The sequence below is a fragment of the Taudactylus pleione genome, unplaced genomic scaffold, assembly GCF_031769625.1.
Source record: "Taudactylus pleione unplaced genomic scaffold, aTauple2 ptg000737l, whole genome shotgun sequence".
NCBI classification, from domain to species: Eukaryota; Metazoa; Chordata; class Amphibia; order Anura; family Myobatrachidae; genus Taudactylus; species Taudactylus pleione.
This window is the reverse complement of record NW_028285139.1, coordinates 716,403-788,491: the sequence shown is the minus strand read 5'-3', so window position 1 is coordinate 788,491 and position 72,089 is coordinate 716,403. Positions and strand designations below refer to the sequence as shown.

At 43.4% G+C, this 72,089-nt stretch overlaps 1 protein-coding gene across 1 annotated transcript; it reads left to right on the top strand.

The window, feature by feature from the left end:
- Positions 1–13,472: 13,472 nt before the first annotated feature.
- BRMS1L (BRMS1 like transcriptional repressor) lies at positions 13,473–58,045 on the top strand. The gene is made up of 10 exons (XM_088457069.1): positions 13,473–13,704; positions 27,352–27,442; positions 31,964–32,091; positions 33,568–33,647; positions 34,223–34,319; positions 37,497–37,583; positions 47,155–47,219; positions 47,587–47,626; positions 49,639–49,765; positions 52,001–58,045. Exons 1-10 carry the CDS (start codon positions 13,569–13,571, stop codon positions 52,116–52,118), a joined length of 969 nt encoding a protein of 322 aa, XP_088313195.1. The 5' UTR covers positions 13,473–13,568; the 3' UTR covers positions 52,119–58,045.
- Positions 58,046–72,089: the final 14,044 nt, after the last annotated feature.

Sequence of the window (72,089 nt, the reverse complement as noted above, 5' to 3'; positions counted from 1 at the left end):
AATCTATTGAAGTTGTTAGTCGGTGAGAAGGATAATCCTTTGCTTAAAATTTCCATTTGAACTGTACTGAGAACATGATCAGATAAATGAATGATTCTGAGTACAGAGGCTGAGGTCTCTATCTCTTGTTGGTCCGTGTGTAATACCGGTTTGGTGAATTTGGCTCCCATCTTTATTTCCTTCCTACCCCCCCGCCTCGTTTTATGTTTGCGGGGCGTCCACGGGTACCCCTGGCTCCTCCTAAAACAGTTGTAAAATGTAGAGTTGTCACTTCTTTGGGTTAATGGGTTTGGAGCATGGAAATTATAGTCACTGAGTTCTTCAGTGTCAGATATTTCTGCCTCAGAAGAGGTTGGAGTATTATCTGAAAGTCCCGTATTTCTTCTTACTTGCGGTCTATTCCAACGAAAGATATTGCCTACCGTAAAGTCATGTTTGTCTCGAATGAATTTGTTACGTTTACGTTCAATAATGGTTTTGTCGTATTCCTCTAGTTCTTTTTTGTTTTTATTAAAGGAAGTTTGGAAAGCAGAGTTTTGTTCACACTGTTCAAGTATCTGACCTAATTTGTCCACTTCTTTAGTACATTCATCTAAAATTAAGTTATCGTGTTTAATCAAAATGCCCATTAGTTCATGAGAACATTTGAGTAAGGTATTTTCCCATTCGTTTTGTAAATTTTCCGTACAGAGCTCAAATGTTGGAAAAAGTTTTGGGTGCAAACCTCTCGGAACAATTTTTTGTTTACTGTAATTCTCTAAACTAAATCCCAGTTTATTCTAGTCTATCTTTGAAGGATTCGTTTTAATCTCAAGATTAAAACGATTGTGACCCCTTTGTGTGTCACTCACTAATTATTCCCAATCTCATTATTATTTCACTTCTCTTTCACTTTTTATCACAATATTTTCAGTTACTCTGTTTTTATTAATACGTGTATACTTAACATGATTCTGCTTCTGTTACTTACTCGTGTATCTTTATTTTATTTATTTTCTCATGTATATTTCTTCATTTACATTTTTTATTATTTTCATTTATTTCTAATACATTTTTCCATATTCTATTTTATTGAAATATCTACATATATATTTTTTTGTTTATTTATTTATTTTTTCACCATGTTCTATTCCATTTCTCACTCATATTAGTTCTAAATTCCTATTTATCACTCATATATATTTAATTTTTATATCTATTTCACTTATATTCATCATCTTATTTATATCCATTACTACTTTGACCTACATGTTTCACTTCCCCATAGTAATTATATATTTTTCTTTAATCATTTTTATTGCAATCTTTGATATTAATCTTCTATGGCGATATATTTAGATTTACAATTAATTGTACCAAATTAGGTCACATCCCCTTTACCTTTTAGCGTTTAGAATTATTTTTAATTATTATCTAATCTGTTGCTGTCTTTCTTATAACACAGTTTATATAGATAGCGCTTCCCTTTGCTGATGGTAATTTCCCCTTTTTTCCCCCTTTATTGTGATACATCTCTCTTTCCCTTCATCCACATAGAATGATTAATTTGTTACTATTATTGACTGCCAGTGCAGCCACCTTAAAGTAAAGGTTTATTAATTTAACAGTAAGCAGCTTAGACAGCTCAGCTGTATACAGGGAGCGTGTGTCTGTTTGTTTATTTATGGTAATTACCCTATGCTGTCACACTTTCCCCTCCCCTCATTCCCATTGGAGAATTAACCTCCTCATATACTATTGGCTGCTGGCGCAGTCACACTAAATTAAGAGTAAGCTGATTGGATAGTCTACAGCTTTTAACAGGAGACACTGGTTAACTCCAGCGATCAGGTGACCAAGCCCTCCGGCGAAACGCGCGTCCTTCCTGCTACATTCGTAGCCTGCATGCTGTCCTCCACACACGTGCTGCATACTGCTTTCCAGACCCCAGGTATTTCACTCGCTCCACCGCGCTTCTACACTGAGGCAATCAGCGGGTGACTCCCCCTGCAATACCAGCTGGTAACAGGGTTGTGTTACAGCTGACCTCTCAGTTGTCAGCAGTGTCTCTCTTTTTTTTTCTCCTGTGACCACAGCGTTTACCTCTCCGTTCTTTCCGTTTGATATAGACGGGGATAGTCGGTGGGAGTCGCGCTCCTGGGTCACAGGACTTGCTTTCTTCCTCCCCATTCTTCGTTTTCACATATTTGCCACTATACACTCTATATCCTCAATTATATTTAATTTCATTATATTCATTTTTTTATAGATATATGCGTGTGCCCTCTCTCCTTGTACTATATCATTGACCTAGCACTTATTTTGTTGTGAGATATATCTCTGTTCCAGGAGGCATTATTCTTGTATCCATCTACTGTATTTACCTATATCTCAGGGGCAGATTGGATTCACTTTAGCACACACATCTGTCATCTTTTCTATCCCTCCATCAAGCTCTCTCATTTGGGTCCCCTATCTGTTACTCCCTCTGCAATGCTAATTGTATCAGAGGAGAGATAAACCTAGAAATCCCAGAAAGCAGAAGCGTTGCCTTTCTTTTCACCTGGGAGTAACGTAATACACACTCTCTCATCCCCTGTTGGATTAGACAGGCGACAGCAGAAGTGTGGTTTGAACAATTATATCCCAGGTCTTACTTTCTTCTGTCTGGTTAAGGCCATCATTATTTACCTATAGGATCATTCACTTATTTATTCATGTATTATTCTTTATTTTTGTGAAGCAGCGATTGGATTTAGAGTTCACCATTTTTCCAATATCGCATTATACTTCGTGGGTGTTTCCTAATACTCAATACATTGCACATTGCCTTATTGTGTGATACCATTCTCAATTTTATTTAATTAGTGAATACAAAACTATAGAGGATTGCATCAGTAATATTTTCGCCTTATGATATATATTCAAATTTGTTGTGAGACAGTCATTATAAGTATCATAAATAAGTCTCTTTTGTCACCAGATTTTGTTTAATACATCTCTGTTTACATAACTCTGTTTATGTGAGGTATTAACCTGATGATTTATACAAATATTTGTTATATGTGTGCGTAACTCATATTTGTATTTGTTAAAAGTTATTTCTCTCTTCTGGGTACAGAATCTATTTATATCCAACTTGGCTATATACTTGTGTCTGTACATGGACATGTGTTATGTGCTAGATAACTCCTTATTCTAGTGACCAAACTGATCTCATAAACCTATACTGTATGATCTGCTGATATTTATTACATAGGGCACTTTAGGACACTATTTTACAACAGAGTCTAAATAATATTCATCCTATAATCCTGTTTATGCTAGCTCTCATCTTCTTAATATAATTATTTTAAGTGGATTGATTAATACATTAAGCTCTTACTACAGTTATATGTCGCTAGCTTATCATGCACATCTCTATGACGACCATGATCAGTTAATTGTTTATTGATAATTTTTTTCAACCCAGAAAGATTTTTTTCATTCCCCCTCCCCTTTTTACCTTTCCTTTTTTAAGGTTCATTATTAAAGGTTAAGTTTTATAATTTTTTCCTCATTCTCCTTTTATATTGCTGTTAAAGAGTGCCCCGGTATAGACATTTATTTGTCTTTTCCCTTGTCTTTGCCTAGTGCGAAGGTATTTCTTTCTATGTGTATTACACAAAGTCTATGGGTGCCCCACCAACCATCAATTATCCAGGATTGTCCAAGTGAATAACTAGTACGTTGGTTCCTTCAATTATTCTATCACTTATAAGTTATCTCTAATAGCTAGATCACTAGTGCGGACTCACTCTCTCTTTCTCTCTGTATCACTCCATTTTGCAATGCCATGCCATACCCTGTGGACAGCGCTTGAGTGAAGCCAATTTCGTCCTCCAACAGGACAATGACCCAGAGCACACCTCCAAATTATGCAAGAACTATTTAGGGAAGAAGCAGGCAGCTGGTATTCTCAACCAGATCTCAACCCCATTGGGCTGTTGTGGTAGCACCTTGACCGTATGGTACGCAAGAAGTGCCCATCAAGCCAATCCAACTTGTGGGAGGTGCTTCAGGAAGTGTGGGGTGAAATTTCTTCAGATTTCCTCAACAAATTAACATCTAGAATGCCAAAGGTCTGCAATGCTGTAATTGCTGCCAAAGGAGCATTCTTTGACAAAAGCAAAAAGTTTGAAGGACAAAATTATTATTTCAAATAAAAATCATTATTTCTAATCTTCCCAATGTCTTGACTATATGTTCTATTCATTTTGCAACTCATTTGATAAATAGCAGTCAGTTTTCATGTAAAACACGAAATTGTCTGGGTGACCCCAAACTTTTGAACGGTAGTGTATATTGGTAGAGACAGATGTAGATCACTGGAGATATATTGGTAGTGACCGATGTTAAATACCACTGGTAGTGACTGATGTGGAGTATCACTGAAGAATATTGATAGTGACCGATGTTGAAGAATATCGGTAATGACCGATGCTGAATGTCACTGGGTCATGTCATGTCAGTTCAACTACGGTTGTCCACCACCCATCTCAGATTTCTACAAAACATTTTTAGTTAAGAGAGGATGTCAAGACAACTATTTCTGCCAAATATCTCGACTGTCTGACAATTAGTTTATTAAATATTGATTTTTCAATGTATTAAATTATTTACTAATCGTGGCTTCTTTATCCAGTTTATTTGAAATATCACGGGTGTTTATTAAGGAATCACCATGAAATTTGGACCTCTAAAAAGGTAACTTTCCCCTCCCAATACAAAAATCTAAAGCAAATTACTTTATCTGCCTCATATTTTATGCTACGGCAAAAACGCACGTTTTTTCGAATAGAATTAAATACGCTAGGTTCCAACGACATTGGGGATCCATTACTACTACAAAAAAAAACCAGCAGGGTACTCCGTTTCATAGTGTAGAAAAAAAAAATCATCAAGTTGACGCTTGATTACTGGTGTACTGCATACATATTTTACACAAGAAACCTTGAAATTTAAAACCTTTAACATAACCAGAGTCCATAACTGAAGTTGAGTCAACAATCTCATTATTTTCCCTTGTTTGGAACTTGTTGTAACGGTCTGTAATTTTCCTTAAAGTGTCAGCAGAAAGTGTACACTGCCTTCCAGTACTTCCTTGAATAGTAGGCACTTCCGTTACATAGAGTACATGAATAAAAGGAACAAAACACTTATCTCTTGAAGGTCAGGACAGCACATCTGTTGATTGGTTTTGTTTCATGAAGTGTACCAGCACATCTTGTTTTCCCTCATTACATTGAACAATATACCCAATGTATCAGATGCTATCATACACTGCTGCTATGTATGTTCCAGATCACTTTTGTCTACATTTTTTGTGACTGTGGTCATAGTGACACTAACTCTGGTTCCTGCTGTCTTCATGTCGTCTGACAATCGATATATGTGTAGCTCATCATCACTAATAGGCCGAAATCTGTGATGAGAACGTGTTCCTGCCGCAGTCTTTGCTGTTTCTAGATGGCTATGCAGCATGGTTTTGCAGTCTTGTATTTCGTTTTGTGACACGTAAAAAAAACCTTCATGCCATGTACATTTTCATTTGCCCAGCTACACAGGTCCAAAGGTGTCAAGAGGTGATGGGTTTCCACTGCTTGCAGACTGGTGTGTGTGGTTAGACGTTTAACTGTTCCTCCAATGCCACCACACGGACTCTTAGCATGAGATGTTTCAAAAATATTTGATTTTGCTTGAATGTTGAAGTCATCCTTATGGAAGCATAAGTACAAAAAGTTTTTGCAGTTCTTGTATTGTGCACTAGCACCATCACTAAAGTAGTAAACATACACCAAATTTGGTAATAGTTTCTCTAAGTGTTTCATAACTACCGTAATGAAGGCATGCAGTTATGGCTACATGGTCATGGGTATCGCTAATAACGCACAGACTCACACAGTTTAAAGTATCATGATCATCTTGCCTAAAATATACAACAAATGGGTGGAGTGTTGGTTGTGAAGTGTCCCAGTGGAATCCTTTAATTGCATCCTGACACACGAATGAACAATTTTCTGCAAAATCTAGTAATACAATAGCTACTGTTTCTGGGCGAATGGTTTCCTTCAGCTGGTGTAGGTATTCAGCCTGCGGCTTTGCTGTATACAGATGGGCTGTTGCATCATCAACAGCACTACAAATAACTTCACATAATCGTTCCACAATACCAGTGATTGTAACCAATTTAGTTTGGTCAGTGTGGACCCACGGCTTATAAACAATTGTATCCTCATCATGCATGTCACTATCATGAAAATGTTTTTCAACTATTTTCTGAAGTGCTTCCAGAACTGGGCATTTGTCACATCAATGAAGAATACAAGTTTTGAGACTGAAGAACAAACATGGATTTCAGTTAGGCCTTTGTAGTCCATCTTTAGTGGTAGAGCAGCAACCAATAATTTTAAGTTTTGGTAAGTTTCGCAAACACACACAGAATGCATACCTCTTGCCAACACTAACATACCACGTAGGTTGTCTTAGCAGCAGAAGCTTTTCATGATGTAGCAGACTGAGGTTCCAAGATCATTGGTTACTGCATTTGAAACTTCAGTACTCAGAATCAAAAGTTATGTTTCTTCATCTATAAAGTGGTCCCAGCTATGTAATCCAATGGTTTTTGAGAAGATATTAATATGGCAGTCCGTATTTAAAAGACTACCAAATGTGCACTTCTGATGAGCAGCTGCCATGATTGTCTATCTTTCTGTGTCTCCCTCTCTTTCTCTGGAAAGTTTCCGTTTTGGTTTCTCTAAAGGGAATATCCTTCCCATCAATTTCTGTTTGTTTCATATTCTGTATGGGAGTTTTATCCCATTGCCTCAGTTTAGTTCACTTTTTTGGTATGGTTTTAACAATGTTTAAATTATGTATGCGGTACACCAGTAATCAAGCATCAACTTGCTGATTTTTTTTTCTCTCCAATATGAAACAGAGTACCCTGCTGATTTTTTTTTTGTGGTAGTAATGCATACCTTTTTCAAGCAACCCCCCAAAAAATGGGATCCCTAATGTCGATGGAACCTAGCACTTTTAATTCTATTCGAAAAACGTGCGTTTTTGCCGTAACGCAAAACATGAGGGAGATAAAAGTAATTTGCTTCGGATTTTTGGATTTGGGAGGAAAAATTACCTTAGGGGTCCAAATTTTGTGTTGATTCCATAATAAAACACCCGTGATACTTCAAATAAACTGGATAAAGCCACGATTAGTAAATTTAATAAATTGAAAAATCAATATTTAATCAACTAATTGTCAGACAGTCGAGATATTTTGCAACTAAAGTTTTCGGAGAAATCTGAGACGGGTGGTGGACATGTCATTTTTTTGGGGGTGATCTGATGTTGTGTATAGTGACTGATGTTGAATATCACTGAAGAATATTGGTGATGTTGAATATTACCGGTAGTGACCGATCCTGAATATCACTGGAGAATAACAGTAGTGACTGAAGTTAAATATCACAGACACTGGTATCCTGCTTTAAACCCTTAGGTAGCCGTCCTTCGGAGGAGAGAGCCAGCTGAGACGTGACCAGACTACCATTGGTAGAGGGACCGATCAGCTGAGACAGACAAAATGGCTGCGCCCAAGACCGCCACCGTGGGAACTTCGATATGGAGGATTGCTTGGAAGTCAACAGGGCCTCGGGGATAATACTCAGCATGGCGTCTGACCGCAGGCGTACACACCTGGCGTCTGACCGCAGGCTAATCAGAGGAAATTGGCGCCGCGGTGAGTAACGGCCGATACCTGGCTGAATCCTTCCAAAGTGTATAAACTTTACAGTATAAAGGGAAAAGTGCAGAATTTTGGCAAGAGAGATTCTATCTTTGTCATACAGTAGATTTATCTCACAATTTAAGTAAATGGTCGAGTCCTTATGAATAACTCACATTTCGGTAATGGGGTAAAAAGCATAACTTTTCAAAGAGATATGTTTACATGCCGCCCTTTCTTCCAATTCCCTTATGCATATACCCTGACCAAAGGTCGGGCATGTGCAAGAACACAGCCGAGACAGAACGCGGCAGTGTAATCGTTTGCTACTGTGATCATGAACGACAGAGTAGAATGTAACGTGCTGAGCCAGCCATTTATCAGAGTAGCTGCATACCTTCCCACAGTCCTGATTTTGGCGGGAAAATCACGCTTTTCGGGCACTGTCCTGACGTCCCACTCGCAGGCCACTCGCTATGCACAGCAGTGGTTAATGGATGCTGCTCTGAACAGTGTAGAGAGCTGGGAGCAGCTCAGAAAGCATGACGAGCAATGTGGTCGCGGTAAATGGCCCTAACTCGACTCACCTGCTGGGAAGGATGTAGCTGTATATGCTTTTAAATAATGCTAAATAATCCTGATGCTACGGGGTAGGTTTATGGAACTTCTATTTTGCATTCGATTATATGTTCAATTTAACTAATTTGAAATCGAATCAATTCGACATTTGTTTTCACTGTCAAAATCCCACATTTACTACAATTCAATTTTGAAATAAATTTTCAAAATTTAATTCGACGTTGGTCGAATTTGACTAGTGATTTCTTATTCGGTTTTGAATATCCATTTCGAAAATCGAACATAAAATCACCTATGAAATCGAATTAAAAATCCACAAACACTTCTTTATGTATTCCTATTGGACATAACATATCACATGCAAGAAGCCGCTGTGGCTCCTCTAATTCTGGTTTGCATACATCTCTGATGGTGGGGCGCCTGCACAGGACCCGTTCTGTGCAGAACAGGTCATCGCACGCAGTGCCCCCTAAGCCGCAGCCTGTCACCATTTGGGGGCAGAGAAACCAAAGACGCAGGAGTGATGTGCACCCCCTCCATCTCTGAATGAGGCCCACATTTATTGCAGCCACATGTTAGGATCCCTTTCTATTAGAGATGTCCACAAATCTTCAAGTGATTCTTGATTTCTTTTAAAATTGATAAACATTTAAAATTATGTAACTTACAGACCCTCCAACATGACCTGTTCCATTAGGTACAAAATACTCTGCTTCTGGAATTCCCACCAAATTGATGATTGCAGTCACCTGTCCTGAAACACCCTTCTCATCAATTACCTAGTTCACCACAGGTGACTGCAATCATTAAGTGGGAAGTCCAGGAGCAGAGTGTTTTGTACCTAATGGAACGGGTCATGTTGGAGAATAGGAATTTATACTGGTCACATAAAGCCTTTACAGTATTATTAATATCTGGCCTGATTCGTTGAAGGATCCTATGGCGATTGTGACTATAGTTGAGGGTGTGCTGAATCATTGAAACAAAACAAAACAACAAAAAAACACAGCAGACCTGAAAAGTGCAGAGACGCCCAGCGGAGCAATCGCAAAGGCACAGTAACTGCGTACACATGCCCAGCGCACACGTACATCCTTCGATAATCGTAACCTCAGTTAAATCAGTGGACATGCAAAACAACAGAGACACCGGAGGCAGACTGCACCCAGCGCCACGCCCCAAAAACAGCAACGACACCTCTGCATTTTTGCCATCATTTACCCATCAATGGCCAGAAACGGTGCCAGACTGTCAATCGCTCTGCGTAAAGGTAAGCGCTGGGAGTAGCATCAAATTCCAATACACCTCAAATAAAATATCAAACTTTAGTAAATATACCCCCACATCTATTATCACCACAAAATGCAGGAATTTGATATTATCAAATTCAAAATTGTAGCAAAAGATAAAAGTGCCCCTAAGCATTTGATAATGACCACAATTACCTGTCACAAACCTACATAAACATAAAGCATCCGCTAACAAATGGTATACCATTCGCACCAGGTACAAACATAAAGCGTCCGCTAACAAATAGTATACCATTCTCACCAAGTACATACACATAAAGCATCCTCTAACAAATAGTATACCATTCACACCAGGTATAAAAGCATCCTCTAACAAATAGTATACCATTCTCACCAAGTATATAAACATAAAGCATCCTCTAACAAATAGTATACCATTCTCACCAAGTATATAAACATAAAGCGTCCGCTAACAAATAGTATACCATTCACATCAGGTATAGAAACATAAAACATCCTCTAACAAATAGTATACCATTCACACCAGGTATATAAACAAAGCATCCTCTAACAAATAGTATACCATTCACACCAGGTATATAAACAAAGCATCCTCTAACAAATAGTATACCATTCACATCAGGTATAGAAACATAAAACATCCTCTAACAAATAGTATACCATTCACACCAGGTATATAAACAAAGCATCCTCTAACAAATAGTATACCATTCTCACCAAGTATAGAAACATAAAGCATCCTCTATCAAATAGTATACCATTCACATCAGGTATAGAAACATAAAGCATCCTCTATCAAATAGTGGGGTAGATGTATTATAGTGGCACGTTAAGTGCCGATATAACGCTTCCTGCTTCGCCTCTTTACAGAGGCGAAGCAGGAAGCACTACCGGTGAGATGTGTGAACATCTCACCCGGCCAGAGAGGAGGAGCGTTAACTCCCCCCTCCGGCGCTACCCGCTGCAGACCACATCGCATCAGCCTAGTGCTGATGCGATGTGTGTTAGGCCTGGCCGGCTCCAATGAGCATGCGCGGGATCTCGCAAGTATCGCAAGATCCCCGCGTGCAGCCCTGGAGCCGGTAGCCACCACAGCAGGGACAGCGCTGTCCCTGCTGTGGGTATAGGCTAACGCCAGGCTGTAGCTGTCGATAACGACAGCTACAGCCGGCCGAACGGTCAGATGATCTAACCGTTCGTACATAGCCCAGGCTGTCGGCGCTGCAATCTTGCAGATAGCAGCGCCGATAATGACAGGGGCGCATAGCGCCCCTGTCATTTACCGCCCAGACCCCCGATCATACATCGGGGAGAAACGGTATCAGCGCACTTAACGTGCGCTGATACAGTTTCTGGGCTTCATACATCTACCCCAGTATACCATTCTCACCAAGTATAGAAACATAAAGCATCCTCTATCAAATAGTATACCATTCTCACCAAGTATATAAACATAAAGCATCCACTAACAAATAGTATACCATTCACATCAGGTATAGAAACATAAAGCATCCTCTAACAAATAGTATACCATTCACATCAGGTATAGAAACATAAAGCATCCTCAAACAAATAGTATACCATTCATATCAGGTATACAAACATAAAGCATCCTCTAACAAATAGTATACCATTCACATCAGGTATATAAACAAAGCATCCTCTAACAAATAGTATACCATTCTCACCAAGTATAGAAACATAAAGCATCCTCTAACAAATAGTATACCATTCACACCAGGTATAAAAACATAAAGCATCCTCTAACAAATAGTATACCATTCTCACCAAGTATATAAACATAAAGCATCCGCTAACAAATAGTATACCATTCACATCAGGTATAGAAACATAAAGCATCCTCTAACAAATAGTATACCATTCACACCAGGTATAAAAGCATCCTCTAACAAATAGTATACCATTCTCACCAAGTATATAAACATAAAGCATCCACTAACAAATAGTATACCATTCACATCAGGTATAGAAACATAAAGCATCCTCTAACAAATAGTATACCATTCACATCAGGTATAGAAACATAAAGCATCCTCAAACAAATAGTATACCATTCACATCAGGTATACAAACATAAAGCATCCTCTAACAAATAGTATACCATTCACATCAGGTATATAAACAAAGCATCCTCTAACAAATAGTATACCATTCTCACCAAGTATAGAAACATAAAGCATCCTCTAACAAATAGTATACCATTCACACCAGGTATAAAAACATAAAGCATCCTCTAACAAATAGTATACCATTCTCACCAGGTATAAAAGCATCCTCTAACAAATAGTATACCATTCTCACCAAGTATAGAAACATAAAGCATCCTCTAACAAATAGTATACCATTCACACCAGGTATAAAAACATAAAGCATCCTCTAACAAATAGTATACCATTCTCACCAGGTATAAAAGCATCCTCTAACAAATAGTATACCATTCTCACCAAGTATATAAACATAAAGCATCCGCTAACAAATAGTATACCATTCACATCAGGTATAGAAACATAAAGCATCCTCTAACAAATAGTATACCATTCACACCAGGTATAAAAGCATCCTCTAACAAATAGTATACCATTCTCACCAAGTATATAAACATAAAGCATCCTCTAACAAATAGTATACCATTCTCACCAAGTATAGAAACATAAAGCATCCGCTAACAAATAGTATACCATTCACATCAGGTATAGAAACATAAGGCATCCTCTAACAAATAGTATACCATTCACACCAGGTATAAAAGCATCCTCTAACAAATAGTATACCATTCACACCAGGTATAAAAGCATCCTCTAACAAATAGTATACCATTCACACCAAGTACATAAACATAAAGCATCCTCTAACAAATAGTATACCATTCACACCAGGTATAAAAACATAAAGCATTCTCTAACAAATAGTATACCATTCACATCAGGTATAGAAACATAAAGCATCCTCAAACAAATAGTATACCATTCACATCAGGTATAGAAACATAAAGCATCCTCAAACAAATAGTATACCATTCACATCAGGTATACAAACATAAAGCATCCTCTAACAAATAGTATACCATTCACATCAGGTATATAAACAAAGCATCCTCTAACAAATAGTATACCATTCTCACCAAGTATAGAAACATAAAGCATCCTCTAACAAATAGTATACCATTCACACCAGGTATAAAAACATAAAGCATCCTCTAACAAATAGTATACCATTCTCACCAAGTATAGAAACATAAAGCATCCGCTAACAAATAGTATACCATTCACATCAGGTATAGAAACATAAAGCATCCTCTAACAAATAGTATACCATTCACACCAGGTATAAAAGCATCCTCTAACAAATAGTATACCATTCTCACCAAGTATATAAACATAAAGCATCCTCTAACAAATAGTATACCATTCTCACCAAGTATAGAAACATAAAGCATCCTCTAACAAATAGTATACCATTCACACCAGGTATAAAAATTTGAAAATACGTAAATATAAAATATCTACAACCCTGCGCAGTACTACCATCATTAGCACCACTGTTTCACCAGCATTATAGGTACTTGACTGCTTCTGTCTGCTATGCTTTCTGTTTATAAGCCGCCCGAAAGCCACGCTGTTTCGTTATGCCCCTTGGGATACGTAGTCAAGGCCTTGATCAAATGTACGAAAAATGGAGTCAAACAAGACTACAAATACCGACATGCACCTCAAATAAAGGCGCACGCCTCTAGCTCTCAGCCAAACCTAGTAATATGCAGAGGAGATGGGAGATCCACAGCCAATCAGGAGAGAGGCAAAGAGCTGCCAGGCAATCAGAGGTTCTGCAGGCACACTGTGGTGGGCGGGGTTATGGCCGCAATAAGTTAGATTGAATCTTCTTAGCTCGCACCGGAGGGAGGTAGATCTGAACTCAGGGGGGTGGGTTACTGCAGCCGGTCAGTGAGGGCGGAAATGCCGGTTCATTCGAGAGAGAAGAAAGAGAGTAACCACAATGACATGGAGGTGGATTACCCGGAGAACGAGGGCAGCAGCTCAGAGGATGAAGACACCGACAGCTCCAGCGGCAGCGAGGAGGGAGACAGCTCGGGTAACCCCTTCCCTCATTCATACAGCGCTGTGCCCATCATCAGTGCACCCTCCTGCTCTGTGCAGTCCTCTGTGTAACGCTACACTAGTGTCCTTATAGTATACTGCTTTGTGGAGCCCATAGTGCTAAATGCTTGGTGTGTGGGGTGCAGATATATAGTCGGGCAATAAATAAAAGGACAGCATGTACGTGAGGGCTGAATGCACAATGCACATTAGGGGGTATATTTACTAAAGGTCGATTTTGATCGATTTAAAATCGATAAAAATCGGTCAACATCGATTGTTCCTGGTGCCAAATCACACATTTACTAACAGGCAATTAATTTTTTTAACTTATTAGTAAATGTGTGATTTAGCCCCAGAAACACAACATCGATGTTGATTGATTGTTATCGATTATAATCGACCGTTAGTAAATATACCCCTTAGGAGTCCTACCCCTCGCTAATGTTTGCTTTGTCATTGGGGCTAGCCAGAACAAATCTAACCTTATTTATTATATAACACCCACACATTAATCATCACTTTACAGAGGATAATTACATCAGACCTTTCCTGTTTACGTAATGGAACTAAATCCTATTTCTATTTGAGTCAGTTGTAATATGTAACATTAATACCAGTTAGGTTTCCATCTGATATCTATGGTGTTTTTTTTGTTTCCTTTAAAAACAAAAAACTGTTTGTTTCCATTTGGGTTTAGTTTTCGGATGCTGAAGGTCATCACTAGATGGCCCCCTGCTTTGCCATATAACTTAATGATCCGTTGTTCCTGTGTAGAGTGCACTATTCTATACAGACAGCTATAAAAGCTTTTCTATGTGACTGCAGACCAGCTGTGGTGTGCTGCGCTTACTTTATCTTTAATGCATCCTGATCAAGCATACACTGCATTTGAAATGGGGATTTGTACCCCCATAGGTAAACTTCGCACAATGCATACAAGTATTTGTGGCAGTGGTCAGATGGCATGTACAAGCATAGTGCTTTGTTCTGTGGTCAATTTTACACTTACTTTGGAAATAGGTAGGATAAGTGCTAAGCTAGCCAAGTAGATATACATGTATGATTAAAGAAAACCTGAAAACATGAGCTGTTGGTGTGTTAGGGCTTGATTTGGGAAGTATACCCCTAGGCCTCATGCTAATGGCAGATCTAGTTTTATTGGTTTCCCTGGATGTTTACAAGGAGCATTGAGCATGTGTTAATGCTGAAAGTGCATGGGCATTTACCTATTTTCTTGGAAAAAGCCCACTTTCATGTGTATATACAATTCATGCACCTTTCATTGAATTTTAAACTGCCTCCTTGTTATTACAATGTATAGTGGAATGCATCCAAAACACTTATAGAAATATGCATCTGGTTGTGCACTCTATTCTGTATGAGCTCAAACAGTATTACAGTACTTGCTCAGAAACATAATCTCTGCAAAGTATCAAGCTCTGATATATCACTTTGGACCTCATTCTATGAATGCTAATAATCACAGGGCTGAGAATTCAGTATGCCGAATGCCTAGGTTGGGGATTCCCAATTCATTTGTTTGCTATGTACATTGTTTGATTGCAATGAATGTATACATATGCTACAAATTCAGCAAATATTTTATATATACTGTAATAGTAAAATATTTTGCATGATTTACAAATACTGCAAGACTTTTGTTTGCCCACTGAAAGGAAATGTAATGGATTATTATTACCAGTTATATATAGTGCGCACATTCTTTACAGAGAATCAGTCAATGCCCCAGTAGAGCCTGCAATCTATATTTCCTACCACATGCACACTTTTTAGTTAATTTATTTTATTGGTATCCAGTTAACACTATCAGTATACTTTTGGATTGTGAGAGAAAACAAGTACCCAGAGGAAACCCACTCAAACTCGGAGAATATATAAACTTCACACAGTTAGGGCTGTGGTGGGAATCAAACCAACAACCTGTGAGGCAGTAATGCTAACCATTACACTATCCATGCTGTGTGTGTGTGTGTGTGTGTGTGTGTGTGTGTACATACACACACCTTTTTAAAGGACCATTGGCAGGAAGATCTAATCTCCTAGTTACATAGTATATAAGGGTGAAGTAGCACAGCAACTTGCATCAGATGGATGTTTTAGCTGCTGTCCATGGTCTGTGTTGTCCTGTACTTTATGCTTCAGTAATGTCATGCACATACCTGGAATTATGTTGTTTGCATGAAGATCCTCAGGTGGTGAAAGAACCAACTGATTTAAATAATCTGCCTTAGTACAGCTTATGGCCAGCAGAGAGCAACATATGCCTAGGTTGTTTTGACTTTACCGAACACTGTATTTTGTAGTGTAGCACTTGAATATACACACACCAATCAGCCATAACATTAAAACCACTGAATGGTGAAGTGAACAACATTTATTCTCGTTACACTGGTGCCTGTGAAGGGGTGGGATATAGGGAGTAAGTGTACAGTCAGTTCTTGAAGTTGATGTGTTGGAAGCAGGAAAAATAGGAAAGTGTAAGGATCTAAATGACTTTGACAAGGGCCAATCTGTGATGGCTAGGTGACTGGGTCAGAGCATCTCCAAAACAGCAGGTCTTTTGTGGTGTTCCAAAAGTAGTCCAAGGAAGGACAACCAGCGACAGGGTCATGGGCGCCCCAGGCACATTCATGCGCACGAAAAGTGAAGGCTAGCACGTCTGGTCCGATTCCAACAGCAGGGCTGAAAAAGTTAGTGCTGGCTGTGATAGAAAGGTGCCAGAACACACAGTGCATCGCAGCTTGCTGCGTAGCCAAAAGCTTCTACAGTGGGCATGTGAGCATCAACTGGTACGTGAAGCAATGGAAGAAGGTGGTCTGGTGTGATGAATCCACATTTTCTTTTACGTCATGTGGACGGCTGAGTTGGTGTGCATCGGTTACCTGGGAAAGAGATGGCATCAAGATGCACTATTTGAAGAAGGCAAGCCGACTGAGGCAGTGTGGGGATCTGGGCAATTTTCTGGGATACCTTGGTTGCTGGCATTTATGTGGATGTTGCTTTGATCCATACCACCTACCTAAACCAGACCAAGTACACCGATTCATGGCATGCATGGTATTCCCTTATAGCAGTGCCTTGTTTTAGCAGGAAGATAATCCCTGCCACACTGCAAAAATTGTTCAGGAATGGTTTGAGGAACATTACAAAGAGCTCAAGGTGTTGACTTGGTCTCCAAATTCCCCAGATCTCAATCCGATTGAGCATCTGTGAAATGTGCTGGAAAACAAGTCTGAGCCATGGAAGCCCCACCTCGCAACTTACAGGACTTAATGGATCTGCTGCTAATGTCTTGGTGCCAGATACCACAGGGCACCTTCAGAGGTCCTGTGGAGTCCATGCCTCAAGGAGCCAGAGCTGTTTGGTGATACGAGGAGGACCTACATAATATTAGGCAGATGGTTTTAATTTTATGGGTGTTCGGTGTATGTTAGTCATTTTGATGTAAGCCATGCTTGCCGCAAATAGGGAGGGACAGGAGACTATAATCTGTTGTTAATATTTAGTTCCATATAGTAGATATTACAGATGTGCGCAGATCCCCCATGTTTTTGTTTTGGGTCTGGATTCATCTTCGTGTTTTGGATCCAAACCACCCTCAAGTGTTCGTGTTTTGGATCTACTAAAAAAAAAAATAATAATAATAAATTGATAAAACTGTTAATCATGTAATTTTCTTCTTCAGGGTCCATAGGGATACACAGGGAGACAATGGGGTGTAGGTGGTACTTGGAGGATTGGGCACCAACAGCAAAGCTTTTTTTTTTTTTCAAACCCGGGATGCTCCGGTCCTTCCCCCTATACCCCACCCACAGCCTGAAGGCAACTCCATTTCATTTGTGTCCGGCAGGAGCTGGAACACGGTTAGAACAGTGGGGCTGCTATAAGCAGCCTAAGCTTTATTTTTATGAGAGTTTTAATTTTTTTTCATAATAGAGCAAGCAGCACTAGACAGTCCTCTGGATGTCTGCACTGCTGCTCCATCACCCCTCGGCGGCGCCATGACTCCAGTCGTCGGCTAGGTACTCTCGGCGGGGCTCCGGGGGAACCTAGCTAGCAGGGTTCCTTGAACCCCAGGCTGCAGCCGGGACTCAAGGGAACAGGAAAGCCCACGTCTATGTGCAGTCTTACCTCCGGTCTCCGGAGACAGACCGGAGGCGTTGATGTGGACATCGTTTCGTCTGGGACTCCACTAGACCACCAGGGTATAATATACTGGCGCAGGGGACAGATTACTCAGGCCAGGGACCCGGTGATTGATGTCAGCATAGAGGAGAAGGCCCTCTCCCTGCGGCCCCTCCCCCAGCTCAGGGCGCCATTCCACTGCAGTCTTGCTGCTCCTCCCTCACCCTCCGCCCCCCTCAGACTCACGGCAGCCATTTTCTGCATCAGCCTCAGGTCTCCGGGAACGCTGGGTCCGGTCTCCCTGTATACCTCTACCAGGAGCCAGGTTATACAGCGCTATGTCCTACCAGCCACTGCGGTCTGTGTAGTTGAATTTAGTGCCCACTGCAATTATATTGTATGTGACTTTTACTAGCTCTGCTGTTCATTTTTTTTTCTACAACGGTTAGCTTATACCTTTCCCTTTCTTTCTCGTGAGGGCTATCACATACTGTATATTTGTGTTGCGCACCCCACTGTGCCATATTGTACATATATCTGGGTTGCCCACAGCACTGTGCCAGATTGTGTGCTATATTTTGTCCTTGCAGCTATGTCTAGCAAAGGCAAGAATAACAAGCAGCCTTCTGCTCCCACTCTGGTGTCCTGCAAGTCCTGTTTAGCAGGCTTAGCTTCAGAGGATCTCATTCAAGATGGTCTATGTGTAGCTTGTTATTCGGCACCTGGCCCCTCAGCCCCTGCATCCTCTCCTCAGAACCCCCCTTGGGCTCCTTTTTCACAGGTGTTGGCAAAAATTGTGGACCACCTAGTGGTCCCTGTCGTAGCTCCCCCTATAGGATGGCCACAGCAGGTACTCCCTGCGAATCCTTTGCCTCCCCCCATGGGTAGATGTACTTTTCTATCTCAGTGCAGAGTCTGGCAGTTACCTCTACAGCCTTTCAACAAATGCTGCAAAAGGAGAGACTCTTACCTAATAAACCTACTAAGCGTGCTGTTATCTTCCCAGTCCACCCAGCTATCAGATTCTGAGTTATCGTCTGGGGAGGCAGAAGACTCAGACCTCTCTCACTCGACTCCCCCTCGGGAGAGGAGGAGCCCCCTTCTAAAATGAATATACCTGCACATGTTAGAGCTGTAAACTGTATTCCTCAAATAGAAGAGGCAGAACCCACTCCTAAGGCAAAAGAGCCACTACTTGAGCGACAGAATGTAGTTTTGCCAGAGTTTCCTCACTCTGATCAGCTACCTGATCATATGTGTGAAGCATGGAATATGCCAAGTAAAAGGTTTCAGCTGCCTAAACATTTAAGTTTCTTTTACCCTCTTCCAGCTACTGATTGCATTAAATGGGAGGTTCCCACGTGACACGCCTAGTTTACGCTACCTTACCTATCCATACTGCAACCTCTTTAAAGGAGATTATGGATAGAAGGATTGAAGCTTGCCTGAAATGTATATACTCTTACAGGAGCTATTACGCATCCTACCAGGGCTAATTGAGAGTTGGGCATAGGCCCTAGAAGATACTTTACCCTCTGATGCTTCGAGGAAACCGCTGTCCTACATATCTCACATTAGAAATGCAGCCTCCTATTTAGAAGAGGAGGCTTTAGATACTGGTCTACTAGCTTCCAAGGCTTCTGCTACCTCCGTGGTGCCCCGCCGGATTGTTTGGTTACGCTCATGAAAGGCAGATTCTGCCTCTAAAAAGGCTTTGTAATCTCTGCCTTATTCTGGGGAGATCCTGTTTGGCCCAGAATTGGACAAGATTGTGACTACCTTGGCAGCTTCCAAGACGGCATTCTTGCCCTCTGCATCTACTACAAAGCCTCGGATGTCATCCTTTCGTCCCCAAGGAAAAGCTAAAGGTCAGGCCTTCCACAGCAGTTGGCATCCACTAAGGCTTCCAAGCCGAAGACCAGGCAGACATTGGGCTACTAGATTTCCACCTACCAAATCTGAGGACATGCCTTCAGCCTGATGGGACGGGCCTCTCCCTGGGGTCTCCCAGGGTGGGAGGCCGACTTCTTCAGTTTGCCCAGTTCTGGCGTCGGACCACCTTAGACGCCTGGGTAAAAGTGATCTCCCAATATACACCCTCTCATTCATGAGGCGGCCCCCCCAGGCAGTTCTTTTACACAGGACGACCATCGGACCTAAGCAAATCCCTGCTCCTCCAGATGGTCAGTAAGTCCTTACTGCTCTCGGGGGTAATCATTCCTCATCACAGCGAGGGAATGGCTATTATTCTACCATTTTCTTGGTTCAGAAGCTCAATGGGTCTAATCGGCCTATCCTCAGCCTCAAGTCTCTGAACAAGTTTATCAGGGTGCCCAGGTTTTGTATGGAAACTCTACGCTCTATTGTCCTGGCTGTGGAGCCTGGGGACTTTATGCTGTCTCTGGACATTCTGGACGCTTACCTACATGTACCTATGGCGCCTTGTCATCCGCAGCATCTCTGGTTTGCTATCCTACAGCAACTTTTATCAATTTCAAGCACTGCCTTTTGGGCTGTCTACAGCTCCTCGGATTTTTACCAAGATCATGGCGTTTATGGTGGCCTGTCTTCATCGTCGGGGGATCTGACTGCTCCCATACTTGGATGATCTCTTGCGCTTAGCAATCTCTCCAGAAATTCTTCTCCACCATATAGAAGTAACCATTGCCTTTCTACAAATGCAGGGTTGGCTGATCAAGTCGGAAAAAGTCTTCCCTGACCCCTTCTCAAAGAATGGTAAATCTGGGAGACTTCCTAGACTCTCAGGCTCAGAGAATCTTCCTGACAGCAGACAATCTCTGTATTACAGCGCAGAGTGTCAATTCACTCTGCAGTGCAGACCTTGGGATCCATGGTGTCCACTTTCGACATGGTGGAGTTCGCTCAGTTTCACTCCAGGCCCCCACAACACCTGATCCTCTCCAGGTGGAACAGGCTGCCCATTCTGCTCAGATCCCAGATGTTGGGCCTCTCTAGAGGTTCGCCTGTCCACATCCTGGTGGCTACAGACGTCCCACCTAAACAAGGGTCGCCTCTTTTGGCTCCCGGATTGGACACTCCTCACCACGGACAAAGCCTCCGTAGGTGGGGTGCAGTGCCTGGCCAGCACTCCTTCCAAGGACGCAGGACTCCAGCCAAGGTGATCTTACCATTTACAAGGCCCTCACTCTGGCTCAGGATATTCTTCAAGGCAAGCCAGTACAAGTACAGTTTGACAATGCCACGGCAGTGGCCTACCTCAATCACCTAGGAGGCACTCTAAGTTGGTCAGCAATGGCAAGTTTCCCGCATTCTCACCTGGGCCGAACGCCATCTCCGCAGTGTTCATCCCTGTGATTCTCAATTGGGAGGCGGATTTCCTCAGCCATCACTACGTGCATGCAGGGGAGTGGTCTCTACACCCAGAAGTCTTGCAGCTCCTGGTGGACAAATGCGGCCTACCAAACGTGGACCTCATGACACAACCACAAGCTTCCAGTGTACGGGGCCAGGACAAGAGACCCTGACTCAGCCTTCGTGGACGCATTATCTGTAAAGTGGACCTTCCATTTGGCGTACCTCTTCCCTCCAGTCTCCCTTCTGCCTCGAGTCATTCGGAAGTTCAAGCAAGAAGGGGGCACGGTCCTGTTGGTAGCTCTGGCTTGGCCCAGAAGCCTTTGGTACTCTATCTTCTTCAAAGTCTCTCCGTAGACGTTCCTCTCCAACTTCTTCTACGTACAGACCTGCTGTCTGTCCCTATCTACATCCGGACCTGGCCCATCTGTCTTTAATGGCTTGGCTCTTGAGACAGGATTTATAACCGGGTGTGGCATACATATTTCCAGTGGTGTGCTACTAGAAACTTTGACCCTCAGGTTTTTAGGGTCTCTAGAATCCTTTAATTTCTTCAAGCTGGATTGGATCTCTGACTCCGCCTAGCCTCTCTGAAAGTGCACGTCTCTGCTCTGTCCATATGGTTCCAGTGGAGAATTGCTCCTCTACCGGATGTTCACACCTTCCTGCAAGTTCTACGAATACACCCTCCCTTTGTCCCTCCTGTGACTCTGGGATTTGTCAGTGGTGCTCCACGCACTTGAGGTACCTCCATTCGAACCCCTGGATCCAGTAGATGTCAAATGGCTTACTGCAAAGACTGGCTATAGCATCTGGCCGTAGGGTATCATATTTAGAGATGCTTTCCTGTCACTCCCCATTTCTAATCTTTCATCCTGACGGGGCTGTTCTTCGAACGCTCCCTGGCTTCCTTCCCAAGGTGGTCTCTTGTTTCCACCTCAATGAGGAAATTGGGTTTCCGGCCTTTCAATCACCAGACCTCTCAGCAGGTGAGGCCTCTTTGGATGTGGTCTGTGCTCTGAGAATCTACGTCATGGGTCTTCAACCTTTGGCCCTCCAGCTGCTGTGAAACTACAGATCCCAGGATGCCCTGCCACAGTTTTAGCATGCTGCTCTATAAAAACGGTGACAGGGCATGCTGGGATGTGTAGTTCCACAGCAGCTGGAGGGGCAAAGGTTGAAGACCCCTGAGACCGTACTAGTGCCATCAAGAAATCAGAAATCGGACACCCTCTTTGTCCTATATATGGATTCCACAAGAAGGGATGGTCAGCTAACAAACACTCTGGCCAGATGGCTTCGCATGACTATCTCACAGGCTTACGCTCAGACTGGCCTTCCTGTGCCGTCTACAGTATCTGCTCATTCTACTCGCTCTGTGGGTCCCTCGTGGGCAGCCTGCTGTGACGCGTCTGCTGAACAACTATGCAAGGCGGCCACATGGTCTTCTGTCCACATCTTTCTTAGATTCTATGCCTTTGATACATTTGCCTCTCAGGTTGCTTCCCTTGGGTGCTGGGTTTTCCTCTGTTCAGGAGCCTGCCGCCCACCGGCTAATCCCCGCCCTTGAACTGCTTTGGGACATCCCCATTGTCTCCCTGTGGACCCTGAAGAAAGAGATTTATGGTAAAACTTACCCTTGTTAACTTTCTTCGAAATCCACAGGGTCCACAGGGCACCCGCCCTGACGCACCTGGTTTCTATGAGTTTCTTCTCTTGGTCACTTGTTTCCTTCTTTATGTGAGAATGTGATTCTTCAGTTTACCAATCTTCTCTCCGGAATCGGTATATAATACCGCCGGCCGCACGGCCGGCAGCTCGATTCCCGGCAGCGTCAGGCCAACAGTGCTGGAAATCCCGATTGGCCCCAGGTAAGTATGAACTAACCTAACCTACCCCCCCTAACCCTAAACTCCAAACTCCCCCCAGTGTGCATAAACCAAAGTCCCCTGTAGCTGTCCGCTCGCGGTGCCCGGCATCCCTTCGATCGGGATGCCGGGCGCCTGTCTCCCGGCGTCGGTGAAATGAGCGGCGTCTACATACTAGACCCCGGCCATTTCACCCTCGCCGGGATATGACAGTTGGGAAGCCGGCTGTCGGTATAATGTCAACCGACTTCCCGATTGCATCCCTTCTCTCCTATCCTGCTCCTGCCTTGGGCTTGTTAACAAAACTGAGTTGCCTTCAGGCTGTGGGCGGGTTATAGGGGGAAGGACCGGAGCATCCTGGAATTGATAAAAGCTTTGCTGTAGGTGTCCGGTCCTCCAAGTACCACCTACACCCCACTGTCTCCCTGTGGACCCATGGACTTCGAAGAAAGACGGTTAATAAGGGAAAGTTTACCATAACTCTCCTTTTTGTAATCAAAAACCCAAAATTTGGAAATTCGCTGTTTGCCTGTTCCGACCAAAAAAGTGATCAGAATTTGTGAATCATGTTGTCCAACATGTTGTATTTCACCGACCAGTCGGGGTTGCAGTAGTGTATGGTAACAGCCAGCCGTTTTGCAGACTAATACTAGTTTTATGGGCACTTTCATGATTCGCAGATCTGATCTTTGAATAAAAAAGATCTGCAAATCACTGGAAAGTATAGTCAATGTATGGATGCATATTTGTGGATTGATTTGTTAAATCGGGGGGAAAAACTCAATCTGTGAATCATTTGTTTTTGTGATTGCTGTATGAGCCCCATTACTTATGCTTTGAACGAGATGACAAATCTCCAAAACGTGTGGCATGCAGATAGCCAGCTAGATATGGCTGCACCTTAAATCAACTGTCCTACTGCCCATAAACATCTCTCAAATATAAAACCTCTAAATTTGTGAAAGCTGTGGGAAATTTTTATGACATTGTGCCAAAGTAAGGACAATGCTGTCTAGTACAATACTGGATATCAGTTATTGCAAAATACACCCTCCTTGACCAATGGCCGCCCGAGCCTGCCGCCCACCGTCTAATTCCCCCCCCTCACCTCCTACTACTGCGGGGCCCCCTGCGCTGCCTCTCTCCGTTGAGCTGTCTCTGTGGGTAGACTTCAGCCTCTGTGAACCACAGCTGCTTCTAATTGTTCCTGCAATGTCTGGCAGCCCTTCTTCCGGCCTCCCCTACACTCTGCTGTGACCACAGTCTATTAGTGTTGCCGGAAAGGGCAATTAATATAACTGGATGCATGGTCTGCTCTCCGCAGCTCCCCCTGGCACTGTTGTTTCTATTTCCCCTTCATCCTATGTTCGGTGAAGGGCATCTAGACCAGGCATGTCAAACTCGCGGGCCACATGCGGCCCAAAGAATCATTTTATGTGGCCCAACCATGTGGGCCCAAATACATATATTATGCAGCCCAGTTACCCCTGCCGTGATCGAAGCTCAGCTCCGATCGTGGCAGGGGTGACTGGGCCACATATTTGTGTTTTAAACTTGGTACGCTGGTCTCTGAAGCGATCAGGGAAGCCTCTCGTTCCCAGTGATGCAGTTCGCGGATGACGTCACCCGCAATGTGAGCGGCCTGCCCTGCTGGATCTAGTTAGATCCAGTGAGCAGCAGGTGTCTACGCGGAAGCGGTGGCCAGCATGAAGAGTTGAGAGAGGTAAGTGGAACCTGTTCTATATTGGGAGGGGGCACAACATAAAGGGCATTACTGGGGGCACTGCATAAGGGGCATTAATGGGGGTACTGCCTAAGCAGCTCTAATACAGGGGGCATTTCATAAGGGGCTCTTATGCAGGGGGTACTGCATAATGGACACTACTGGGGGCACTGCGTAAGGGGCTCTAATACAGGGGGCATTGCATAAGGAGCTCTTATACAGTGGGCACTTCATAATAGGCACAACTACAGTGGCTTTGCATAAGGGGCACTACTACAGGGGGCACTGCATTGATTTTTTATTAACAACCACCCTTTTAAAATTGCATATAAGCCTTTTTTTTTTTTTTTTTTTATTCTTGCGGCCCACACACTTGGTCCTTGAATATTCTGCCCGGTTGGTATTTTGAGTTTGACATGCCTGATCTAGATGCTACCCTGCTATTACTGTATATCCGTGTCCCCGCCGGTTGGATGTGCTCCCTGCATTAGCTCCCCATGCAGAGGGGTATGGATTCATTCCGTGCTTTACATAGCGTTCCCGCTACGCTGTTTTAGCGGGGCGCGGCGCCCTGCCCTCCTTCTGGAGGGCAAAAAGCACCCTGCCCTCCAGGAGGAGGGCAAAAAGCGCCCTGCCCTAACAGCCTGCGGGAGCCGTTCTCACCCGCGGGACGCTGTGTCCCGCGTGTGGACAAACATGCGGTGATCCGGTCACCGCCGGAGAATAGACGCCAGGCGCATGCGCCCGGCATCTATTCTCCCTTTCTGCAGCGCTTGGGGGCTGCCCGGCATGTCCGGAAGTGCCGGGCACGCCCCCAAGTATGACGAAAAGGGGATGCGTCTTATAGACATGCCCCCTTTTCATAACCACACCCCTTTTCATAACCACGCCCCCTTTTCGGGCACGCGCGCACACAAGATTGCCCTCTCTAGCTCCGGCGCCCTGCCTGCCGCCGGAGCTAGAGGGAACACTACTTTACATCCCTCTGCCCGGTGTCACCGAAGGCTTCTCTAATCACTGGCCTAATGCCTTTTTCTTGTGGGACCCAACTCCAGCTTCGGTCCCTACACCGTCTGCGCACTAAATGGCCTCTCGTTGCTATCTACCCTTACCCCCTCCCTACCCCCAGTGCTACCTGTCCCTAACCCCCTCCTTGCACCCAGGACTGTCTTAACTGCTGTCTGCACTTACCCCCCCTTCCTACCCCCAGCATTGCCTGCCCTTACCCCTTCTACCCCAACTTCTCCCTAATCTACCTCCAGCTCTACTCCAACTGCTTCTTGCCGTTAACCCCTCTACCCCAAATACTACCTGCCCCCAGCACTGCCCAAGCTGCCACTCGACCTCAGCCAGCACTATCTCCACTACTGCCTGCCCTCATCCCCCTTAATATGTGATGGGACCCAGAAATCGTGGAGTAGGACCCCAATTTTTTAAAGTGAGGGATACTTGGGACCCACAAATTTTTTCGCTCAGCGCGATCACTGGATACTATCTGAGTTGAGCTCTTGGACCTTGTGAGCTGCCATTGAACATGAGGAATAACTGTCCTGGCTTATTAAAGCCATGAGTAGGACCCCGAACGTGCGGGATGCCGACTGTCTAAATAGTGGCGCCGAAATCCCAACCCCGCCGGGATCCTGGCTTCAGTATCCCAACCGCCGGCATTGGGAGCTAGGGGAGGGTTTGGGTTAGGCTCCAAGGGGGGAGGATTGGGTTTAGGGTGCGGGGAGGGGGTGGTTAGATTTAGGCACCGGGGAGGGTTAGAGTAGGGTTAGTGCTACTATACTTGCATATGGGTGTCCGAAATCTGTCGGGATGCCGCAGTCGGTATTCTGACCAGCAGCATCTCGTCCGCTGGAAATGCATACCCAACCCATTTCAAAGAACTAGGAACAGGGTCTCTGGCCTGTGTGGGCTCTAGCATGGAATTCTTCTGCACTGGGACCAGTACTGTTTTCACCAGACTAGCAGGTTCCTTCACTTCAGTCTGCTGCATCTGCTCTAATGCGGCCCTGGGGAAAAAGAGCACCACCTTGGTCCCAGAACTAGTGAAATGTTTGCAATTTTTTGTTTTCTTTTTTTATCTCGTGCTTAGAAGTCTACGAATAGTGCTTGGGTTTTAATTTAATAGTTAATACAAGTGACTGCTTTAGCACCAGTATAGGCATCTAGATTCCTATACTGGTGCTAATTCAGTCACTGGTATTGACTGTATTAATATTCGCTGGATTTTGTCTAGCAGTTAATAATTCAACATATTTAAGTGGTGCAGCTTATTTGTATAATACCCAATTGTAAGTAATGCAAGGATGTGTAATTTAATAAATGTTTTACAAATAAATTTTGGTAGAATGTATCACACACTGAAATCTAAACTCCGCTATTACACATAGGGGAGTTTGTATTTCACTGTCTCAAGGCTCTCTGCCAACATTAGTTATTATGACAATGTCAGATATACATTTTATTTTGTGTATGTATGTATATGTATGTGTGTGTATGTATGTATATATATCTATCTCTATCATCAGTCAGTCTTAATATCTGACACTTATTTGTTTTATAGAAATGGACGATGAGGACTGTGAGCGGCGACGAATGGAATGCCTTGATGAAATGTCTAACCTTGAAAAGCAGTTTACCGATCTTAAAGATCAGTAAGTATTTTTTTAATGGATGCCAAACTGTCCGTAGCCTGATTCTTAGCATAAGCATAACTTGCTGGTTGTCAAATGATTTCTGTGAGAGGTGGCTGATCCTTTGATTTAACTGGAATGACTGGATTGAATGCCCAGTGCTATTGTTTTGTTTATAGCTAGGATCTCTTAGCCAATCCAAAACTTTCAAGGTAAACGTCAGCAGAAGAAGGCGAACTTTAAAACAAAGTTCAGATTGTTCAGGTTTTTGGTTACTATATAGGTGCTCTTTAAGCAAAAACACAATCTAGTATAATTTAATATAAAGGCTATCACCACCTAGGAAACATGTTTCCTAAGATGGCCCCTTCCCTTAGCCGGAGAGCTTGGGGACTGGTCTGTGCTTCTGTCGGTATCAGCTCTGGCTGAAACCTGGTGGTGGATTGAGTGAGTGAATAGACCACATTCTGCATTCAAGAAACTGCTTCGGCATATTCGGTTCTGTTGCCCCCACACCTCAAACCCTCCACAGAAATTTAAAGTTGCGTAACCAAATTAACTTTTTATAACTGAACAGGCCGCACCATGGGAAAACTGTCTGCATATACTATGTGGTGGTGGTGGTGGGGGGTGCTCTGTGTTTCCTAGAAGGTAGTACGCTTTATCTTTTAATCTTAATAGGTAAATTGACTACTGTATAGCATATTATTGAAATGGCTCTCCCTTTTCTACAGTAATCTATATAACAACATGTCACAACGCAGGATACTGTGTGATCCTTTTTCTGCTTGAAGTGTGGTGACTTTGCACTAATCTAGGCCTACAGTTGCTGTGATCAAGATTATTTTTACCGAAAAAGGATCCCTGGCTCACCTGATTCATTGCACAATTGTAACAAATGGGGTAAACTCAGGCAGCCAAAGGGCACAGGCATTGCTGTAACTTCTGTCGCAGTGGAACTAAATGGGTCAATCCTTGGAGTAGCAAAATATGACATCCAAGTAATATTTCTATAAATTGGAGAAAGCAAAGCATTCTACTTGTGCAACACATTTGTTCGCAAACGTGTTGGGAAAAACTTAACGAACAATCAAGTTTCATTGTAGAAGGAATGTCACTAGTGTGTTGAGCGGTTATATTTGGAAAAGATGGCTACTTTGAGTAAAAATGTTAGATTACATTTTCTTGTTAAACAAAATGATTCTATGATTTCTTTATCTCCAATTGTTCTATGCTTTAATTTCAGTATATTGAGACCTTAAACTGCATAAATTGTAGAAAAAAATGGGTTTGTGCTAAGACAATTGACCGTATGTATGCTGGTATAACGAAGAGTATAGGTTGACAGTGGTTAGCTTTGCTGCCTCCATTCTGACCAGAGTTGGCTCTGTGTGGTGTTTATATGTTTTCCCTGTATGATGTGTTTTCTCTGTGTTCCCCGAAATTGACCAATTGGGTGTGGCAATTAATTTAGACTGTATAAACAAATTTTGAACGAAAAGAAAAAAATGACTTTGTGGGGGCGCACACATGTAGGTTTAGAGAATTGGCTAATATAGCCTACTTTAAAACTTAACTTTTAATATTCATGCTAATAAAAGTGAGCAAAAATAAACTAAAAAGCATCCAAAAAAGATTTTTTTAAGAATTGGAATGAAGAAAAGCCATGCGAAATATTGTCAATAACTTATGATAATATTGTGCATTCAGCCACTAATTACAACAATCGCCCACTAAATTACAGCCTTAGCACCATATATATTTATCACCAGAAAATCAATTGTCACTTGATTTTGGACAATTCGAAAATTCAACACCTATATATGCAACAATTGCAATCGTATCAGATGCATATGTAAACCATTAATTCAGAGCAGATTCATATAATACATAGATTCTTAACTTTATGCGTCTGTGATTTCATGATTCAGTGTGTCTGGTAAAATACATATATCCTGCCTGCATGCACTGAAGATGTATATAAATAATGGACCGCACTCAAAATATATTCTCACACTCTCGGTTCTTACTATAATTCTAGACCACTCAATGCTTGTTAGATCAGCAATTCACATAAGTAAGCAATACTGTTAAAACATGAGAGATGTGTGGGAGAATCAAATAGATTTTCCTTTTGCAAAAACTGCTTCTACTGTTTCCAGTGAAGCTCTAGGCTTTTTTAGACTGGGAATGAGATGGCAGGGGGCCGGCAGTGTAATGAAATGATAGAAAGGGAGTGTATACAGCTGTAAGGATTCGTGGCAATCTGCCCTCATGAGCTAGGCGGTCAGGGGGTATGCCCCACTTATCTGATCCAGCGATACGAATTCGAAAGTAAAGTTACTTTGTAGCGATCAATGTAGCGAGTACATGCTGCGTGAGGTCGGAGAGCCAGGGTCACGTGTGCGCATCACGTGACCCGGAAACGTCTGATGCACGGTTTCGCTGATAGCGGCTTGTTCAGTCCCAGTTTAGTGGTCTCGTCTATGTATCGCTATCCTTGTACCTACAATTGGACAATCACAAAGCATCGAATTGATTTGGCATGTGTTTAAGCCTATGAAAATCCATGGCCTATCCAGCCAATGAATAACATATCTGGATAAGACGGACAAACACATTCTCCAATTAGAAGGCTGCAAAATCTGCTGTATATGGAAAGGAATGAACACTTTTGTTCCTTCTAATTAACAGCCTATACTTTGCTAGTATCAAAAAGATCTATAAAATAGTTGGTAACAAGAACATTTATCACTGATAATAGGAGATGTTATATTCTAATAGGCTGGGAACATGGAAATATTGCTGTATAATTGTAAGATAATATCAGTGCTCCAATTACTGCATAATACGTTCAAAGTGAAAAATATAACAAACATAAATAAAATACATAAAAACCATATTATGCACGTTATCATAAGTTATTGACAATATTTTGCATGGTTTTTCACATTCCAATTTAAAAAAAAAATGTTTTTGTTAATTTTTGCTCGCTGAATATTAAAAGTTACGTTTTAAGGTAGACTGTATTAGCCAAGTCTCTAAACCTACATGTGTGCCCCCACAAAGTCTTCTTTTTTTTTTGTTTGTTTATACATTGTAAACCGACTCTGGGGAACACCACAGACTTGCCAGTTAAACAGGTAATTTTGACGAAGTGTCCGTAGATACCGATTGGTGCTTCTTTAGCCGCTCCGTAGAAGCTTGCACAAGCCCTATGACGGGTGCAGTTTCTCCATGCTTGTACGGCCTCCTATGTGAGTGGTTCAGCGTCTATGTACTATACCACTTTCACTGACACGTCCGCAATATGACCATAAGGAACTGGCACATCCGCGATATGACCATAAGGCGCACCATCCTAGTGCTGGCGCAAAGCCACCGTCCAAGAGCACCCATCACTTTTGCAAGGCGTTTTATACCATCCGTCTCCACCGTAACAGCGCCTTTGTGCATTCACTCTGTGTAACGCATGCGCTGTAGGAGGTTTTAGGGGTAGTTGCGTACGCGCAGTAGCAAATAAGTGCTCAACTACTTGAACATGTGGCTCGGAATCGGGCCCTACAGTATGTTAGTTTCATGTTATAAATTAGACTGCAAAATTTTAATTTACTAAGCTGCATGAGAAACAAATGAAAAGAAAGGTTACATTTCAGAACGAAGGCCCTCATTCGGAGGCGGTCGGAGGATGCAAGCGGTCGCTCAGAAACTGGGCGGCCGCTTGCATCCTGACCGGCCGTCTCTGTTTCGGTCGTTAGGCTGTGGGTTTACACCCACAGCTCTAACGACCATCGGGGCTTACGACGAGACCCTAGGGTAGGGTCTCACTTGTCGTAAGCCCCGGAGAGCTTCTGGCTCTGTCAGAGCCGGAAGCTCTCCACTGACATCACTAGTGATGTCAGTGGGGCCACCCCCCCGGCCCGCCTTCCAAACGGGGCGAGCTGTCAATCAACATCGACAGCTCTCCCCCTTTGGAAAGAGACCCGCTACGACCGGCGCTGTCGGTCGTAGCGGGTCTCACGCATGCGCACGAAGGAGCTGGCTCCCTTATGCGCATGCGCACTGGACAAACATCGAGGTGGTCGTAGACCGTACGGCCGCCTCTGAATGAACTCCCTAAAGGGGGGTATCCACTAGATGATAAAGTTGAACGATAATGATAAAATCGTTCGATAATCGTTCAAACATCATTTGCAAATCGTGCAGTAATTGTTTCTAACTATGTACATGCGCGCTCCCGCTGGTCGTTTGATCGTCTCCTCCATCGACTGAACATGCAGGTCAATTTCACTTGATTGCTTACAAATCGTTTACGCTGAACGATCAAACGATGAACCACTATAGCTGAAAGCTCTCAATCACAGATTAAAACAACATAGTTTATTGTTAGATCTTTTGCAAATCGTTTGATCAATTTGCAAAAGATTTGCAGAGTGGAAGATCATATTTCAAGGGAAACTTCAAGGGAAAATCGTTAAGAGGTTGGACAGGTATAAAATCGTCTAGTGGATGCCCCCCATAAGTTCTTTTCTTCTTTTACAGACTTTACAAAGAACGGTTGAGTCAAGTGGATGCCAAATTGCAGGAAGTGATTGCTGGGAAAGCTCCCGAGTATTTAGAACCACTGGCAACGTTACAAGAGAACATGCAGATACGGACGAAAGTGGCAGGTACAGCACACTGCGATCACGCCAAGTCTGCGGATAGGATTATTTGTTATTGCTATAATGCCCTGTGGCTGCATATATTTTGATCTATCTAAACTAAATTATATTGTAACACTTTTTCCTTTTACAAAGTAATGTATTTTATAGATTTTAAGACTTCATACATACCGGACTGGGGCTCCAGATCAGCCCTGGAAGTTCCCCCTGCGTGCGCACCATAGGAGCGTGTGTGCTCTCAAAAGGGGTGTGGCCTTGTCACAAAATAGGCATGGTTAAGTCTCACAGGGGTGTGACCTCGCGATACGCCCCCGTCTTTTAGTCTCCCGGCCAAGCAGAGTGATGGGAGGTGGAGCTGCTCGGCTGGGTTTTAAGACCGGACCGGCCCATCTGGCATTTGCAAGATGGACAGTCTGGCCCTGCATTTATTTATTTATTTTAATTTTTTTAAAGGCCAGTTTATATAAGGCCTTACATTTTATATTATTACTTCATCTAAAGTGGTAAAACTGACACTGTGGTGTATGGTCCCTGCTACTATTTGACATCAACGACTCATCATCCCATTTATGTTAGAACACATGTTTTTTTTTTTTTTTTTTTTTTTAATATATGTTTTAAACCTTTTTAAAATATATTTTTGTTGCATGTGCATACTGAATTTTATTTTAATTGACTGTTTAGGCAATCTGCTCAAGTACTTCACTATATTTTCTAGTATTTTTTGTCTATAGGCTTTAGTGGCACAAGTTGATTTGTAGTCTTATGGGGGGCATCCACTAGACGATTTTATCCCTGTCCAACCTCTTAACGATTTTCCCTTGAAGTTTCCCTTGAAATATGGGGGGCATCCACTAGACGATTTTATCCCTGTCCAACCTCTTAACGATTTTCCCTTGAAGTTTTCCTTGAAATATGATCTTCCACTCTGAACAATTTGCAAACGATTTGCAAACGATTTGCAAACGATTTGCAAAAGATTTGCAAAGGATTTGCAAACGATTTGCAAAAGATCTAACAATAAACTATGTTGTTTTAATCTGTGATTGAGAGCTTTCAGCTATAGTGGGCAGAGAGTAGTTCATCGTTTGATCGTTCAGCGTGAACGATGTGTAAACGATGTGTAAACGATTTGTAAGCAATCAAGTGAAATTGACCTGCATGTTCAGTCGATGGAGGAGACGATCAAACGACCAGCGGGAGCGCGCATCGTACATCGTTAGAAACAATTACTGCACGATTTGCAAACGATGTTCAAACAATGTTTGAACGATTAGCGAACGATTATCGAATGATTTTATCATTATCGTTCAATCGTGCACCTTTATCGTCTAGTGGATACCCCCCTTTAGTCACTACACAAAGCTAATACTGGCAGTTGTCTCCTTCTGCTGAACCATATACAGTTTATTATATTGAATGTACCTGTGTTTTTTTTTTTTTTGTTTTGTTTTTTTTTTTATTCTAAAAAATGTTTTAAAGGTATATATCGAGAGCTGTGCTTGGAGTCTGTAAAGAACAAGCATGACTGTGAAATTCAAGCTGCCCGCCAACACTGTGAGGTAATATGTCTGCATGACCTATTATGGGCATTATGTACATATGCTTTGTATGTCATATGTATAGAATTACAGGATCATAGGGACAGGTTGTTTGAAGTTCTGTTGTACTTAGTAGTGGGACATTTTTTTTAATTACTCACCATCTTGTGCTCATTTTAGCCTCAGTAGTAATTTGAATTATGAATTTGTGTGCAGTGAATAACATGCTTGGATTAAAGACTTCAGAACTATCTAATTCAATCTTATAGGTAGGTCACCAGCAAAATCGTTATTATGTAAACCAGCGGCAGGCGGTATTTTTCTCTTTGGGAACCAGACGTTCAACATCACAAGCCAAAAATATTTCTGTAGTGTCACCTCCCTTACAACATATATAAGCATTTGCCAAAGCATTGTAAGGGTGCTTAAACTGTCAATGGTTTCCCTGTGTTTCCTATTTTGAAGCTAATTTGTGCATCTTAGGTTAAGCAAATTGCAAGCCACAGACTGACTCTAGCCTAGTGAGAAGAAGAATGGTACCCCAACAGCAAAGAGTAGGGATGTGAGAATCTTCTCAATTTCTTCTTTTGTTTCAGAGTGAGAAGTTGTTACTCTACGACACTGTTCAAAGTGAACTAGAAGAGAAAATTCGCAGACTGGAAGAAGATCGTCATAGTATCGATATTACATCAGGTAACACAATTTTTGTGTCTATTCAGGTAAAACAAATGTCAGTATTTTGTGTGTCAGGCCCAGAGTTTACAACTTTTTAGCTTCCTAAGCTGTTTCTCTTGCCCTTTTTAAAATGATCTTTGAGGGCTTATTACAGAGGTAGGCAACCTGTGGTTACCCTGCTGTGGAACCACACATCCTAGTATGCCCTGCCACAGTATTAGCAGTTCCTCACAGAAAAACTGGCAGGGCATACAGGGCCTAGTTTGGTGGGAGCCTAGGGTGGAGGCTCCTGTAGCTTTACTATCTTAGACCACTACTGTTCCATTCTGCATGCTATAGTCCTAAGAGACACAAATAGGAAGCTTAAGTCTGCCCTTGAAACCCTTCGCTTTATCCGGAGTTAAAAAGATTTTCTGGAGTTAGGTTGTCAAGCACTAGCGGAAGATTTTTCTAGGTAGTGTGTTATGATGTGCTTTCTTTGCCTAACCACAATCATGAGGCCTCTGGGTATCTGGAATATGTGATCTGGACTAAAAAGGACTCTGATTCACCGTTAGTGTTCACAGTATGCTTTGCCTTGTGCCCTGGATGGTGGACAGTCAATTTGGCTCCAAGAGTTCCTGGTTTTCTCCAGGGTGTTGTTTCTTTGGCCCTGCTCAACAACAGTTATTCACCTGACTACAGTTTTGCTCTTCCCCCACGGGCCTAAGTGCCAAAGGTTTCCCTCATTTTATCCCACTGGTTAGGAGATGATTAAAATCCCAGAGTACAGTTTGTTACTCCTCATGGTTATGAGCAACATGGATCACAGGCTTAGTCACAACGCACCAGACACCGGCTTTTACTTAAAATTTGAAGTTCCACTATGGCAAAGAAGTGTCCTTCTCCTTTAGAGTATAGGCTCACCTGTCTCCAGCGTTCTGACACCTGTGTATCCTGATAGCTGTTCCTGACCTCGGCTATTCTCAGTTACCTGATTCCATCTGATCCTTTGGTACTGCGTTTGGGTATTGTCAGGGACCTGATTCAGTGTTCTCCCCGGTACTGTACCATCCGTCTGTTTCTGACCCGGCTTATCCACTATACTCAATACGCCTCACGGCGCACTTCCAGCTACACTCCAGTTAATGCCAACACCCGTACTAGGGAACCTAGTCGGAGGTCCGCTACCTGCATGTCGGGTGCAGGAAGTCCAAAAACCCCCTTAAGGGGGTCCGTGGTGCATAGCACAGACACGTTCGACTCAGTGCCTCTGTTCTGGGTATTAGCCAAACCTGAAGTATGGGCAAGAATCCAATATTCATCCGTGATTTGTGACACTTGGGTAGATTAGTGTCAAGCTCCTAGGCCTTAAAATAGATAGCAGGCATGTCTGGAAAGCCACCCGCACAGGATTTACCGGGAGTCTTTTGTTTTTCTCCTCTGGGACTGATGATTCACTTTAACCACTGACTCTTGGATGAAAGAGCCTCTATGTAGATGATGCTTTATAGATCCTGAAATCCTCATCCGGATTATTATTTTCTGCTCTTCCTGGAGCAACAACCTAGTCGTTTTATCTCTGAGAATCCATCTGTCTTGTCCTGAATCTGGACAGTTTCTTTTCACCCATGCTGGACCTACAATCCCTAAGCTGTGGGGATCAATTTCTAGAACAGGGGTAGCCAACCCTGGTCCTCAAGAGCTACCAACAGTGCATGTTTTCCACGTCTCCTCACAGAATCACAAGTGAAATAATTAGCTCCACCTGTGGATCTTTTCAAATGTGTCAGTGAGTAATAACTACCTGTACACCTGCTGGGTGACCTGTTGGTAGCTCTTGAGGACCGAGATTAACTACCCCTGTTCTAGATGGTGTCCATGAGGTCATCCACACGTGTTTGGGAAGTACATGTTAGTCAGTAATTACGTGTGCCATTCTGGAATCACACTGGTGTCTCTTAACATTGGTTAGTCGGTGCCATAATTTTTCTGCTTTGGGTTGACTTTAGTGAAGAGGGCATTCACTATAATTAAGATGAGCTTCCAGGGTTTGCTGCAGTGACAGGCTCTGGATTCAGCAGACACATTGGAGTCTTATGCTGGGTACACACGGAATGATCATCAGCAATAACGATATCTCTAAACGATCTCCCTTTAAAAATCATGGTGTGCTGGATGAACGATATTCATCCACACACCCAAAAACCACCAATTATCAACGATCGTGGATCCCTATAGAGAGATAACGATATTTTCCAGTTTGGCCTGCATGCATGGATGATGGTCGATATCGTCCAGCGGGAGCTCACGTCGTTGGTTGTTCATTGCAGACACACGGAATGATATATCGTTAAACGATATCTATATCGTTGAAATATATTGTTCCGTGTGTACGCACCTTTTACTATTGGCTCATCGACTACAGAAAATACACTTGCCTCTTTCCCAGTGGATGATCTTGCTGGTCCCATTTGACATCTTTCAGTGTTGGGTGTTACCTGTGAACATGATCCTAATTTTACTGGGACTGGTGCTCAAAGTCAATGCTCCCCCCAATTGGATGTCAGAGAAAATTTAGATTTTTGTACTTGGGTGAAATACCTTTCTCTCAAAGTGTAATGGGTGGGCGTCTAGTGTCCCCAAATTGACTTTTATCCTCGTTAGGATTTTGGTTCTTTCCTTTCTCCCTTTTTTTTTTTTTTTTTTTTTTTTTTTTTGACCCTTCTGTCCTTTTGAGGCTTCCTTAGGAAAGTACTGAACTCCCAGGCAGCCACTGTGGTATAGTGGTTGGACAAACTTTGAGTTTTTAGAGTTTGATTAAAGTGCCCAAACTACTGTACTTGCACCTACTATACCCCATAGTATTCCAGTGACTTTTTGACTATATACAGTAGATTACTGCTTATTACAGTAAAGAACCTGCTCTCATATCCTGTTCACCTACATCATGAAAAATTAGGGAAAAAAAATAATTGCAGAGTACCTTCACGACCGTTCTAGAGGCATATATCGTGTAAAATCTGTTTGGGGTTTATATGTTTTTATATAGATTTCTTTTAAAGGAGGTTGCCGTTGCCTTACTGGGGAACATAAGTTTCTTTCATGTATATTGTTCTACATTTAAGTTTTTGGTGCATCGAATATTAACATGTTTCATGCTAAAGCTGAACCCTTTCCTATTTAATGTTTTGACTTTTCTGGTTTCATTCTCAGAGCTGTGGAATGATGAATTACAATCTCGGCGGAAACGCAAGGACCCGTTCAGTCCTGATAAAAAGAAGAAGCCTGTTGTTGTCTCTGATATCCTTTTGTATTTTGTGAGATCTTTGCTGTACTGTGAACTTAGGGCCTGATTCAGAGCCGCTCGTAAGCACATCTGCGTATCAGTCGTAATGCGCATGCGCCAACCAGTCAGTGCGGTCGGAAATCGCGTGATCGCAAAATAGCGAGTGCCTGATAATTTGACCGGATGAGGCGTTTGTGGGTGGTAACAGGGGAAGGTGCTTGAAAACTGGGAGTGGAGATCCGAACGCAGGCGTGCCAAACGGACAAAACGGGCGTTTTAAGGGTGTGCATAATTAACAAAGCCGCGTCCTCGGCCACGTCACTTGGTTGTCTTTTAGCCTGAACTGTTCGCATGATTGCGGTAGGAAAATCCAACCACAAGCACTGCGAGCATTTCAGACGCCTTTCGATGTACTCGATTAATCTAATAAATAGCGGAGATGACGTATGATGCGAACGGCCAGGGGGCGTCTTTACAAAATAGCTAGCGCATATTTCGTTCGCTTGCTCAGACAGAGGCGTCAACAGACCGCAAAGAGTGAGCGCTCAATTTAAATATCCGGCCCCTTTTTCTGAACGAGCGAGCGCAAATAGCGTCCGGCTCTGTATCAGGCCCTTAGGCCATAGCACGTTTACCAACCAGAGTTCTTACATTTCCATGCACATCACTGTCTCAGTTAAGCAGGGCATCCACTATACAATTTTCTGTCAGTTATCTGTGCAATCTGGCTGGTTGGAATGAAAACGTGGTAATGTATGGGAGCAAATGACAATCGGCCATTTGCTCACAAACACTGGAAAATAGCCAAAAATGTTCGTTCAGACTAATTGGTTAAAACACACAAATTTAACCAAATCAAACTAATATATATATATGTCCTTTTTCTACTTCAGGGTCCATAGGGTATCCACAGGATACCTTTGGGTATAGGTGTGACGTCAGTCGCAGGGCACCAAAGAGTTAAGCTTTCAGCCTCCCAGGATGCACTAGGTCCCCCTCCTATACCCCGCCCCCGGGCCAAGGCACCTCAGTTTAGTTTGGTGCCCGGCCGGAGTCGGGTGCACCTGTTGGAGTGGGGGCTAGAAGAGCCCCTGAAGCTTATTCTTCATGCAGCTGTGGCTGCACATCTGGATGAACAGCATGGACAGTCAGTCCTGACGTCCATGCTGTCTTCCCTACACCCCGCCGGTACCAGAACGCCGGTACTGATCCGGGGATGCTGGTGGGCGTCTGGGGTCACAGCTAGCGGTGACCCCAGATGCTCCGGACCATGGCCGGATTCAAGGGGGACAGAGGTAAGCAGCGGGGTCCCGCGGTGGGTCCCCGCTGATCACATGGTCCTAAGTCCCCAGGCAGGGGGCTCCCTGGGGACTGGCTGCAGCGTGGAGCCAGGCGACCAACCTGCGCTTCCACTACCCCCTGGGACAGCGGACCGCAGCAGAGCGGTAGCGCTGCGGCGTCCCAGGGGTTAAATGCATGCCAGGGGAGCGCGCCTTCCCTGTCTCACAGCCGGCGCCTCCCCCGCTGCACACAGCCCTCTCTGCATGCTGCCGACTGGTCCTGTGGCAGCGCTCCTCCCCCAGGCCAGCCTCCTCTCTGCTCCTCGGCGGCCATCTTCTCCAGAACGCATGGTGAACGCTGCTGGAAGCGCTGGACGGAAGCATCGTGGTCTGGGTCCCCCCGCATACCTCTCCTCCGCTGTGGTCAGGTCTGTGTATGCAGCGCTGTGTCCTACCAGGCCCTGTGTCTGTGTAGTTGAGTGATCAGCGCTGTTAGTGCAGGAATTGTTATTTTTCTGCATTGTATGTGACTGTGCTAGCGCTGCTGCCTGTAATCTTTTCTTCATCTAAACTGTCAGCTTTATTACTGTCCCTGTTCTTTCTGCTAAAGCCCTTGCGGTGCGGTGCTGCAGGGTGGTCTCTCGCCTATTTAATACTTAATTGGTGAGAGAGGTCACATACGTGGTGCCATCATGTCTGAAAGTGATTTTCCCCTCCGGCTACAGTGTACCACGTGCAAAGTACCGTTAGCGGAGGGGGAGGGTAGCGCGGAGGGCCTTTGCCGGCAGTGTTTGTCCATGGCGCGGCCTATTACGGTTACAGCACCGGTACAGGAGCCGCCCTGGGCTTGTTTCGCTCAGGCGTTAACAGCTTTAGTGGGCCAGTTAGCTCCGCAGCCCGCGTTTACTCCGATGGGTTTGTCCCAGCAGTCTGTGGTGTCGTCACCCATGCAGGGGTTCCCACGACAATTGGTGGTACCCCACAGTCTCCCTATTTCCCCGCTCCCGGGTTCTCAGGAGCCAGCGTGGGTTAACTCCCTGACAAGTTCTGTACAGCACTTGTCGGATGTGTTGCAAGGGGAGTCTGTGATGCGGTCTCATAAAAGGCCGGTGGCGTCTCTGTCCGCTCCTTATGAGGATGACGAAGGGACGTCTGATGATGGGGAGATTCTAGATCCTTACGATCAGGAACCTCTCCATACTAAGGACGCTGATGCTAAGTCCAAAGTATATATTCCTGGACTTATTCGGGCGGTCCGCACAGCCTTGGTGATTGAGGACGAAGTTCCCCCAGCGGCTAAATCTAAGTATGCCTTTTTCAAAGATGTGAAGGGCGATGCCACAGTCTTTCCTCTTTCGGGTCAGTTGGTGGACCATTTAGAGGAGGCGTGGAAACAACCTGGCAAAAGATACCAGCCGCAGAGACGCCTGGCGGTGGCTTATCCGTTCGCGGATAATTATTTTGCTAAGTGGGAATCCCCTCCACAGGTGGATTCTCACGTGACCCGTCTTGTCCGTAGTGCCACATTGCCGATGCCATCCATGTCCTCCCTTAAGGATGCTACGGACCGCAAGGTAGAAATCTGCCTGAAGTCCGCTTATTCCCTTGCAGGGGGGGCAGCACGGCCGGCTATGGCCATTTGCTGGGTTGCCAGAGCGATGGAGCGCTGGGCGGATTCATTAGAGGCTTCTTTTGAATCCGACTGTCCGGCCGATCAGGCGGAGTTGATTGGCAATCTCCGTGATTCGGCCACCTACATCAACGAGGCGGCTCTAGACATTAGTACTCTGGTGTCTAGAATTTCTTCAGCAGCGGTAGCTGCTCGTCGCACCTTGTGGCTGCGATCCTGGAAGGCGGACGCAGATTCCAAGAAAGGTCTGGAAGCGTTGCCGTTTACCGGAGAAGTTCTCTTCGGTCCGGATCTGGATAAGATTGTGGCCACGCTGGCGGCAGCCAAATCTGCCTGTCTCCCGTCGGCCGCTGCTCCTTCTGGTTCGGGACCATCGTCCTTTCGGTCATCTAGGGCCCAGGGCAGGCCCAAACCACAGTCGTTTCCTCGACAGGCTGGCCCTAAGAAATCGGTCAAGCCCCGGAAGCAGGCATGGAGTACCAGACGTCCGGCCCCCAAGCCAGATGACAAGCCTGCGGCCTGACGGTCCGGGCCTCCCTTTGGGGGATCCCAGGGTGGGAGGCCGCCTGCTACAGTTCGCCCAGTGTTGGTCGACCACTACGACAGACACTTGGGTTCTGGAGGTGGTTTCCCACGGATACGCCCTCTCCTTCCGGCACAGACCCCCGGCTCGCTTCTTCACCACGGGTCTCCCATCAGACCGGAACAAGGCTACGGAGCTGCAGAAGGTATTGCACACTATGCTCCAGGCTGGAGTTATAGTGGCGGTTCCATTCTCCCAGAGGGGCCAGGGTTTCTATTCAAATCTATTTTTGGTACAGAAACCCAATGGGTCATATCGTCCGATACTCAACCTCAAAGCACTCAACAAGTCTTTGCGGGTCCCGAAGTTTCGGATGGAGACCCTACGGTCCATCATTCTGGCGCTGGAACCTGGGGACTACTTGGTGTCATTGGACATACAGGACGCTTACCTGCATGTCCCTATTCTTTGGCGCCATCAACAGTTCCTCAGGTTTGCAATCAGCAGCGACCACTTCCAGTTTCGGGCGTTACCTTTTGGCCTGGCAACAGCACCACGTGTTTTCACCAAGGTGATGGCGGTCATGGCGGCTTCTCTGCGGCTGCAGGGAGTCCGCATGTTGCCGTATTTGGACGACCTGTTATTGGTGGCAGGATCTCCAGAGCTCCTGTTACGCCACTTGGACCTGACCATTGCACTGCTGCAACGGCACGGCTGGCTAATCAACTGGCAGAAGTCCACTCTAATCCCGTCTCGGAGGATTCTGCATCTTGGAGCCTTATTGGACTCGGGACAGCAAAGGATCTTCGTGACGGAGGACAAGATCTCTGCTTTACAGTCAAGGGTGCGCAGTTGTCTGCACAGCCGCCGGGTGTCCTTACACTCGGCGATGAGGTTACTGGGCTCCATGGTGTCGGTGTTCGACATGGTGGAATACGCCCAGTTTCACTCCAGACCTCTGCAGCACCTGATCCTGTCCAAGTGGAACGGGCTGACTCAGTCTCTGAAGTCCCAGACGATTGTGCTCACCCAGGAGGTTCGCCTGTCCCTTACGTGGTGGTTACAGACGACCCACCTCAACAAGGGACGTCCGTTCTGGGTTCCAAATTGGGTCCTGTTGACAACGGACGCCAGTCTTCGGGGCTGGGGAGCAGTTTCGGGTCCACACTTGTTCCAGGGCAGGTGGACGCCGACAGAAGCGGAGCTTCCAATAAATATCTTGGAACTCCGTGCGGTCTTCAATGCTCTCCAGCAGGCACAGCGGTTTCTCCAGGGTCGCCCGGTGCAGGTCCAGTCGGACAACGCTACCACCGTGGCCTACATAAACAGGCAAGGAGGAACTCGCAGTCGGGCGGCTCTCGTAGAGGTCTCTCGGATCCTGGTTTGGGCGGAGCGCAATCTTCCGGCCATATCAGCGGTCTTCATCCCGGGAGTGCTCAATTGGGAGGCGGACTTTCTAAGTCGCCAGGACGTTCATCCGGGGGAATGGTCCCTGCACCCGGACGTTTTTCAACTACTGGTGGACAGGTGGGGTCTTCCAGAAATCGACCTCATGGCGTCCCGGCACAACAACAAGTTGCCGGTGTACGGGTCTCGCACAAGAGACAAAGGGGCGTCTCTGGTGGATGCTCTGTCCGTCCGGTGGACGTTCCGGTTCGCATACCTGTTCCCTCCGGTCTCCCTTCTTCCACGGGTAATCCGGAAATTCAAACAGGAAGGAGGGACGCTCCTGTTGATAGCTCCCGCGTGGCCCAGACGGCACTGGTTCTCAGACCTTCAGGGTCTGTCCGTGGACATTCCTCTGCGGTTGCCGCTACGACCGGACCTTCTGTCTCAGGGTCCTTGCCTTCACCCGGACCTGACTCGGCTGTCTTTGACGGCGTGGCTGTTGAGACGGCCATGCTGAGGTCCCGGGGGTTTTCCAGCTCTGTGGTGCGTACCATGTTACGAGCTCGGAAACCGTCTTCCGCGAGGATATACCATCGCGTGTGGCATACGTTCTTCCAGTGGTGTCGACCGAGAGGTTATGCACCGCGGGAGTTTCGTCTGTCTCGGATTCTCGCCTTCCTGCAAGCGGGACTAGATCATGGGCTTCGCCTTGCTTCTTTGAAGGTACAGGTTTCGGTCCTATCTGTCTGGTTTCACCGTAGGATTGCTACAATCCCGGATGTGCGCACCTTTATGCAGGGTGTTCTCCGCATTCAGCCGCCCTTTGTTCCACCTGTGGCGCCTTGGGATTTGGCTGTGGTCCTGAGGGCTCTCCAAGGACCGCCGTTTGAACCACTGGGCTCAGTGGATCTTAAATGGCTAACAGCTAAGACTGTTTTCCTTCTGGCCATTGCTTCGGCCAGACGTGTTTCTGAGTTAGGGGCTCTTTCTTGTAGACCCCCTTTCTTGGTTTTTTATGGGAACAGGGCAGTGCTCCGCACTCGGCCCGAGTTTCTTCCCAAAGTTATTTCCCAGTTTCATATTAACGAGGAAATAGTTGTTCCGGCCTTTAACTCACCGGGTCTTTCCGTGGGTGAGGCCTCATTGGATGTTGTGCGGGCCTTAAGGACTTATGTTGACCGCACTTCTTCGTTTAGGAAGTCGGACGCTTTGTTTGTCCTCTTTGGCTTCCGTAAAAAGGGTTGGCCTGCTTCAAAGCAAACTTTGGCAGCCTGGATCCGTATGGCTATTTCTGAAGCTTATCTTCATGAAGGCCTACCGGTCCCTCCTTCTCTGAAGGCTCATTCCACTAGGTCTGTGGGTCCTTCGTGGGCAGCTCGACGTGGTGCCTCGGCAGTTCAGATCTGCAAGGCTGCTACGTGGTCTTCTGTCCATACCTTCGTGAGGTATTACAGGTTTGACACCTTCGCCTCTCAGGATGCTTCCTTCGGGCGGCGGATTCTCCTTTCTGCACAGGAGCGTCCCCACCCTTAAAGGATACTGCTTTGGGACATCCCCAAGGTATCCTGTGGATACCCTATGGACCCTGAAGTAGAAAATATGAGATATGGTAAGAACTTACCCTTGTTATCTCTATTTCTACGAAGTCCATAGGGTTCCACAGGACTCCCGCCCTGTCGCACCTGTGCTGCAGATGGGCTTTGCTCTGGTCACCGGTTTTCCGTCTCCCTCTGGTGAGAATGTGATTCTTGTATGTGTCCAGATCTTTGTTCTCTCTCTTCCTTCTCCTCCTCCGGCCTATGGCTTGGTAACTAACTGAGGTGCCTTGGCCCGGGGGCGGGGTATAGGAGGGGGACCTAGTGCATCCTGGGAGGCTGAAAGCTTAACTCTTTGGTGCCCTGCGACTGACGTCACACCTATACCCCAAGGTATCCTGTGGAACCCTATGGACTTCGTAGAAATAGAGATAACAAGGGTAAGTTCTTACCATATCTCATATTTTTTTTCCCATTGTTTAAAACCATATGATTGACTGTCATTTGCTCCCATACATTACCAGGTTTTCATTCCAACCAGCCAGATTGGACAGCTAAATCTGACAGGAAATTGTATAGTGGATGCCCAGCTTTACACACATTTCCAAGTTTGTGATAAGCCACCTGAAACATCAAGGTGTTCTTGCTAATAGGGGGGACCTAACTCTAAGCATTGAGAGTCCTTATGAGGTCACAAGTTCATGTGTTTTTAAATTGAGCACTAACTCCAAACTGGAAATAGGACGAGTACTCTGTGCCATCTACTGATTCCATACATGCTTCACAGACCGCGATACAGAAATGAAAGTTGCTTAATCATTTTATAAGTTTACAGCATGTGGAAGTAGCGAGGAATGGCGGCTTATCATATATTTGCAAATGTGTGTAGCTGAGGCGCCTGCATTTTATGTATGAATAGAATATTACTGGTACACAGCAGTGTGCTTGGCGTGTATCCTTTTTTAGATTACCCCTCGCTTTCTAGCTGCAAATTTATAAATTGAGCAACTTCCATTTCTCATTGTTGAACTCAAAGGTGGCATTATAGATCACCAGGAGTTGTTTGTACAGATATCTACCTTATTCCTTTTTTGTCTTTTTTTCCAGTCACCACTGTCATGTACGTGTCACAAATACATTGTGAATATCCTATTAATTCTGGATCTGCTGCCTCCTAGCTCTGGAATCTTATGTGCTGGATCTCATGACTGACTTACCTGAGTGGCAGTTCTAGCTTCTAGCATCATTAACTTTAATAATCTGGAACTGAGATGTGTAACTGATGATGATCTATGTTTTAGACTGTTAAATGGGTTTTTGCGATTATTAATGCAGGAATTTACACAAGGGGTTAACCCAGAGTACTAGTGTATTCCTGGGCCCATTACCACTTGTAGGGGGGTGGGTTACAGTAGCCCCCAGTACTTGTCAGTACTCCATATCTCTGCTGGAGTGTTGCTATAGCAGTAAAGCTGGCCAAACATCTAAAGATTATCTGGCCAGCTAGTTGATTGGTTGGAATGAAAATCTGGTTAGGTATGGGAGTAAATGACAATCAGCAATTTGCTCCTAAATGCCAGAAAACAGATGAAAATGGTCATTCAACAGTTTTTGTCCATTTTCTGGCGTTTGAGAGCAAATTGCTGATTGTCATTTGCTTTCATACCTTACCAGATTTTCGTTCCAACCAGTTAACTAGTTGGCTGGTTGGACAGATAATCTTTAGATGTGTGGCCAGCTTTAGAGGAGGTGCAAGTTGGTGCATAGTACTACATTATAACCAACACGTGATTGGATGCACACAGGCTTGATCAGTCTGGAGATGTCTATCCTTTAGCTTTTTACAGTGAATACTTTTTAATTAAAAAACAAACAAATAAAAATAAAATTGTTGCTTTAAATCCTGTGGTAAAAATTACAACATAACGTGGTGTGGTTTTTTTTTTTTTTTTTGACAAGTTGAAACCTATTCTATTTGCCTCTTGGATTCCCAGCATATGACCTACATGGACAAGATGTTAACTGAATAATCCAAAAACAAATGCCCTTAATGGTCTCCGAGAAGAAGACTATAGATTACATTATAGACTAAGCAAAGTTAATTTCACATGAGTCTTGGCAGTTCAGCTTTAAAATCTGAGAGAATACAATCTGCCAATAAATTCTTAGTCCAGTCTATAGCTTTGTTTTTTTTTTAGGTGCAATCTAGTTTAGTCCTTTGTTAAAGGCCATGTATTATCTATATTACTAGGTTTCACAGAGCTCAGCTGTTTGTGGAGGAGTGGTTACAACAAGGTGGTGGTGTATGTTTTAACCCTTTGTTAAGCATTCAAGAAAATGTTTTTTACATTTTTATATTAAAATCTCCTAGGCCAGGTAATCACTTAATAGTCTGATTTATATGGCTGCTTGGTGGTAGGTCCCTAGCTGAAAATGACCTCGCTAGGACATTTGCACAATGTCCCTTCACTGCCTTCATAACTAATTATCTTCTAGTAAAGCCTTTAAAACTTGCCTTTCTCTTACTGTGAATTAAGTCTGCCCACATAAGCAGATTAAGTACTTTTGTCCATGATTATGTTTCCACGGAAAGAGCACTTTAAGAGTTTAAAGCTCTCCTTTTTGGTGACTAACCATGGCTCCCTGACTCGTATGGCTGTTTTAAGTTGTTCTAATATGTGTAAGCCATAACAAAAATATGAAGGTACGCTATAATGTGTAAATATATTTTTATTTCGATTAATAATAAATGCGTATGTTTATATTAAGCGTGTATATAACGAAAACATTTTTTTTCTCTCCACTGAAGATTGATTTTGAAATTTGTTTTATTTTTGACACATGGTTTTATTTATATGAGAGACAGTACCTTAATTTCCTTAGATGTGTGGGTGGTGGGCCTTTTACTGTAATCTGCATGTTATTTGCTTATTAACCCACATGCTTTCATCGCTTTAGGACTCAATGTTTTGTAAAGCTAGGTCAGTTTTTTTTTTTTTTTTTCCCCTCTACAATAATATGACAACAATTTGTGAAACATGGGGGACAATGTATATAACTGTCCCACAAGGTAGAGATTGGCATTGGCTGTAGTGATGTAATTAGGACATTTTCCATTTTTAGTATTCAATGTACTGGCTAAGTCTATGACCAACTAAATGGATGTTTTTGGTGCTATGCAGAAAAAAACAAAACATACATTCATATCAATGACCTTATCTTGTACACGTCCATATATTGTTTACATGTTGCAAGACTTGGATATACTTGAAGACTGGACTACTATAAGAAAGGTGAGGAGATTATCTCAGGGAGTCTGTAGTGGCGCTATTAGTCACATGCTTGAATTCATCTGTAATGTAGCAAAGTCTCTCTTTAAATTTATTGTAAAACCTACAAGGGTATCTAAGAGTGGGAACTTGTCCCATCACTGAATAGATGACCACCAATGTTTTTGTCCTTGTGGCTCTTCCATCTTTTGACAATCTGCAATAGTCAGTCTGTAGTCCTTTCCATGAAGGACCTGATATTATTTTATTTTTATTTTTTTATTAACACCCCACTAACTGTAATCAAACATAAACATTTTGTACAGCTTCATTAATGCTTATTGAACAGCAAAATTAATATCTTGTAATTTGTGTATTTCTTATTGTGCAGGCCATGGCTACTTTGGGTCCTCATCGCGTGAAATCAGAAGGTAAGTTCTTGGTTAAGAAATCTCTCTGATTCTATTTTACGAATTGTGAAATGAAGCAAGTAAGACCTACAAATGTGACTACAGCCCATCAATAAACTTCTAGTCATGTGTTCAGACAGTGTATAATCACAACAGGTGGCACATTACCTGGTCTGCAGGTAGCCTGTACCTGCTATTCTAAGGAGTAACACCAATTCTACTAAGCCAGGGCTGGCCAACCTGTGACTCTCTCCAGCCCTTCTGCTTCACAGGGGTTTCTGTCCTCCCTGAGCTTTCCTTAGGTCACCAGCGTTATGGTTTGACAGTCAAACTCCCCACCTGCCACTGTCCCCGGAGATGATTGGTGGGAGGGTATGCTGGCACTTGTAGTTTCACAACAGTTGGAGAGCCACACGCAGTACAGGCTTGTACTAAGCAATTGTTCCCCTCCCTGCGGCTCATGTTTGATTCCCTGTGACACAAAGCACACAAGGATATGGTCTGTGTAACCCCTATTTCCTTTACTGCTCACTCTTGCATACACTCACTTGTGCAGTTCATCCAACCAGTTTAGGGGTATGAGCTAATATGAATATCATGAGTACACAGCACTGGCCAGATGGAAATGAACTGTAAAGTGTGTGTATGTATGTAGTATATATATATATATATATAATGTGTGTGTGTGTGTATGTATGTGAAAGGAGTATGAGGGTAGCGCACAGTAAAAGATGATACCCTTATTAATACAAATGAACGTGTAACTAGTGCAAATATGAACGGTAAAAGAGTTGATTCAAAGTCACTGATCCTTAATTAAAAGGCGGCTGCAGTCCTCTTGGGGTTCGTTTTGGCTGGCGGGTGAAGTGGTTCTGGAAAAGAGGTTTAAGAAGACATGCGCCTGATAGTGTAGTACAGGTTGAGTCTCCCATATCCAAAATGCTTGGGACCAGGGGTATTTTGGATATCGGAATATTCCGTATTTTGGAATAATTGTATATTATAATGAAATGTCTTGGAAATGGGACCAAAATATACACACAGAATGCATTTGTGTTATATACACCTTATACACACAGGCTGCAGGTCATTTTAGACAATATTTTTTATAATTTTGTGCATCAAAAAAAGTTTGTGTACATACATGAAATTCATTTATGTTTCATATACACCTTATACACACAGCCTGAAGGTTATTTCATACAATCTTTTTTTAATAATTTGTGCCTTAGACAAAGTTTATGTACATTAAACCATCAAAAATCAAAGGTTTCATTATTTCAGTCATGCTGAAAATATTCCGTATTTCGGAATATTCCGTATTTCGGAATATTTGGATATGGGAGACTCAACCTGTATTTAAAAGAATAGTTCCGAGTGCTCATAAGAATAAGTGTGCGTACCAAAAATAAACACTTTTGAGCTTATCTGTGTTCCAGGGATGAGTAGTCCACACTGGATAAGTTTAGATGGGATGTCATCAACTTGATCACCTTAGGGGGAGCTTGTATAAGCTCATGGGAGAGAGAGTATATATAGTGTAGTATATTTTTGCAAATGATATAATAATTACAAGTAGAGGCTGCGTACCGGACAATGCTGAATAAATAGCACGTAGTATGTTCTCCTCCAGGGACCGCCTAATACCCTCTAGGAATCCCTCTTGGGTGCTTGGATGTTCAGGGTATGAGAGCTGAATACATATGCAATCTTTCGTCAGTATATTCCAAACAGGGGATTTTATTAGGTTTACAGGGTAGAGGGGAACATAAGCCATTTTCTATTCTTTTATATCTTGTTTTATCTTATATAAGGGTACCCAGTCCTCTTTACATAACCAAGGATACAGAGAGCCTGGGTCTGCTGGCCTCAACGCGTTTCGTCCCTTCAGGACTTCTTCAGGAGTAGTGTGGGTCATTGGAGTGCCTTCTATTTATCCCCTGGATAGGGGGAGGTGTGCTGCTGCACTTTGGCGGCAAAAAAAAAATTTTTTTTTATATATATAATAATGCATAATATGCCATGTTCATCAGTTACAGTGAAGCTGGAAAAGCACCAGCATAGTGCCAGATCAGAAGATGGTCGACTGCAATATGATGGAGAGTGGTACGGTCGTGGCCAGACGATCAGCATTGACAAGAAGGACGAGTATCCTACAAGGTGGTGGTTATAAATTATTCTACAGTGTCTTTTTAAAGTCCCAAGTACAGTGGACTATGTTGAGGGGGGGGATGGAGGGGACTGGAGTATATGTGTAGAGCACTATATGTGATATTTATTTTACAAGCTATATAACAGCCAGTTAATGGGGGTAAGAAGCAAATGTTATAGGAGGCTGTGGCCTGAGTCATTGATGTCATCACTATGTTGCGCCCACCTTGCTTTGCATCAGGGAGATTGCTAGACTCTGAGGAGTCGGGGAGATCACAACTATTTTGGGGACTGTCCCTGATATCCTGGGAGAGTTGGCATCTGTCTCTTGGGTTGTTTTATGATTAGCTTACCATACTATCCCTTTAAACCTCATGAATTACAGAGGTTCTGTGACTGATTAAAACCAGGTGAAATGCAGGCTTGAAGTCAGCCAGTCACAGAAATTGTGCGATTCATGAGTGTAGTATGGTAAGCCTATTTATGATAACTTTTCAGTAAACTAGCAGGACTAAATTCATTAGGCTATAGGGATATTGTATACATTTGTTAAACTTAACCTTTATGCCTAATGAATTTAGTCCTGCTGGCTTTTACACACTGGGAAAAAAAACAATATTGCACCCCCAATAGCTTAGGCCTTTATAGGCCACATACTATTTTAGCAGCTGTTGTGTTCAGCCCAGGGCTAAAACCACCTCCTATAACTATATCTGGCTGTCGGAATTTACTAATGACACTGGCCACCTACAGGTTATAAACCTGGTTCTCCATAAAGGGGCTGATTCCATTATACACGAGGAGCCGCTGAAACTGTTCTATCAGAGCTTCATGACATGATGCTTTCGCACAATTCTTCTTGCACTCCATGAAGGTGCGGTCAGAAATGAGCATATATTTCATTTCTATATTTGCAGTTATGTGCGCAGGGCATGTGTCTTGGATCTCTGAAGATGTGGCATTTGCAAATATATTTTAAATAAAATAAAAACTTTAAAAATACAATTGGGGCGATTCAATTCAGTGTGATGTTGAATAGCTCTGGAACTATTCAATTGACCACGCTGTGCTCTGCACTTAGGGCCAGAATCACTACCGATCGCAACTGCGTTTACGCACACAATCAGCTGGTTGCCTTGATGTTCGAACCGGCCACTGCAATTGCAGTGATTACGCAGACCCTTTGCAGAGTGATTGACAGGAAGTGCCGTTTGTGGGAGGTGGGGGGGGGGGAGAATTTGTATGGTTAACCGCCGGACAAATGGCCAGTGGTTCGAATCCCGACACCAGCATCCAGGCGACAGTGACAATCCAGATCGTCCTAAGGTAAGTATTTGCTAACCTATTCTACCCCTAACCCTCCCTTAGTGGTGCCTAACCCTAACCTCCTGGGGGGGGTGCCTAAGTCCCCCCCGCGGAGCCCTAACCCACCCCCCCACGGCTATCCACTCTCGGCGCTCAGCGTCCCTTCGATCGGGATGCCGAGCGTATGGCTCCGGCGTATGTCTAATGACAGGCGTTGGGATTTCGACGCCTGTTATTAGACACTTGCCGGGATTAGACAGTCGGGAAGCCGACGGTTGGGATTATGTCCGTCGGCTTCCCGACTGCCTTGAGGGGGAACACTTTGGCAAAACACAGGCGTGCCAGTGGGTTCGAACGCCATTGCATGGGCGTGCATAAATTATCCACTGCAAAACCTTATGCAGCGTCGGTACTCCATAGCGTGCAAATGTGCGTGAGGCTGCTATGATGCTCGATGTTACCAATAGTTTCACAGTCTTGCTAAGAATTACGGATGTAAGGTAAAGTGGACGTTCTTATGTTGTGCTGCGATGGCATAGCGATGCAATGGATTAGCATGCTATCGAAGTTGGACTGCGTGCGTAATCGCTATTGCGATCGGTAGTGCATCAGGCCCTTAGCTGGGAGATGCCGATTACCACGCCTTAAGCCTGGTGTTTAGTCAGAGAAAGCCGGTTACAGCGACTAAAGTGCACGCCGCAATGCTGTTGGCTCACGTGATAAGCCAGAAGCCAGCGCTAGTTTAGTCGGATTTCTGCCCTCACCTCAGGAGGGTGCGAGCAGAATCCCCTAGTCGGGAGTTTACATTGCGGTCAATTGAATAGCTCTGGTAACTCCTTCCCAGAGCTGTTCAACATCGCACTGAATTGAATCGCCCCCAAAGTTTGGCACATAACCTTTTTATTATTCTGTGTTTTTTTTTTTTTTTTTTCTCATTAGTGCGATCATCACAACCATTAACAATGATGAGGTTTGGTTTAAGAGACAAGATGGCAGCAAGTCTAAATTATACATCTCTCAGCTACAGAAAGGGAAATACAGTATCAAGCACAACTGACTGGCTCATCCCATCAGCATATCCACTAGTCTTGCTCTAGTCCTTTTGTGGATGGAAACTGTGCCAAGTCATGGAAAGTCTATTGAGTTGCTCCGACGATTGTTTTAAAGTATTTTCGGGAATGTTTGTGAGCATGTTGGACTATGACTGTGTCTCTGTGTTACAGTGTTATGTAGACAATGTCAAGATAATCATTCATAAGAAAAGTTTATATGTGCATATCTTGACTATGTTTATATGTGCATATCTTGGATACAATGACTCAAATACCACTTGACCTCAGAGTGGCATACACTTTACAGGTGAGCGTACGGACAGTACCATCTTCATCCATATGTTTGTTTAAGGCAAACTGCTCGATTCCAAACGGTTTACCAGTTGTGTACAGTAATTGCACTTGGCTGTCCTCGCAGACAAATGGAGGAGGAGAAGAAGGCAGCCTATTGTCCCTTGGCCAGATTGGGGTGCCAATGCAAATAGGAAATGCTGCAGTATTAAACCTTTCACTTGTATTATATAAGCATTTATTTATGTCATGCATGAATTGAACTCTCTAGTGGTATAAGGACCTCTTTAACGAAGTTTGAACAATGTTCTGACAGATCTGAATAGCTGTAAGGGTCTCTGTTGTACAAATTATAGCTTGTTCTGTTTAAAGAACCAACAAAAGCCCTTCACATGTATTTTGACATTTTTTTTTAATGTTCAGCGGTTTAGCTACCATTCAGATGAAGTATCTGAGATATTTTAATCATTTTTATAAGCATCTTTTATTGAATTATTGAAACACCTCTTATTAGAATAACCAAATGTTCCGCAGAGTAAACCCGCTTTAGTTTGAATAGATGTTCAACAAACACTTTAGCTATAATCTAAATGTTTTCAATGTATCCATTGAAAGTAAATGGCTGAATTGAAACAAGATTCTTTCACGTAGGAACTAGTAAAAAATGCCTTTATGCATTTGGTAGGTGGAAAATAAGTTTGTCCTGAAATTCTGATCCTATCTATTAGGGGAAAAAAGTCTTATTTATTCATATGACATGTATTGTATTTGTGTTACAAGTCTCATTCACATTATGAGAAAATGAATTCCCTACTGTACATTTATACTAATAGTCACTGATTAGTTCCTTAGTCATATAAAAAGCTGAAGGCTATAGGTTAAGTTCGATATATAAAACACAGAAGTCTAAGGTCATTTGCTAATATCCTTAGGAGGGTATCCAATTAGCGCGGTAAATTACCACGACTAATTACCTCGCCCATGGCTATCCAATTAGCCCCAAAGTCTGCCTGACGCCGGCACTCATCAGGGTTTTTTTTTTTTCGGGACCTGATGTGTCCTGAAAAATAATCCACGATAACTGCCGTTTCACCTGAAAAAAGGCGAAAACACATAGGTCCGCGAAGTTATTGTGGCACGTATGTGTTTTCGGGAGACCAATCCTATTATTTTGACCAAAATAAAAGGATCGGGTGAAAAAAAAAAAAAAAAATCGGGGATAATCGGTGAAAAATCTCTGTTTTTCGCGGATCGTGGGTGGTCAATTAGCGCCCAAACAATGTTTGGGGCTAATTGTATACTGCTCTTAATTTGCAGTGGAAGCATTTTCCTTTGTAATAACCAGGTTTTCTAATGAACGCTGAAATGGCCTTGGAACTAGGTGTATACATATCCGTTTATTATATTCAGACAGATACATCACTATTGTGGACAACAAAGCTAAAATTGTCAGCATTATACATGTGTCCCTGCTGGCCCAAAGCTACCCCTATGGTCACGTTAGTGGTGACCTGTAGCTCTTCTAAAACAGACTTCTTTATCCCATTCAGTATTGGAAGCATTTGCCCGAAATCCATAAATATTGTTTATGGATTGTGCCAAACATTACTAATGTCTTTCTGCTTTTATATTTGAAGTGTATGCTTACATTTTATTTGTATCTGACCACTGATCAGAATACAATGCAGTTTTTGTGTGTGTGTGTGTGTATATGCATATATTTAAAAAATAATTGAAAAAGGAACTGTTAAAGAGAGATAAAATGGGGGAAAAGTAATATTTATCAAAAAAATAAAATAATTTGCAATATTCCAGAAATATTTACAAATAATTGAATTCTTTATTTGACAGGACCTCATTCTGTATTTAACTATAAGCTATTAGAAAATGGCACGTTTCTCCTGTACCGGCCCTGTAAAAGAAGTGGTTTGCAAATAGTACCTCCTATTTGCTTTATATGCCATCGTCGACGATTTTTGGTGTTTGTTGGGGAGGGTGTTTTATTTTTCTTTTTCTTTCTTTTATTTTGAAGACTTATTGTCTACTGGCCAATTTTGTTGTGTTTTTTTTTTTTCTTTAATGTTTGTAATGAAATGAGACGGCAAAAAACTCTGATGTTTATTAACTGTCTACTTCTACCACCTCTTGTGTGTAAAGGCCCCTACACACTACACGATATTGCTAACTATTTGGACGATTCCGAAGCATCCGAACGACAAATCGTCAATATCGTGCAGTGTGTATGTAGTACATCATATAGTACTGTGTGGGTCATCAGCCACATCGCCTGATCTTTTGTACATGCAGGAAGATCAGGCGATGTAGCTGACTTTGATATGCGGCGGGGGCTGTCATGTCTGTCACCGGATCGCCCAATATTTCGGCGATGTGTACGGACCGCCCAATATATCGGCGCTGGGATCGTGGGTTGCATCGCTGGCTACACAATTGTTTAGTCTGTACCCAGCGTCGAGATGGAAGTTGTTTGCTACTTGTTAGGAGACTGGCCATAGACTACAAGAACATGCTTTCTAGACTGGGATGCTTGTGTAGGGATTTCTCCAAATGGATGTTGTGCATATAGGAACATTTTGCTGCTTCCCTGGGATCTGTAACATCACTTTCAGTGAAATGAAATCTAAATGATGTGTAATCTGAAATGTATATTTTTGTATTATGATTACCGTTCTTTTTTTATGTTTCTATTTGTAAAGCTCTTTTAGCCTGTCTAAGGGGCCTATTTATGACAAATCATGTTTTGCAGATTCATCTATTATAGCCACAACTTGCAGCGATAATAGTTGATGTGAAGAGCAATTTAACAACAAGCTGTTCCTAAGACAGCAGCTGCGATATGAAGTTGTCCCGGCAAAGAGTTGACAGTATAGTGATGGTCATCACAAGCATTCTACTTCTGAGTTCTGTCCCAGCCTTAATACTGTGCCAGCATGCACATAGAATCTTTAGGAGGGGAGTGGAATAGCATCCAGTCTGTCGGACAGGGATCAAAAGATCCCTTTTCGACAGGCTTTCCCCATAGGCAAAACCCAATAACACCATGCTTTAGATGGCGTTGGCTATTGGAGAAAAGGTTCAAACAACTAAGCTTTCCAATAGCCTCATTTAGACCATGGAGATTGGAAGTTGACGGTGAAACTTTAGTGAATGCAGGAGATGTCTGATCTATTACATTGCAGTGTTCCGAAATATGCTTAATAATAAATTTGGCCATAATGTTTAGACTTTGGCTTAAACATATTTCATAAATACTCCCCTAAATCTTTTCATCAACAGTGGTAGAGCAGCTTCACTTTTAGGTCCCATTTAAAACAAAAACAAATCTAACTATGAACAGTCTAATAAAACATATAAGCTATGTGTTCTAATAAGTATGGCTTGTGCAAGTGGTTCTCCTCTCCAGTTCTCAAGTACCACCAAGTGGTCACGTTCAGAATTTTTTTTTTTCTATGATTGGATTAGGTCAAGAGCATCTATTTAAAAACTTATCCAACACAATTTTTTTGAAACACTTAACATTGCACAATATATTGATGTCCGATATGACAAAAAGCAATCGATAATGGGAACTTCATGACCGTCACGACTTTGAATTACCAGCGCCTACTAATCTCTACAGCCGTCTGGTGGGGTGCTGCCTGATCAGCAGTACAGCAGACACTGGAGGAGGGTGCAGGTATGCAGAGGGTCTGGGAGGTCCTACTATTGGCGGCTGCTGGAAGATTTTCTTCCGGCAGCCGCCCATTGTGCATTGTGATGAGTTAATATATTTTGCTGTGTCTGGAATTATCCCACCTATTTCCACATACAGAAATCTTCAAAACATGACCTGTTGGGAAAACGTGAGGGTTGTGGTTGAGAATCACTGGTTATCCTATTGTCAGGGTAATTTGTTTTTCACTCAACATATTATTGAAACTTTCTAAAAGACCTTGTGCATGTTTTACATTCACTATTGTACAAATGTTAAACTTTGTAATGCATTGTATGTTTTACATTGTATGTATGAGGTAATCTGTATTGTGTATATTTTTGTTTTATTTTTGTCATATTATATTTTTAAAGTCATCACTTCTACAATTGTTTTTTTTTTTTATTCATTTTCAAATGTATTTTGACACTACAGACAACCATGTGTCCTTTCACTGAGGAGGATTTTTTGAGTCTCATTGACCTTTCAAACAAAATGTTTTAGGCATCAGCCATGTAAGTAGAACTGAATAGCATGTGAAGGAGAATGACCTAGAACATTTACAAAACTTTTTGTTCCGTAAATAATCATTTCTCATTCTTTGTGGAACACTGCCACACTGGGATTGTGTTGAGGGTGCAGAAACTGGGCACCTAAAAGCTTCATTTCATTCAGTATAAAGCTTCTCTCTATACTCTTGCTCAGTTTTAGTTAAGTTTCCAAAGTGTTGGTCAGGTATTTAAGCACTACCTAGATAGCACTTATTTTTTTATTACTTTTACTATTATTTACAGTGCTTGCCGGTGTGGTGGCTACTGACATCGCTGGAATTGGAGAGTGTTCCCCTGTATGGATGGAATTGCTGGCGAGTGCCGCAAGGCATGTAATTTTTTTTGGTAGTTGTGATGCATACGAGGCGCAAAATAGGAATTAATAGTTTTAATGATTAAAGATATTAAGAAGGGTAAAAAGTATGGCAATACACATGTTAATAACAATAAAAGAACAATAAGAAATTATTCCATAAATGTTCTAATATATGATCACTTCAGCTTAGTCCTAGATACACGGGATCATAATAAAATATGATAAAATATGGTATTGTGTGGTTGAAATAAACATATAGGCGCCTCAGGAAGAAAGGCAGTTCAATGTTTTCCAAATGATGGCATCAATGTGTAAACAGCAACATCACATATAGTAATCCCTTTGAGTTGTTAGTAGAATTGATTAAAAAGCTGTTTTGGGTACCATCAATCATTAAAATTCACCAGAGCAGGTGAATACGTGGATGTTGAAAAATGCAGGTTTCCCAAATTGAATACAGTCAGGTATTAAAGTCTCCAGTCTTTACTTTAAACTCTCTCCGTTGTCTGGAAGTTAAAGTGGGACTTTCCAGATTGTCTGCATGAATGGGGTGGTGCGCGCACCTCCTACCTTAATGCTGATATCTGTGGGATATGCTGTTGCCTCCGTCTGGTCGCTCACCGGGTCCTGTTGACAAAGTTGGAGACCCGTTTTCAGTGGGTCCCGCGATGCAGCAGCCAGACCGCAAGTGTCAGTGGCCGCTGAAGGTGAGGGAGAGCCGATGGTGAGCGTGCACGCCTGTGTCACCGTCGGATCCCTTCTTCCGGGTAGCGCTCCTTCCAGGGGGCGTGGCCAATGCATTTCACCCGTCCAATCAAATGCGGGCTTCGTCAGGGCTGTCAATGTCTCTCCCTATTGTTCCTTATAAGGGTGTCAGTCTTGCTCCTCCTTTATTAGTTAACTCCTTCGTTGCCTGTCTGTGGTCTGTGTTTAAATGATGGTAAACTTCTTTGTACATGTCATGTGTCATAGAATTATACACAGAATTAGGCAGACCAGCGATTCCATGGTCTGTGATGTTAAATGATGTTAAATAACTGTGGTGACTAATAATGTTTTCTTTAAAACCACATAATGAATACATCAATTGGAATTAAATACATCAATAAAATATGAAAATTAGTGAGTGAAAAAATTATTTATAGTTGAAAAGGTTGGTAAGAGTTTAGATAGGTATTAATCTGTATTGTTCCATTTGAAGATATTTGGACTCCTAAGCTGGAGTGGTGGTCTAATGTCTGTCTGATGTTATATGTTTTTTTCTTTATGTAATTTTTGTTGGTCACACTCCCTGATGAGAGCATGCAGGTGTCAGGGGCGGCCTTTATTCGGGCTCACACTTGTGCGATCCCTTTTCTTACTGATGGCAGAGGGGCTCCATGGGGCCACAAGTTTGCGGCGGCCATTTATAAAGAATAGCTGTCGCCATTGGAAGTAAGAGGACAAACAAGCAGCTGGTGCTGGACTAATACAATAGTTTCACTTGACAATCTGCAGCCTCTATATTGGAGTAATTACCAGTCCCCAAATCGAAAAGACCAAGTAAATATAGTATAGAAATAGAGGCGCTGATTGTCCAAACAAATTTATTTAAAACACACTTTGGATTCCAATCATTAAAATATCATGGCTGACTGGCACATTTCAAATCTAATCCACATACAATTAAATATATATGATCACATAGATGGTACGCCCTTTAAATATATAGCTTAACCCGGATTTATTATTTAATAAATCTGTACTCATAGACTAATTCTTTCAATAGCGATACTAGTGAAACCAAATGTTACATATGAAACAGGTTCAATTATATAAACTTGCTATTCGGACCATATATTATACACGCAATAGATAGGTGGTTTTGTTTCCAGTTAATAGACTTTTCAAGTAAGTTGTAACAGCAGTGAATTCAGTGGCAACGGTGTTTAATGTTATTATATGGCCATTTACGAAGGCAACTTCCACACTTGCGTCACGGCAGTTAACTTCCAACTGATCAGTTCTTAGTTAAATGTAGCAAGTAGTAACAGAAAAAGTTCCACAATATTTTTTATGTATCCATTAATAAAGGTAGCTTCCACACTTGCCTAGCATCAGTTAGCTCCCAGCTGATCAGTTCTTTAATTCGAATGTAGCAAGTAGTGCTAGAGAAGTTCCACTATGTTATATTCAATTGCTGTCTAGTATATATCCAAGCAACTTGCTGCCCTTTATGCTGGCCATATATGCTGCAATTATCGGGGCGATCCGCCCGATATCTGCGGATCGCCCAGATAATTGTAGCGTGTGTGTGGGTGACCGAGGGTTAAATATTGCTCAGTCGGGCATGCCGGATTGTCCAGCATTGCCTGTCCAATGCGATATTTGAGTTAAACTTTTGGCCGCATCGGGCAGTGTGTGCCCAGCCGCGGCCGACTAGCGGACATTTCCTATGTTCCTTCCCAGGGAACAGGGAAATGTCTCCTCCCCCTGGGGGCGGATCGCAGATGTTGGGGCGAATACACTGTGAGATATCTGCCCCGACATGTGCGGACACACCTGTCTTAATAGATTTGTAATTCATCCTTCTCACTTGCAGGATACACTTGTCTAATAGATTTGTAATTCATGCCTCTATCTCCCATATGGATGTATGCACATGCCCAGTAGGGTTGTGTTCCAAAACTTATTCTCATGTGTCCAGCGCAAACCTGCACTCATAAAACATTATTTTACCTATATAGACATGTGTATTGGGGGTAATGTGTGTTCCCCATATATAATCTAATTGTTGTCTAACTTCATAAACCCCTAGTATGTCTTCTGTTAGAGATTCAGGCTTAACATAGCATCAGGGGTAAGTGATCACAGTCTCTTATAGAAGGTGTGCATTTGAACCATTATAGCTAGTGTGTACAATCAAATGTTTGGAGGCTCTGCTATCTTTTTTTTTTTTTTCTTTTTTTATAGCAGAAATTGACAGAAGCATTTGTGAAGCAAATGGTGGCAAGTCATTTTCTCCCAGTGAGTGGTTCGACATCTAAGTTTGTCCTTTACACACCTCATTTCAACAATGTTTTTATAGATTGGTAAGGAGTACAAGAAGTTGGCTATTTTGTTCAGGGTGTAGCTCAAGAAGGAGCAGACAGTCCTGGCCACCTTCAGATAAACAAAGTGTGTGGCTGGGAAGGTTCTCAAAACATCTGGAATTGGGTGAATACCATCTTCTGTTGACAGGGGTGGAGATATTCTCTTTCAGCCCCCCACAGGCCTTTCAAAAGACAGAGAAAACAAATGGCCCTCAATCAGATTATAGTGTCTCTGCTTTATTCAGGGGTTAACTCTTCCATTCCATTGCAACAGAGAACCCAAGGTTTACAAATAAAGGAACGAGAAGAAGACAGATCACACATCCAAAAAGACAAGTCTAATCAGACCAGAAAGGACTCTATTAGGGAGCACTCTTGTAGCAAAAAATTAGATCGACCTTTGTCACTAAAATCTAACTATTGTCTACTACATAAATATTAAAATTAAACTTACAAACCTATAACAATACAAACCGGTTCAAAGTTCATGTGCTAGGCACCCAAAGTATCTGTTCTCTGCATGAAATTTATGGCAATATGGTCTTCAGGGATAGGGGTTAATAATGCTGAATCTTTGTTTATGGGCTTTCTGGTGCAGGGCTAAGGCAATGCTTCTGATCAGTGTGTAGGAGCATAGAGCAGTATTGAATGCGATGAGAGACTGATCCGTCTCAAGTTCGACTGCACCATGGCTATGGCGTATTTAAATCTGATGGCACAAGGTGCTTCCTGATGAGTCCTTCCATACTGTAGCTTGGGCAGAATGCTTTGATTCCGCAATAGCTGAAGTTCACTTCATTCTACAGGGAGAGTGATCACTCCATCTGGAGGTATTGAATCTGTTTTTGGAATGTTGAGGTCAGGCGAAGATTGCCCTGATGGATTCTAAGCTTTTCTTCATATCCAGGGATCCATTTGCAACTCTACTGCATGCTGTGACCATTTTCATGGGACTTATGTTTGGTTTAGCTTCACCTCCACTTCAATGCTACCTCATGTTCTTAAGAAGGCTAAGTGGTAAAAGGTTCTTTATTCTCATTAAAGCTATTGTATCAGCTCAAAGGGTTTAGGAAATGGCTTTATCCTCCACGTCTCCATTTCTGATTTTTCATTTTGCTAGGGCAGTGTTGCATAAGATTCTGTCTTTTCAGCCAAAGGTGGTGTCCAGTTCCGCCTTAATCAGGACATCACCATCTATTCCTTGAAGAAGTCTAAGGGGTATATTTTTCAAAATTCGATTTATACTTTTAGTTTTGATGTGCGATTTAGCTCACCTCAAATCGAATCAAATTGAGAGTTCAAAACCCTCATTTACTAACATTTGATTTTAGAAGCATTTTCTAAATCGAATTCGATTTTGGTTCGGTTTTGAACAGTGATTTGCTGTTCGATTTGGCATGTACAAATTGAACTGCAAATCCCCGACTGAATAGAACTGCTTCATGCTTTCACTTTCAGCATGAGCAGTTCGTTTTCACACAGATACATGCATGCGTATCACTTATGTATGCATGTATCTGACTAACAAGCTTAGAAACCATTAATTTGTAGAAAAAAAATTACGTGGGGTCCCCCCCTAAAACAGAACTAGACCTGGACTTTTCATAGCCGGTCCTGGTTGTTAGTACAGGGGAAAAATTGCATAGGGTTCCCCATGTACTTGACACAACCAGCACTGGGCTCTGATCCTGTCCTGGTTCTGGAATTACATTGGAAAAAAAATTGCGTAGGCTCACCCTGTAATCTCCAGAACCAGCACTGGGGATTTGGGGACCCCTCCAATAAAGGGGTCACCCTCTCCAGTGCACCCCTGGCTGAGGCCGATAGCCCGGGGCTATCCCTGCCACCCATGGGCGATGGGTGGCGGGTTGATAGTGTAAGTGTAGTGCATTTGAAAAAGTATTAAATATTATTGTTTGCTGTGGAACTGCAGGTCCCAGCAAGCCTCCCCTGCATGCTGGTACTTGGAGAACCACAAGTACCAGCATTCGGGGCATTACAGGCCCGCTGGTACCTGTAGTTCCACTGCAAAAGCAATATTAAAAAAAAAAAACACAGGACACACACACACCATACACAGTATAAGTTTATTAAACATACATGCACTACATGTATTCATACTCACCTATGTATCCCTGTAGCATCGGTCCCCTTGTCCAGTAGATTTTCCATAGGGTACCTGTAGAAAAAAAAATTCTCCCCTTCTCCTATGCATGGCTCGGTCCTCTTCGGTCCAAAGTAGGCATCCATGGTCGTCTTAAAACAAAAAAAACCTAATAAAACCGAGTCACACAACAGATAACCATGATGGTTGTTATCTCCTGAATGAAGAGCTCAGACGCGGCTCTAGCCTTTCAAGAGCTGTATCTGAGCGTTCATTGGCTGAGAGGTGTCAGCCCCCGCCTCTCAGCCAATGAACATCTCCATCCATTGAAGTCAATGGAGAGCCGCAGGGTAACTAAAGTTTATTTTGTGGTTCCCACCATTGACTTCAATGGAGGGAGCCATTCATTGGCTGAGCGAGGCGGGGGCTGACCTCTCAGCCAATGAACACTCCGATACAGCTCTGCAAAGGCAGAAGCCGGGTCTGAGCGCTTCATTCGGGAAGTAACTACTATCCTGGTTGATACTTAGTGCGTGGCTCGGTTTTATTCATTTTTATTTTAAGAAGACCATGGATGCCTACAGGGAGGAGTGTACCTCTCCAGGTTATGTATGTATGTATGAAAATTTTAATTTCACGGTGTCTCTTTTTTGTTTTTTTTGTTTATTTAAACATTTCTTTACAGGTACCAGCGGGCCCTTAATGCCCTGCATTCTGGTACCTGAGGTACTAGTATGCGGGGGAGACTTGGTGGGACCTGCAGTTCTACTGTAAAGCCAAAGTTTACATTTCTCTATTTTTACACTACACTTACACTATCAACCTGCCGCCCACTGCCCAATGGTGGCGGGGATAGCCCTGGCCTATCGGCCTAGGCTGTGGCATTAGCTCCCCACTAGAAAGGGTCTGGTGCTGGTTCTGGAGAATACAGGGGGACCCTGCGCAATTTTTTTCCCCTGTAATTCCAGAACCAGGACTGGATCAGAGCCCAGTGCTGGTTGTGCTAAGTACAGTGGAACCCTACGCAATTTTTCCTCTGTACTTATACAACCTGGACTGGCTAGGAAAAGTCCGGGGCTGGTTCTGTTTTAGGGATGGCCCCCATGTCATTTTTTTAGTAAATGTAACTTTCTAAATTTGGGACAGTGAAATACATGCATGCATTTCACTGATGTATGCAAGTATCTCTGTCAATCCGACCTGCTCATGCTCAAATTGAAAGCATTAAGCAGGTCTATTCATTTGGGGATTTGAAGGTTGATTTTGTGTTCGATTTCAAATCGAATAATAGTAAATAAGGGATTTGTGTGTTGGTCTATGTAAAAGTACTAATGTTTGTTTTTCCAATGTTTCGATTTGAGTGCGATTTGAGTAAAATTTGGTTTTAAGTTTGATTTTATATTCGATTTGGCTTTTAGTAAATACCCAAATGCAAAAATCAAATGCAAAAATCAAATGCAAAATCACTCAAAAATCAAACTTTAGTAAATTTACCCCTAAGTCTCTACACCATGGCTCAAAGTCAATTTCCTTATGGATTTTGTTAAGGCACTGCAGAGTTGCCTTGATAATAGGAGTAGGACTGCCCATCTTTAGAAGATGGACATGTTCATTATACTGCACAGAAAATAGGTTCGTCAGCATCTAAACCTTAGCCAGATAGGTGAGGTCCTCATTTCAATAGGTTTATGCTCAGATTTTGGCTCATTTTACAAAATCTCTTAGTTCATCTTGGGTAGCGTGATAGGGAGCAGTTTTGTCGGGCAGCTACTTGATCCTCTATCCACACATTTACTGGATTCTATCGTTTTCATGTTCAAAGATGCTAGCTTTGAGCGCAAAGATTTGCATTCAGCCAGGTCTTAAAGTACTCTCACCTTTTGGAATGTTCATATGGTAGATTTGTCCAACCGATTTGATGAAGGAAAAAAGAGAATTTTCGGTACTCACTGTTGAATCTATTTATCCGTTATATCTGGGTGACACTGTTCCTCCTGGACCACTTCTGTCTGTGTTTGTTTGTGTTTCTGTATTCGTTTGGTTCTCACCCTGTCCTTTTGGGCTTTGTAACTGATTTATAAAGCACTTTCCTTCGCAAACCTTTCAAACAAATTTAACCTTTTCAGTGCCCAGCTCCTGCCGCTAAACAAAATCTGTGGAGCAGTGTCCCAGATGGACTGGGTGAAATGGATGTACTAGTCATGTTTTAGTAATAACACACTTACACTGTGGTGTGATATAAAATCTCCAACACTTTTTCAGAATGTTTTATGATTATACCAGATTGTTTTCTGGCACATCTCCCAATTTGGAACTGTTGCAGTTCCTTGTTTCAATGATTTATTTCATCCTAGAGCTCTCCTGTCCATCTACCATTTACATTGTGGTAGTCCTCACAGTACAGCAGCATGGGGTTTGGAAGTTGTCTGACTATATTCTGCACTGATTGGTCTGTTTGGTTTCAGCTCAATCGGTGCAGGGGAAACAATGTGAGGTGGTCCAGTTGGATCTTGGCCAGGTTTTAGGGGGGTTAGAGTCCTGGTCCTCCCGTTGCTGCATGCTAGGCAGAGCTTTGACCTGGGGACACTGGGCAGCGTTTGACCCGGGGAGCCTGTTCTGGGCCTTCCACTGTATGTAAACTTCAGAGGGGTGGCAATTGGTTTGGGATGTCTAATGGAGTGGTTGTGGTCCTGGTCGGAACTTTGACCCAGGGAGCCTGTTCTGGGCCTTCCACATGATGGATTTGGACGATATCACTTAATGTGGTAAAATTAGATCCCAGAAGATATACTAGGGGGTTGGGGTCCCGGACCTCCCATTGGTGTATGCTGGGCGGCGCTTCGACCCGGGGAGCCTATTCTGGATTTCACTGCATGGATTTGGACGACATCCCATAATAACACATAATAACTTGAAGATTTAAATCTGGGCAACGCCGGGTACTTCAGTCATATACTTTGCAACCAAATATATGAAATTGGATACCTACCTACTGTAATTTCCTCTGCTTGCGCCTAAGCTTTACAATTTATACAGCATGCTATAACCATTCAAAAGGGTCTGTAAAAATATGTATAGATTCCCTATACAAAAAGCTTGGTCCATATAAATCCCAAGCTGAAAATGCAGTTTTAGTAGTTCTACCCCATTCTGTATGTGTATTTCGCCTAGGTCTGTTGTTCATGAGAAGGATCTTTGGTTAGGCAGTGTACAATATACTGGTCATGGCATGCAGTAGAGCACAGGTTCTCAAGCTCTGTCCTCAGGACCCCACATAGTGCATGTTATCTAGGTTGTCTCACAGAATCACAAGTGAAATAATTAGCTCCATCTGTGGATCTTTTAAAATGTGTCAGTGAGTAATAACTACACCTGTGCACGTGCTAGGTGACCTGGAGGACCAAGTTTGAGAATCACTGCAGTAGAGCCATCACTGTCATTGAGTGGACACAAGATGTGGAGGACTTGCTGAACCATTCAAATGTTGAGCTCCAGGTAAACTTTTGTCATTTTTGATAAAACTCCTAAAACTCAATTTTTCATTTTGGGTATACTATTTTATTTTATGAAGTCAGAAGCAGTCAGGAAGCCGATGGATGGAATCCCGACTGTCTAATCCCGGCAAGGGTTAAATGACAGGCGTCGAGATCCCGATGCCTGTCATACCTACGCTGGGGGGACCGACACCCGGCTTCCCGATTGAAGGTAAGCCAGACGCGGACAGACGTAGGGAGGGTTCGGTTTGGGGCTCACACGGGGGGTCTTAGGGTTAGCCCCCCCCCCCGGTAGGGTTAGATTTAGGCAAGAGGAAAAGGGGGGGTGAGGTATAGGCACCCCTAAGGGAAGGTTGAAGTATTATGTAAAAGGCTTGTCTCAAATACAGATTAATTTATTGTCTTTTACATGTGTCTGCAATTTTCTTTTGATACAATTCATATTTCTCCAGTGCTTATGCCCTAGTCTTTATATCAGGGGTGGGGAACCTTTTTTCTGCCGAGGGCCATTTTGATATATATAACATTATTCGCGGGCCCGGGGCAGTCCACGCCCCCTCCACGTGACACATCACGGAGCATCATGAGAGTGCTCCAGGGAGCTGTAAGGCCAATGATGTGACCGTCTGAAGCATCCTAAGGACACTCCAGGCGGCACTGCTGCATAGAATCTGGCTGCAGTGTGCCATTCTAGGCACCCTGCTAGCCAGATGAGGCTAGCAGAAAAAAAGCTCAGAGGGCCCAGACCAAATGATCCCGAGGGCCTCATATGGCCCCCAGGCAGGAGGTTCCCCATCCCTGCTTTATATCAATTGATGCAGTTCTTTGTATTGCCCTGTGGTGATACACAGCTCAGTAGTGCTCTGTATGTTTATACCCAATACCTGATATGAAGACAATACTGGGTAGGGCAGAAGTATGTAGCAATGTATTTAGTAAAAGCTGAAAGAAAGCTGCTTCAGGAGGATGATGAAGTCCAGCTACCAAAGCATAAGAGACGAAACGTGTTGAAGTGTGACGACTTTTACTCTCTCCTACTTCTGATGATGATGTGCTAACTCTAGGGGGTATATTTACTAATGATCGATTTTGGTTGATTTTGTGTTTCAGGGTCTACATCATACTGTACATTTACTAACATGATTTCTTCTTCAGGGTCCATAGGGCTCTACAGGAAGACATTGGGGTGTAGGTGGGACCTGGAGGTCCGCACACCAACAGCAAAGCTTTTCAATCCCAGGATGTCCTGGTCTTTCCCCCTGTACCCTGGCTACAGCCTGAGGGCACTTCAGTTTTGTTGGTGTCCGTCAGGAGCTGGACCACCAGCATTAAGCAACCCAAGCTTTAACTTAGATTTCATTTACCTTTTTATTTTTTACCAAACCGAAGAGCAGCACCTGACTCCTCTGGATGTCTGTGCAGCCTCTCCCCAGCTCAGGGTGCCTTTTCACTGTGGTCTTTGTGTTCCCTGAGCTGCTCCTCCCTCACCCTCTGCCCCCTCAGAGACTCGCAGCAGCCATTTTAGCAAGCAGGTCTCCAGGAAATGCTAGGTCCAGTCTCCCTGTATACCTCTCCCACGGGCCAGGTTATACAGTGCTATAGCCTACCAGCCACTGTGGTCCGTGTAGTTGATTTTGGTGCCCATTGCAGACATGTAGTGTTTTATTTCTGCAATTGTATGTGACTTGTGCTAGCGGTAATCTCTATTTTCTATACTGTCAGTTTATACCTGTCCCTTTTTTCTACTATACCCTGACATACTAAGGTATTGGGGGTTCATTGTACCTCACATCTGCTATTCAAGTGTGAGGACTATCACATACTGTATAGCGTGGTTGCACACTACACTGTGCCATATATAGCGTGTTTGCACACAGCATTGTGCCATATTACACATACGGCAAGCTGTTCATTGCACTGTATCATACTGTGTATGCTATTATTCTTGTGACTGGCTGGCAGAGGAAACCATAACAAGCAGCCTGATGCTGCTCCTCCTACTCTGATATCTTGTAAATCCTGCTCTGCGGGCTTAGCCACAGAGGACCTCATTCAGGATGGTTTCTGTATTAACTGTTACACAGCCCCGGAGTCTCTCCCTCAGGACCCACCCTGGGCTACCTTTTCACAAATGCTGGCAAAACTTGTGGACCAAGTAGCAGTCCCCGTGGTAGCTCTCCCTAGGATGGCCACAGCAGGTATCCCCTGCAAATCCTTTGCCTCCCCCATGGATAGACATACGGTCTACCTCAGTGTAGAGTTTGGCTAATACCCTACGGTTTTTCAGCAAATGCTGCAAAAAGATAAACCTTTACCCACTAAGTCTACTAAACATACTATGATATCTTCCCAATCCCCACATAGTTATCTGATTCTGAGATATCATGTGGGGAGGTAGAAGACGCAGATCTCTCTCACTCTGACTCTGTCTCAGGAGAAGAGGAGCCACCCTCTAAACTAAATGGAGTGCTTTGCAAAAGTTTTTCATCCCCTTTGCATTTTTTATGTTTTGTTGCCTCACAAACTGGAATTAAAATTTATTGTTTGAAGGTGTGCATCACTTCATTCACAGAACATGCCTACAACTGTGAAGTTGTGTTTTTTTTTTATATTGTGAATCAAACAATATTTAGGACAACATAACAGAAAACTTCAGCGTCCATAACTATTCACCCCCCTAAAGTCAGTACTTTGTTGAGCCACCTTTTGCGGCAATTACAGCTGCAAGTCGCTTTGGATAAGTCTCTATGAGCTTGCCACATGTTGCCCCTGGGATTTTTGCCCGTTCCTCAAGGCAAAACTGCTCCAGCTCCTTCATGTTGGATGGTTCCCGCTTGTGAACAGCAATCTTCAAGTCTGACCACAAATTCTCAATTGGATTGAGAGCTGGGCTTTGACTAGGCCATTCCAGCACATTTTAAATGTTTCCCCTTAAACCACTCGAGTGTTGCTTTAGCAGTATGTTTCGGGTGAACCTCCATCCCAGTCTCAAATCACAGGCAGACTGAAACAGGTTTTGCTCAAGAATATCCCTGTATTTAGCACCAGCCATCTTTCCCTCAACTCAAATCAGTTTCCCAGTCCCTGCTGTTGAAAAACTTCCCCACAGTATGATCCTTTCGCCCTCAAGGCAAAGCCAAGGGTCACTTCTTTACATGGCAACAGCCATCAGCCAAGGCCTCCAAGCCAAGCAGGCCTGGTGTACAAGGCATCCACCTGCCAAGTCTGAGGACAAGTCTGCAGCCTGATGGGGCGGGCCTCTCCTAGTAATTTGGGTCCCCACTTCACAACAGGGAAAGGGCTATTCTACCCTTTTCTTAGTTCAGAAGCCCAATGGGTCCCATTGTTAATCGCAAAACAAATAGATACAGGCGCTGCAGAGTAATAATCACTTATCAATTAAGTGGGTTGTTTAAGGGAGTCGACCTCATTAACAGCAAAACATGGGTAATGATAAAATGGCAACCATAGAGAGAGTGTAAAAAAAAATCAGTGAGGTGTGTATATATAAAAATAATCAATTCTAAAAAATCAACATTACCACATAACAAACATATTATGCACAAATCAATAATAAATGAATAAAGAAGCCCAAAGGTCACTGTAAACGAGAGAATTGTTACAATGTGGAACTTGAAAAAGACTTCAGTAAGAAGTTGAAATGGGTGCTTGCCCTCAGTCAGCCTACCTCTGCAAGGAGCCTGACTGCACACTTTCTTCACACCATAGGAACGTCCCATCTTACCAGCCTGGCTACTTCTTTCACACGGAACATCGAGCGGCTCTTAATCAGCTCCCCAGCAATTGGGTAGAGCTTGACTTGCCAGCCACTGTGACCGCGGCTCTCACTACATCAACGCGACTTTGGAGATTACAATCAGAGGTGAGAATGGGACTTCCTTAAGGAGCGGTTGCACAAGAGTCACTTCATTACATACAAGCTCCCTCTGGCAGTATCACCTGCCAAAACTCCCCACTGGTTGGGTTGAGTTACGATCTGGCTCAAGGAGCGCTTGCATTATTTAAAAGGCTGTGACTTGACATGGCATTTATAAGAGAACTTTCTTTCATTGCAAAAGAACACTGACTGTGTGTCTTATCAATTGGATACAAGTAACAATTCTCTCGTTTACAGTGACCTTTGGGCTTCTTTTTTCACTCTTTATTGATTTGTGCATAATGTTTTTCATGTGGTAATGTTGATTTTCTAGAATAAATTGATTTTATATATAATATATACACACACACACACACACACACACACACACACACACACACACACACACACACACACACCTACACACCTCTCACTGATTTTTTTTTTTTTAACACTTCATCTCTCTGGGGTTGCTATTTTATCATTACCAATGGGTCTCATCGGCCTATCCTCAAGTCTCTGAACAAGTGGGTGCCCAGGTTTCGTATGGAAATCCTCTGTTCTATTATCCTAGCTATGAAGCCAGGAGATTTTATGGTATCCCTAGACATTCAGGACGCTTACCTACATGTACCAATAGCGCCTTCTCATCAACAATATCTCCGGTTTGCTACACTGCAGCAACATTACCAATTCCAGGTTTTGCCGCTTGGCCTCTCAACTGCCCTTTGTTTCTTTACCAAGATCATAGAAGTTATGGTGGCCTCTATTCATCCTCAAGGGATCAGACTACTCCCATACTTAGATGATCTCTTGCTGTTGGCAAGCTCCCTAGAGACTCTTCACAGCCATCTGCAGGTAACTATTGCCTTTCTACAAATGCACGGTTGGATGATCAACTGGAAAAAGGCTTCCCTAATGCCCTCTCAAAGGATGGTACATTTGGGAGCCGTCGTGGACACTCGAGTTCAGACAATCTTCCTAACGGCAGACAAGTTTTCAGCACTACAGTACAGACTACACAGACTGCGTCACAATCGTAGAGTGTCGATTTACTCTGCAATGCAGGCCTTGGGATCAATAGTGTCCACCTTCGACATCATGGAGTTTGCCCAGTTTTACTCCAGGCCCTCCAAACCTGATCCTCTCCAGGTGGAACGGGCTTCCCCATCTGCTCAAATCCCAGACGATGAGCCCTCCCCCCAGTGTTTCACCTGTCCCTAGCCTGGTGGCTACAGACTTCCCATTTGAACCAGAGTTAGTCTCTTCTGGATCCTGGACTGGACTCTCCTCACCACGGACGCAAGCCTCCGAGGGTGGGGCGCAGTAACCAGCTAGCACTCCTTCCAGGGCCGATGGTCCTCAGTCAAGGCAGTGTTGCCAATCAACATCCTGGAACTTCGAGCCATCTACAGAGCTCTCACTCTGGCTCAGAATATTCTGAAAAACAGGCCAGTACAAGTACAGTCCAACACCGCCATGGCTGTGGCCTACCTCAATCACCAAGGGGGAACGCTAAGTGAGTCAGCAATGACAGAAGTGTCCTGCATTCTCACCTCAGCCAAACACAATCTCCCAGCCATCTCCACGGTGTTCATCCCAGGGATTCACTATTGGTAGGCGGATTTCCTCAGCCGTCACTATGTACATGTAGGAGAATGGTCTCTACATCCAGAAATCTTTCAGCTTCTAGTGGACAAATGGAGTCTTCCAGAGGTGGATCTCATGGCCTCCAGACACCACAAACAACTTCTAATTTATGGAGCCAGAACAAAGGACCCAGACGTAGCCTTCATAGATGCATTGTTGGTGAAATGGAAATTGCATTTAGCATATCTCTTCCCTCCAATAACCCCTGCTTCCTTGAGTGCTTTGAAAGTTCAGACAGGAGGGAGGCACAGTCATCTTAATAGCACTGGCTTGGCCCAGATGTCACTGGTACTCTGATCTTCAAAGGCTCCCCTTAGACGTTCCTCTACGGATAGACCTGTTGTGTCAGGGTCCATGTCTACATCTGGACCTAGCCTGTCTGTCTGTCTTTAATGGCTTGGCTCTTGAGACATCCCTCCTAAAGGCTTAGGGTTTTTCCAGCTCTGTGGTCCAGACCATGCTAAAAGCACGTAAACCAGCCTCAGTCAGGATGTGCCACAGAATATGGCATACATATTTCCAATGGTGTGCTCCAAGAAACTATGTTCCTCAGGTCTTTAAGGTTTCTAGAATTCTTGTCTTTTTTTCAGGCTGGATTGGATCTAGGCGTCTGCCTAGCATCTCTGTAAGTGCAGGTCTCTGCTTTGTCGATCTGGTTTCAGCTCAGAATTGCTCCTATACCGGATGTTCCCACCTTCATGCAGGGTGTTCTACGAATACAACTTCCCTTTGTCCCTCCTGTGGCTCCATGGGATTTATCAGTGGTGCTCCAAGCACTTCAGGAACCTCCATTCGAACCCCTAGAATCAGTGGATGTCAAATGGCTCATTGCAAAGACTAACTGTTTCTTCTGGCTATAGCATCTGCCCATAGGGTATCTGATTTAGAGGTGCTTTCATCTCGCTCCCCCTTT

Bases quoted from the DNA above. Each gene is read 5' to 3' on its own strand.
- BRMS1L (XM_088457069.1), top strand. From the start codon at position 13,569: ATGCCGGTTCATTCGAGAGAGAAGAAAGAGAGTAACCACAATGACATG. The intron at 32,092-33,567 runs GTACAGCACACT...AATGTTTTAAAG, and splicing joins GATACGGACGAAAGTGGCAG to GTATATATCGAGAGCTGTGC. The intron at 47,627-49,638 runs GTAAGTTCTTGG...CATGTTCATCAG, and splicing joins TCATCGCGTGAAATCAGAAG to TTACAGTGAAGCTGGAAAAG.